This window comes from Convolutriloba macropyga, chromosome 3 (genome assembly GCF_964194025.1).
Source record: "Convolutriloba macropyga chromosome 3, txConMacr16.3, whole genome shotgun sequence".
Lineage (NCBI taxonomy): Eukaryota > Metazoa > Xenacoelomorpha > Acoela > Convolutidae > Convolutriloba > Convolutriloba macropyga.
Genome location: NC_134470.1, coordinates 14,566,636 through 14,629,138, shown reverse-complemented (window position 1 = coordinate 14,629,138; position 62,503 = coordinate 14,566,636). Strand labels below are relative to the sequence as shown.

General features: G+C 35.9%; 4 protein-coding genes across 4 annotated transcripts; all 4 read left to right on the top strand.

Moving 5' to 3' along the window:
* The first annotated feature begins 4,107 nt into the window (after window positions 1–4,107).
* On the top strand, window positions 4,108–4,757 carry LOC142335975 (DNA replication complex GINS protein PSF2-like). Its single transcript, XM_075384399.1, has one exon. It carries the CDS (start codon window positions 4,110–4,112, stop codon window positions 4,662–4,664), a length of 555 nt encoding a protein of 184 aa, XP_075240514.1. The 5' UTR covers window positions 4,108–4,109; the 3' UTR covers window positions 4,665–4,757.
* Window positions 4,758–19,640: 14,883 nt separating this feature from the next.
* LOC142335974 (queuosine-tRNA galactosyltransferase-like) lies at window positions 19,641–21,914 on the top strand. The gene is made up of 3 exons (XM_075384398.1): window positions 19,641–20,241; window positions 21,037–21,381; window positions 21,453–21,914. The coding sequence occupies exons 1-3, from the start codon at window positions 19,837–19,839 to the stop codon at window positions 21,750–21,752; spliced, it is 1,050 nt and encodes a 349-aa protein (XP_075240513.1). The 5' UTR covers window positions 19,641–19,836; the 3' UTR covers window positions 21,753–21,914.
* A 108-nt stretch (window positions 21,915–22,022) lies between these two features.
* On the top strand, window positions 22,023–44,068 carry LOC142335977 (uncharacterized). Its single transcript, XM_075384401.1, has 4 exons — window positions 22,023–22,175; window positions 32,213–32,434; window positions 37,362–37,663; window positions 42,517–44,068. Exons 1-4 carry the CDS (start codon window positions 22,026–22,028, stop codon window positions 44,045–44,047), a joined length of 2,205 nt encoding a protein of 734 aa, XP_075240516.1. The 5' UTR covers window positions 22,023–22,025; the 3' UTR covers window positions 44,048–44,068.
* Window positions 44,069–44,099: 31 nt separating this feature from the next.
* LOC142335978 (uncharacterized) lies at window positions 44,100–61,310 on the top strand. Its single transcript, XM_075384402.1, has 2 exons — window positions 44,100–45,059; window positions 60,825–61,310. Exons 1-2 carry the CDS (start codon window positions 45,032–45,034, stop codon window positions 61,151–61,153), a joined length of 357 nt encoding a protein of 118 aa, XP_075240517.1. The 5' UTR covers window positions 44,100–45,031; the 3' UTR covers window positions 61,154–61,310.
* Window positions 61,311–62,503: the final 1,193 nt, after the last annotated feature.

Here is a 62,503-nt window from a genome sequence, read left to right as displayed (position 1 = left end):
AGTAGTAGTAGTAGTAGTAGTAGTAGTAGTAGTAGTAGTAGTAGTAGTAGTAGTAGTAGTAGTAGTAGTAGTAGTAGTAGTAGTAGTAGTAGTAGTAGTAGTAGTAGTAGTAGTAGTAGTAGTAGTAGTAGTAGTAGTAGTAGTAGTAGTAGTAGTAGTAGTAGTAGTAGTAGTAGTAGTAGTAGTAGTAGTAGTAGTAGTAGTAGTAGTAGTAGTAGTAGTAGTAGTAGTAGTAGTAGTAGTAGTAGTAGTAGTAGTAGTAGTAGTAGTAGTAGTAGTAGTAGTAGTAGTAGTAGTAGTAGTAGTAGTAGTAGTAGTAGTAGTAGTAGTAGTAGTAGTAGTAGTAGTAGTAGTAGTAGTAGTAGTAGTAGTAGTAGTAGTAGTAGTAGTAGTAGTAGTAGTAGTAGTAGTAGTAGTAGTAGTAGTAGTAGTTGTATTGGTAATGGTAGTCAAAGAACAGGATTTGAAGTTCTTTCTTTGGAGTTTAGTATGCCTTCAATTGCATATTTTTCTGGTTTTTTGTTGCTGTTGCAAATTACCAATTTTGCAAATGATGCGCTCGATTAATTTGTTTTCCTCTATGTAGCGATTGCAGAAACAATTCCTGAAAAATTCGGGGTATATTTTTATACATGAACATTTTCAGATTTCCTATACACTTTCAAAGACTGGTTGTAACAAAATTCGGGTCGACGAAAAAAGTTTTTCTCTGTATTTTTTGTCAATTCTTGATATATTTACGGGTAGGACTCTCTTGAAAGAATTCTAGGTTTGATAATATAATGTGATAATCAATTATTTTAGAAACAAAATAGGGTGTAAGTCAGACCTTCTAAATTAAAGACAATGAGGGAGTAATCTTAAAGTTGAAGGTCGCTGTTTTTATAACTGTTTTTTTTCTTTTTAAATCCATTTTGGATCAAATCTTTTGCAGATTTCCAATTTTTTGCGTTTGCGACAGCTTTGGAAACCGTGCTTGAAATTTATTGGTACAACGAAAACTAAATACTTGCCTAGCTTTGGTTTCAGCTATTGCTGATTCAAATGTTCCCTACATGTTTGAACAGCGTATATAAAAATTTTAGCTCGCAGAATGAGAAATTTTCATTGCAGGAAAGGTTAAAAAAATTTTGGAGCCCAAGTTCATGTTGGTTTACCCTTGATCTAACAAATGATGATCATTGGACGCAGATCTGTTTTGCTTGACGTATAGGTGTGTTTTGCTGTAATTAAGTATGATTTGAGTTTTTTACGCCAGAAAATCAAAATTGAGTTCGCTGTTTCTGTGTATAAGTAGCTTCTCACATATTTAAATCTAAACATCAGCAAAACTGAAACATATTACAAATATTTGTTTTTGAATATCATTGTTGAAAATTATGAAGAAAAAAGGACCAAATATTGAACCTTGAGTGATGCCACTTATTTCTAAAAAACCAATAACTCATTCTAATATTAACTTTTTATTACGGTTCAAGATATTTTGCTGCTTCGACAGAATTTATGGTCATGACTTGGCCAGTTGGTTAAAAGACCTTCACTTCGAAGAAGTAACATCTCAAACTGGAATCGCATAGGTAATTCGTTTTAATGTCTAGCCGCGCGATTATGTCAGTGCTTGTAGTTTTATTAGTAGTAGTCGTCATATAGACTTCAGGGCAAGTACCCTAGGTGGTTTCTCACTTTTTGAGGTCCGAGTTTTGTATTTGTCTTAAATTTTTAAAGATGTTGCAGTTTTCACATCTGCATATTAGTCGCCATGTGCACTTGTTTGTCTCGTTTTACTTGCTTTTGAAGAAGTTCACATTATTGTCAGATAGGGTCTTTTTTGTCGAAATTTTTATAAAAGCTGGAACAGCCGCGGTAAAGGCAGTTGTAGAGTCTATTAGTTCGTACAACGAAGTTATCATCGGTCTGTTGCAGCCTGATTTTGGCTATTGGTAGCTCTCCTCTTTGTAACTGTCTTGTGATGTCATTTGTAGGACTTTCCGGGTCTGGATGTTGTTTTTGTTTGGAGCATGGCTAGCAGCAATAGCACATCGTGCATTTAAATATAGAGACTGAGCGCTAGGAGTTTCAAATCTATTAATCTCTCGTAGTAGCCTTTGTGAGGGCCAAGAATCCACCGAGTAGCCAGTTTTTAAATTCTCTAGTTGCTCAGAGTTTGCTTTGTTTGTTATGCATGTCTCAGAAGATTAGGTTACAGTTGGCCGGTAATTTCTATGGGAGATTTCGCTTGATCTGAAACAGGGCTTTCATCGCTTCACCTGTCGAGCGCAGTTTTTTGTACCAAGAGAACTTACCGTTTACTATCACTCCTAAGTCGCGTTGACTCATGTCTGTGGCGACGGGTTTATTCATCAGATCTCCTCAGGTTTTATGTATAAAGGACTCGCCTTGAAGCTGCTGCAGAAGAAGAAGAAATTTTCTTTATTCTGGTGATGTACATTGTACATGACTTAGTGTATTCTTGCAGAATTACCGGAGCACCAGAAAGGGACCTCTTCTTCTGGGAAATAGTCCCACATAAGCTAGAAGCCCGCAATAGTTACATATGAGACTAGTACAAAAGACAGAAATCTGAGTTTATACTAGAACAAGGTAGCGATAAAAAAGTCGGATCTTTTCCGTTTGTGCCCCCCAGATTAGTGGGTGCATATTATTTGCAACCCCCAGACGCACGTGCAATATTTTTACATAATGATTTACTATGTAATGACACGTGCTCTGTCACTGGGGGGAGCATAACGTACTGGGGGGGGGGGCACAAACGGAAAAGATCCAAAAATTCTTTTTATTAACAAAACCTTTTGATAATGTTTCGTCTCCGCAAATAGTGGACCTCCAAATCTGGTACGTCCACGATGTTTTTCATGCTAAACAAGTGCAATAAAGAAAAGATTCGTTGAGAATTTGTCTACCGGACATGCAGAGTCATTAACAGAATAAACGAAAAAAATCCAGTTTGCCAACCCTGTCGGTCTAAAATCGCGAATAGTCAACCTGATGTGGAAGTTTGTCGACAACAGATTCTCTGATTCCAACCCTTGCACATGGCAACTATGTTGCGACTGCTGTTACTCGCAACATTTGGAAATCGTTCTAATCAGAAGTTATGGGAGAAATCCCTCTGGTGTCAAACCCCAGGAAGCCACAACAACAACAACAAATAGGATTAACCTCGATATCATAGCAAACGTCATGCATGATCTTAGCAAAAGTGTCTCGGATCTCTGTGTCTCATGTGTGTATACGCACCCTTCGCACAGTGGAGAGCATGTGATAAGGTGAAATTTTGCGCACATCGACATTTAATGGGCGTATGTTATGCTCTAATGCAAAGCCAGTCTGTAAATATGGACTTCGTTAGTGTGAAACCGTAACGTTTAAGTGGTAGAGCTGTGAGCCAGTTCGAGGCTCCTTTTTCCAAAGCTATTTCTTACGTGGCTTTGCTCGGTCTGAAGGCTTTCCATGAGATCCTTACGCGATCATTTTTTCATGCGTGAGGTTCGTTGGTCGTGCGTTATGCGTTCTTGGGTGAGGTGAGGTTTTTTTGTCGGTTGACGAATAGCGAATGAAAAAAATATGGATATACCGTTTTAAAAAGAGTTCTAATGAATGAAAACGTGTTTGTCTCTTTACGACTCGAAAAGGAGTATTGAGATGCTACAATTCTGTTTTCGAACATAAGACTTTAACAATAGCTGTCTAGAATGTATAGCAATTGGGAACTACTAGTAATATTAAAGGTGAAAAGCCCACTAAGCTGGGAGGGCATTAAGATCCGACCATTAAATTTGAAAAGTTTTTGACTGTTTGTTTGGATGAACTGAACGTTTTGAAAAGTTTTTGTTTGTTTCGATGAACTGAACTTTCGCAATTATCAATTCATGCGCGTTGGGCTTAGTGGCTGTTTGAGGTAGCATAGCACAGAACAGTTGTCCAATGGTTGTGAATGCAGACTATATCAACTTTTTTAAATATCCACTCTCTGATTTATTTAACTAATTCACGGGAAAACTATTGAACACTATTGAAAACTGGCTTTCATGCAGCGACATCTTGCAGGGGGCATCTCTGATTAAGTGCTGCAATCTATTTTAGATCAAATGGAACTGCTTGATAGACTCCACCCCTGCGAGCTTGAGTTTTTAGCGGAAGATTCTTTAATAACTGTTGTACCGAAGTTGAATCAAGAACAACTGTTTCTTATTGTTGGAGATTTTGGACCATTTGTAGCTGGTTTACCTTGTGAAGTTCCACTTTGGCTTGCTGTTCACTTGTCAAAGAAACGCTTATGCGAAATTAGGCCACCTGCCTGGCTAACGACAGAGAAACTAGCAGAATGGAAACAACAAGAGGTTGATTCGCCAGAAGTTTTTCATCCAATGTTGTCTCCAATATATATGGAGGTATCTCATTTGCTGCTCACCAATGCCTTAGACAGCATACCTCATGCAGATCAGGTTCGAACATTGGTGAAAGACATATGGGATATTAGGACATCCAAATTAAGAAGCAGCATCGACAAATTTATCAAAGACAAGGAAACTTTTGCCGGATTGAATAATTTATCAGTTATGGAAATAAATTTCATAAGACCGTTGCTGGTAAATACTTTGGATAATATGAACGCAATCAGGTTTGCAGAACAAGCTGAATAATTTCCTTGATAATTTCTATTGCCTTAGAACATGAATTTTTGTTTGAGTTGAGCTTGTATTTTGAAATCTTTGAATTAAATCTTTGCAGGTTTATTTTGTTTGAATCAAGAGATCCGCCTAAGAAATATTTGAGTGTTCGTATATTTCTAGATTGCTGGCCTACAGTTATATTTTTGAGTGTTTTTAGGAAAAGATGTTGAGCAAAAGGATTGGTATTTGGTTGGCGCGGGGCGCCCAGTTAACTGCTACAGAGCGATTAGCCATAAAGTCTTGCATTCGTATGTGTACATGAACAATATTGTAGTAATTATTGCATTTATTTTGATAATTTGAAACTGCAGGACGATATGCAACAATACAGGGACGAATTTCAGATAGATTTGACTGCACCATGAAAAACGTTTTTAATTGCTCACGAACGAAGATCGAATCAAACGATGTCTACGTGGGTGACTTTTTTTGTTTTTACTGACCTTGATTTTTATAGTGATCTAACGTATTGTCTCATTTTAAGCAGCTAACTACTAAAATTTACAGCAAAATGCGCATCAATTCGTATAATTTTTCGGCTTTCTCATAGTGGTCTATAATAACCTCTGACGATATCATTAGACCTTTGTCTCGAGAATGGAAGAGATGCACGTGGAGATGCCATGTTAGGCGTCGTTTTCGCAACCTGATGAACAAACTGGAATAAATCTTGAACTAAGCTTAAATTAACAACCATTGGGTGATAAACTTTTTACTTGATGCGATCATATTTCAAAAAACCGTACCTTAAAAAAACCGTTTATACAATTCCATTAAGGTCAACTGCACGTTTCCCGTGCATTGGAAAACTACGCTGGTCATCCCAATTTACAAGAAAGACAACAGTTTCTTCGTTTTCGTATAGACAATCAGTTACATCTCAAAAGTTTCAATGGCCTTTGAGAATTCTTTACTCAAACCTCTACCCGATCATGAGACACAACTTTCTAGCTCTTTTTGGTTTTATGAAATAAGTCGCTAGTACTAGAGCTTTAGCTCTTTGCACAACTTTTATGGCAACTGTTACGCTGGTAACAACTCCTATCTTTGTTAGCTTTGATCAAGTTGTTCGCTTTGACGGTTGCTTGTCTACTACGCCTCTACCAGTAACCAGTGCAGTACAGCAGGGCTCAATTTTGGGGCCCACTATTCTTATGTTTAATAGCCACACAGCAATAACTGGGGCTATTATTGGCCTTCTCTTGGTTTTTTACAATTCAAAGAAATTGAATTGTGTTGGGGCGCTGTGTTTTTTTACGACTCGAAGAGGAGTATTGAGATTCTACAGGTTTTTACGATTCGAAGAGGAGTATTGAGATTCTACAGGTTTTTTTACGACTCGAAGAAGAGTATTGAGATTCTACAGGTTTTTACGACTCGAAGAGGAGTATTGAGTTTCACAGATTTTTTTTAGCAGAAAGCAAGTTTGTTCATGACTTGAATTTTGACTTCTTTCTGTTCGAGCATTTACCTCCGTTTTTGATCGTTGACTTCTGTTTTCGAAAATTGGACTTTAACAGTAGCTTCGTTTGTAATGTATAGTAATTAGGAACTGCTGGTAATGTTCAACGTGAAGGGGTCATTTAGAGATTTTTTGTTCCTAAATAAGTCACCCCTAATTATCTAAACTACACTGCACAACCCCCCCACACCAACCACCACCTATCTACCCCCCCCCCCCCCCCCAACACTTACCTACCCCCCCACCGCACCCCCTCAACTTACTCCCCACCTACCCCTACCCCTCCCTTCACCTAGCTACCCCCACCTACCCCTCCCCCCAACTACCCCAGCACTACCCACCTCCCCAACCTATCTACCCACCTAGCTCCCCTCCGCACCTAAAAAATAGTCGGCATTTTTAAAACCCCTTAAGGTGGTTTGTTGGGCTATTTTTTTTGTCTTTTCTATTTTGATGTTCTTTTTTGGGTAAGGTTAGGTTAGAGATTATAATGCGCGACGATTCGAGTCGTTTCCGGTATTCTACCGGCTATATTTTTAAGATGTGTTCACACATTTTTCAATGACTTTGATCTTTCAAAACGGGATAAACAGGTAAAGTCCAGCCGGCATTAAGTTTTATTAGAGGCTCAAAGTGCATGTTTTTCAAGTGCTTACAGTGGTGCAGCTGCTGGGATGGTCTCAATTTCATGTTAAAAGGTCATTTTTAGGAGGTTTTGGGCTCAAATTACTGCAATTTTTTAATTTGTTTTTTTTTCAGTTTTTTGTTTGATTAGTCTTAAGTTGAAGTTTTTAAACGTTGATGACAAGTTTTGCGAGACAAAATGACCCGTTACGACCATTTCATGAGCTATATGTTTTGGTACTACAAACACAAACACGCAAAATGAAACTAATTTTTGCAATTTTTTTTCAAGGTTTTTGAATTTTTTCATTTTTTTAGCTTTACGTTTCCTAAAGTTTTTGTCAATTTTTGTTATTTGTCCATTCTCAAGTGCCAGGAAACCTATTCCACGGTCTGAAAAGATTACTGCTTGGTTGTTAGTTTCAATGGATTTGTTTTCAACAATTTAATTTTTCGAATTTTAAAACTTTTCTTATAAAATTTGCAATTTTTTCTAAGTTTTTTAAAACATTTCTTTTATTCAGTTTTTCTTGCGTAAGTAGCCAGATAACCTCATACAGGGTTCAATACTACGTTATTAAATAGTTGCTAGTGGGCAATTGAATGGTTTTCAACATTTTAAAAGAAGATATTTTTGTTTTTGAAATTTGAAAATTTTAATAAAAATTATCTGCTATCGGTCTTTGAACCATTTAATTTTTTAGGGCTTTGAATTGGGTTATTGGATAGAATCTAGAGACACAGAAATGATTCGTAAGATATTAATATCACAATTTTCAGCAACATCTCATTAAAATTTGCAATTGATTTCATTTTTTTAAAAAAAAATTTTCGAGTTAATCGATCTTCATGGGCAAATGATTTTTTTCACGCCTTGCAGATATAATATTGTAGCAATTTCAGAAACAAAAATTGATTTTGAACATATTTTTGAATAGGCTTATTTAAAGGGATCGAATTTTGCCTTAAGGATAAAAGCTTCAAAGTTTTAGCAATAATTTTTGTTAGTTTGTTTGATTGTTTGTTTCTCAATTTTTTGAGATGATTTTGTTTGTTTTGACTGGTATTGTTCAATTGATCTGCTGGTCAGGTAGAGTACATCTGAGTTTCTCTTTCAATTATTTGAATTGTTTTTCAGGACTTGTCCTGCTATGTTTTTTATTACGGCGTCGCGATTTTTGTTACGACCATATGACGTCACAACTACTTCCAATCTGCTTTTTGTTCATTCGTTCATGAAATTATAACTGAAGTGACGTCATTTTTCGCTCTTAGTGGAGCGAGTTTTTTGTTCATCCGCGTGATTAACTATTGGTCTTAATTGACACCTCACTCTCAAAAATGACTTTGAAATTGACTTTTGTTCACTTTAATTTAAAGAGTTTTCGGAGAGCAGCTAATATAGGCAGCAAAAACTTATACAGATTGTTAGCCAAAATATAACATATTAGCTTTCAATGAAAAGTCGAAGTTACAGTTTTTTTGAGACTGCAGATCTACGAAGCTATTGCGGCTATTTTCTGGCAATCTGCCAGCTATGTTTTATTAATGAATTACTGATGTCTTCAAATAGGCTTACTACTACACGAAGACGAAAGCAAAGTTGAGAACGGTACAGCCGGATCTTTTGTATCAAATTTTAAAAATAGTCTACAATAGAGCTATCAAATTTGCATGTATTTTAATGAATTGGAATTAATTGATCATTAGGAGAACTGCTGCTCCGACTCAAATTTCCTGCGGAAAGAACACCATTATTGTTCTGGCCCACTTCAGTGAGGGTAACTATATACTCAAATGGGTTTTTTTCTCAGTCGATTTTGGCCGATCGATATATTCGTCATGGAGAGTAGTGATTAGTATCATTAGAAAGCCCGTACAGCGTAGAATATTGAATTAAAAACATTTTTTTTCGAATTCCGCTTTTTCTAGACAGTCATCGAGGTTCAAAGATTTGTGATCATTCGAATATCCGTTGTTTTTGTTCAAAATATAGGGGTTTTTGATCAATTTTTCGTTAATTTTGCTAAAATTTCATTTTGTGTTTAATTAAATTTGTTTTGCCTGGAGACCAAGAGGAGGGTTGCTGACTCTTGAAAATTTTAGCTTAAAAACTGTTAATTTTAAGTTGTAGCCTTTTTTTCGTCAAAAGGCATACGAAATGTTTCTTTGACTTACTTTCTTTTCCGAAATTGCGGTAACTACAGACCTCAAATTGCCGAAGGACGTCTGAATCAACTCAAAAGAAGGATTATTCTACAATCATTATGCATTTGATATATTGACATTTTGTTGGCAAAGTATCTATTTGGGTAACAAATTGAATAATCAGTTATTATTGAACGCGTCGTACTCTCCAGGCTAGTTCTGGTCCCTTCATGGTTTTTGACCTCCAAAAAAATTTTCCATGAACGATTCCATTTGGGCTATGTCTTCTTTAAAAACCAATTCATTTTTTGTTTTCTATATTTATTACAGAACAGAAAATTTTCAATAAAATGTCAATTACTACCCTCTCACGCTATTTTCAAATTAGGGCGCCGTGATTATAAATTTGTTTTCACAGAGAATTTTTGGTATCTATGATTCAACAAAGCGTTTTCCTAAATTCTAATTGAATTCTTGTGTTTTGTTCCCGTTTGTGCTTTTTGCGGTCTCATGACTGAGTATCAATAATAAAAGATCCAGATGGCTTGGCTGAATGGTACACTTGAATCAAATATAATGCTTTCAGTTGATGCGTGCTCTTATATATTTGAATATATTTGTCATAAGAAAAGCAGTTTAATTTCGAATATTGCGATTTATTTTGCAGATCGCATTTTCCTTCTATTGAGTTAAATTTGTAGATCTTTCACTTTAGTAATAGGCCAGATAACGTTTGAAAGGCATTGCATGTGTACTTAAGGAAATTTTTGAGTGAATAGCGCTTGATTTTAACGGCTTCGAAACGGTTTTTCTCGCAAATTGTAATTGAATATTTGGTTTTGCCTGTTTTTTGTCTTTGTTTTTATCAGTGCTATCACAGATTTTGGTTCATGACTGGTCTAAGTGGCCTCTTCTGGAGACAACACATTTGTACCTTTTGGTTTCAGATGATTGCTAATAGTATTAACGACCTTAAAGTTTTTGTTTCGATCGACCTTTTGAACTCTGCCTCTGTTTTTCTTTTTGAATACTTGAAGTCCTTGACCATGTCTCTCCCACCCACTTTTGCTGGAGGAAACTGCAATTGGAGGAATTAGTTTATTTTGCAGCTGATGGTTTTGTGGTTATGACGCTATGTGGTTTCAGAATGACAGAGCGTCGTTTGATTTTTTATTGCTTGTGGTCTTCTTTTCGTAGTCCCGTTGAAACGAGGGCTCATTGAAATTCGAAAATACTTCATTTAGAGGGTAACAATCTGTTCAATTGATAGCTTATAGTTTTAAAGGCTTCAACAATGTGTTATTGTTTTTAATTTTTGTGGTGTTTTGATTTCTGTTTCTACTCGTTGTTTATTTTTTGTCTAACGAGTTGGTCTTCACTAATTTGAGGTACAATTGGCCTGCCATTATCTTTAAGGAATTTTTTACTTACTCTCGTTGAAATTTTAGGTTTCTGAACTTTTTTGAAAAATTCTTGAAATAATCATAAGTATGGAATCTCTGCAATTTTTAATTCCCTTCTCTGACAATTTGCTATATAGTCTCTAATGTAAGCACAAATTACATATTCTCATTAGAGAGGGATCTTCATCTTTTTAATTGTTTTTTATAAGCGGTGTTATGACTCTTTTTTGAGTTTAATCTAATCTTTTCTGATTAGATTAATTTGTAACATTTTTGTAAAAATTATATTTGACCATTTTTTTATGTTTTATTTTTGTCTCATACAACAACATATATGACGTTTCCTTTTGGACTTGGTGATGGGAGCAGTTAATCATATAAAACGAATTGGCGGGTTCGGTACCGTTTTTAACTGAATGCTTGATTATTAGATGTATGTCACTTTCTGTTGTAGTTTAATGACAAATTCTGGATATAGGAGATATTATTGGCTCCCTGCATGGACTTATAATAGAGCCTCCATTGTTTTTAGTTGAGAGTTACTACTTCAAAAGATTTTTTTACTTTGAAATTGTTTTCAAAAATGTAAACGTAATCTCCAATTTCGCTCTTTTCTGTCTTCTTGTTACCTAGTCTCAGTAAAGGCCGGTCACCGATGTTTTTAAGACAGATACAAGTTTTTGGCTGATTCCAATTCAATGGTAATTGATGTTTTAATTGATGCTGTCGAGACTTTTTCTGATATTATTTGTTGCCCTATTGACTTATTAAGCGTATATAAGAGATTTTGGTCGTAATTAACAGCTGTTTTTATTAATTGGTTTTGTTGTTTGTCTTGTCTCCTGGTCTCAAAGCTTGCAAGTATCATGGGTTCTCAAAAGTGGCTTTATTTATTTCAATTTTCTGCTGACGAATGATCCCAACGGCTCCGATGGAGTTAAATAAGTCTTTGTAGTTGACAGCTGATGGTTGACTTTGCCTCTGTTTATTCTTGCTCGTCTTGACTTCTTACAAAGTCTCATTAAGGAAAGTTCACAACTGCTCTGATATGAACTACAAGTTGATACTTTAAGTTTAGCTTTTAACTGGTGTATTATGTCCTTGTTAGTGATTTTTTAAATAATAGATTTTGTTTGACGAGAGTTGATGTTTTGGGTTTTTTTGCTGCTTGTCTTGCCTCTTAGTTTTATTAATAGCAGCTATCATCGGCTGTCCAATGTGATAGTAATTAATTTATTGATGGGTTTGCACTTAGAGAAATTACTCAATCACCAATTATTGTCGAAGAGTAAGTTTTTCTAAGTTATTCTCATTTGGCTGACAAGTCAAAAATATGAGCGGGGTTGGAACATTATGTGCGAACGCACATTACCTAGCGTTCTTTTTGCTTCAGATGTTTGAAACGACCTGGACGTTGCTATAAGCGCCATTTTTAGTTGGAATTGCCATATACTCATCAAAATCAATAATTTTAATCTTGAAGTCCTAAGAAAACGCTGCTTTAGGCAACAACTGTAAAGTTGCTATATGCTATCTCTATTACTGCAGGCCTCTGAAGTATGCCATCCGTCAACGTTTTTCTCTGAACTAGAGCTCTTTTAAAATAGAGCGACCAAGTGGATTTTCTCTCAAGTCTTCCGATGTCGAGATATTACGCGAATCTAGAGTTCGTCCGATAAGCCTACTTGTAGAAATGAAAGACTGAACAAACCTCTAGACATTGTTTCGGCGAATGGGCGGCAAGCTGACTTTTTCTTTCGACAAAAACAACAGCTAAAAGATCCACAAGACTGCGTGTTAACTGTCCAACTCCAATTTTTTTCGTGCGAGCAGCAACGTTTGGAATGTTTTTGCAACGGTTTACAGAACATTTTTGAAGAACCTATATCGTTTAAGAGGAAGTTACATTAACAGTTTGTGATGTTTATGAATTATAAGTACTCCCCAAACATTTTATAAACTTCTGTCATGTTTAATTTTCCATTGTTTTTGTCTGTAATTTGTATTTGAGCTGTCAATGCAGATAATAAAGTCTACTACCTTCTACTAAAAGCTCCCATGACAATGTCTAAGAACACTTGGCTTCAATTGAAAAACTGGGGTGCAAGAATTAAAGAGAAACTTGCGATAGAGAAAAACGCAGATTCAATATTGCGTAGTCCGAACCATCATTCTATTCTTGGGCCAACTTTTGAAGTCCGAAAAATCGCTCAAAAAACATTTTCATGATTTTTGAAGTCAAATTGGAGTAGTGATTTTGGTCACGCCGAAACAGGAAGTGGAGCGAAAAAGCGAGTGGTTTTGCGGCGTGAAAATTTTTCGCTCTAAGTTTAAAGTTGAGTTTAAAACGGTGTTTGAACAAAAATTCGCTTTTTCGCTAGTGGTTTTTTGTTCACATGCGGCATATGTTCACATGTTCTAGATAAATTAGCAAATATTCAAAACCTCTATTGTTCTCTAACTTCGTGGAAACAGGACCCTAGAAAATCAATGTAAGGATCAAGTTAGTAAGTACCCAAGCAATGGAAACCACTGCGTATACCGTACCAAAAAGAACATATAACAGTTACAAAGAAAAGCGCTGAAATTGATGTGCTGAAACCGCCCGTACAATAAATTCGTTAGCTCAAAATATGCCACCAAAAATGCGCTTACAATCACTCAATCTACTCTTCCTGCTCAAACTGTAAATCGAAGAGATCCATCAAATATGCGACTGTTGCAACAACAAAATTCGCCTTGTCAAACGAAAAGTCTATTCGATTTTCCTAAAACCAGGACTGAAATGTGAAGCAAATTAGTTTCTCAAACAACTGGAGTCGACAATAATTTTAACTGTCATAGATTCAATTAAACAACCGCGCTTATATGGATGCGCTTTGCAAAATTCGATACCCCTTCTGGAAGTTTCTGCGAATTAAATGGATCGAAATTCCCGCGTTTGCTTGTTTTATAGATTAGGTACAAGTCGAGCGCTCGAACTCAGTTTTGTTTTTTGAAGTAGTCTATAACTTCCAATGTTTCATGTTTAATAGCCGCACAGCGATAGGTGGGGCTATTATTGGCCTTCTCTTGGTTTTTTTACAATTCAAAGAATTTGAATTGTATTGGGGCGCTGTCTTCTTTTTTTAAGATCTGTTCACACATTTTCATGATTTTTGAAGTCAAATTGGAGTAGTGATTTTGGTCACGCCGAAACAGGAAGTGGAGCGAAAAAGCGAGTGGTTTTGCGGCGTGAAAATTTTTCGCTCTAAGTTTAAAGTTGAGTTTAAAACGGTGTTTGAACAAAATTTCGCTTTCTCGCTAGTGGTTTTTTGTTCACATGCGGCATATGTTCACATGTTCTAGATAAATTAGCAAATATTCAAAACCTCTATTGTTCTCTAACTTCGTGGAAACAGGACCCTAGAAAATCAATGTAAGGATCAAGTTAGTAAGTACCCAAGCAATGGAAACCACTGCGTATACCGTACCAAAACGAACATATAACAGTTACAAAGAAAAGCGCTGAAATTGATGTGCTGAAACCGCCCGTACAATAAATTCGTTAGCTCAAAATATGCCACCAAAAATACGCTTACAATCACTCAATCTACTTTTCCTGCTCAAACTGTAAATCGAAGAGATCCATCAAATATGCGACTGTTGCAACAACAAAATTCGCCTTGTCAAACGAAAAGTCTATTCGATTTTCCTAAAACCAGGACTGAAATGTGAAGCAAATTAGTTTCTCAAACAACTGGAGTCGACAATAATTTTAACTGTCATAGATTCAATTAAACAACCGCGCTTATATGGATGCGCTTTGCAAAATTCGATACCCTTCTGGAAGTTTCTGCGAATTAAATGGATCGAAATTCCCGCGTTTGCTTGTTTTATAGATTAGGTACAAGTCGAGCGCTCGAACTCAGTTTTGTTTTTTGAAGTAGTCTATAACTTCCAATGTTTCATGTTTAATAGCCGCACAGCGATAGGTGGGCTATTATTGGCCTTCTCTTGGTTTTTTTACAATTCAAAGAATTTGAATTGTATTGGGGCGCTGTCTTCTTTTTTTAAGATCTGTTCACACATTTTCATGATTTTTGAAGTCAAATTGGAGTAGTGATTTTGGTCACGCCGAAACAGGAAGTGGAGCGAAAAAGCGAGTGGTTTTGCGGCGTGAAAATTTTTCGCTCTAAGTTTAAAGTTGAGTTTAAAACGGTGTTTGAACAAAATTTCGCTTTCTCGCTAGTGGTTTTTTGTTCACATGCGGCATATGTTCACATGTTCTAGATAAATTAGCAAATATTCAAAACCTCTATTGTTCTCTAACTTCGTGGAAACAGGACCCTAGAAAATCAATGTAAGGATCAAGTTAGTAAGTACCCAAGCAATGGAAACCACTGCGTATACCGTACCAAAACGAACATATAACAGTTACAAAGAAAAGCGCTGAAATTGATGTGCTGAAACCGCCCGTACAATAAATTCGTTAGCTCAAAATATGCCACCAAAAATGCGCTTACAATCACTCAATCTACTTTTCCTGCTCAAACTGTAAATCGAAGAGATCCATCAAATATGCGACTGTTGCAACAACAAAATTCGCCTTGTCAAACGAAAAGTCTATTCGATTTTCCTAAAACCAGGACTGAAATGTGAAGCAAATTAGTTTCTCAAACAACTGGAGTCGACAATAATTTTAACTGTCATAGATTCAATTAAACAACCGCGCTTATATGGATGCGCTTTGCAAAATTCGATACCCTTCTGGAAGTTTCTGCGAATTAAATGGATCGAAATTCCCGCGTTTGCTTGTTTTATAGATTAGGTACAAGTCGAGCGCTCGAACTCAGTTTTGTTTTTTGAAGTAGTCTATAACTTCCAATGTTTCATGTTTAATAGCCGCACAGCGATAGGTGGGGCTATTATTGGCCTTCTCTTGGTTTTTTTACAATTCAAAGAATTTGAATTGTATTGGGGCGCTGTCTTCTTTTTTTAAGATCTGTTCACACATTTTCATGATTTTTGAAGTCAAATTGGAGTAGTGATTTTGGTCACGCCGAAACAGGAAGTGGAGCGAAAAAGCGAGTGGTTTTGCGGCGTGAAAATTTTTCGCTCTAAGTTTAAAGTTGAGTTTAAAACGGTGTTTGAACAAAAATTCGCTTTCTCGCTAGTGGTTTTTTGTTCACATGCGGCAATTTCACTTTGATTTTAGTTTTTTCGATTTTTTGGATCGGAGTTTTTTTCTAAATGCTTTTTCCCAATCCATTCATAGTCCGTTCTTGGTCTAGTTTTCTGTTTAGTCAATGAAAATTCTTTGAATTGAACGTCAGGACTTGTCCTGCTATGTTTTTTATTTCGTCGTCGCGATTTTTGTTACGACCATATGACGTCACAACCACTTCAAATCTGCTTTTTGTTCATTCGTTCATGCAATTTCAACTGAAGTTTGTGCGTGACGTCATTTTTCGCTCTTAGTTGAGCGATTTTTTGTTCATTTGCGTGATTAAGTTTTTGGTCACACTTGACTTACCTCAATCTCAAAAATGACTTCCTCACTTTGAAATTGACTTTTATTTACTTTAATTTAAAGAAATAAGGTCAAATGGGTGTATGTCACTCTAAATGAAGGTTACCCTAGAGCAGCTAATAGAGGCAGCAAAAACATACAGATTTTTAATCAAAATTTAACATATCAGCCTTCAATGAAAAGACGAATTTTTTTGGTCTGTCTTTTTAACTGTTTTTTTTTATACTGCAGATCTACGAAGCTATTGCGGCTATTTTCTGGCAATCTGCCAGCTATGTTAATATTTGATATTAATGATGATTTTTGTTGGCTACCCATTTTTACTTTCACTGAAGTTGTGAAAATACGCGTTTGGTGAAATAAGTTTTGTTCATTCAATGATCAAACTGTGGTGCGTTTTTTCAGTAAAATTTTTATTAGCTTGCGTTTTGTTTTTGCTGTACTCGTACGAGATGTTGAACTATGGATTTTAAGCTGCTATTCTCTCTAAGCTGATTTTAAGTGGTAACAATTAAAGAAGAACAAAGACAGCAGTGGCCTGGCGTACGAGTTAATGTGCATCCTACGATGTTTGGCAGTATTTGTAGTGACGTCATTATAAGTATCTGATAACGGCTGTTTTAGATGTTACAATTACAGATTTTTGTATTATTGGCGGACAAAATTTATGCAATTCTTGATTTCAATATGCTTTGGCTGAATATTTTGGGTTCAGATAGATTTTAGATGTTCCTTTTGCTCTTCACACAGTTAGAGACAATGCATTCGTGTAATTATTGTCTTTTTTTTTCTCGCTGCTGGATGTCAACTGAGCGACTGAAGATCATTATTGAAATTGGTCGGTTTAATACGAGACTGACGCTTGTTAATTGCTCTCAAACGATGTTTGTAGCCATTATTTTAGTCCTGTCGGTCTTTTTTATGCGACTTCGTGTGACCGACTTTTCGTCTCACCCATTTGACTTTTCGTCGTGAAAAACGGGAAAAACAGGTAGCGCCCAGCGGGAATTAAATGCTTTGAGCCTTTCAGCTCGCTAGTATCCAAGTATGCGATTCACATAAACTGTTTTTGAGACTTATACTTAGGTGTGAAGTGCTGTTCTTTGAGGTTGACCCCTACACCCACCCCCCCCCCCTCAAATCAGGCCCTCCTCTTAATTCACCCAATCCCCACTCCTGCACATCGGTCAGGCCGTAGGGGGCCCGTGCAGCCAAAACCGCTCTCACACCGTTGCCCACCCCTGTTTCTTGCCCCCACCCCACTGTTGCCCCCCCATAGCCCCCCATGTGCACCCCCCACGCCCCTTCAATTAAGCTGAAGGTAGCCTCCCTATACTGTGGCTCGATACTGACGAAGCTAACCGATCCGCGGTCGTTTGAGAGCAATTCGCCCGACGTTAGTCGATTAAGTTTGTCGTATTTCTTCGCTCCCCTTCTAAATGAAGCAATTAAGAACTTCCCCCTCTTAAAGATCAGGTGATCAATAGTTGTTGAATCATTTATGTTAACAGCATCCCATCTAGGACAACGGTTCCAGTTTACGCTTCTAATGCTGCACTCCGGAGTATTCAGAACGCGCCCCGCAGGCATTGAGCATTTTTTATTGCTGATATGCGATATCACGTCAAAGTTAGAATGCTGCTTGGGCGCACTCAACGATGCTTGGCGGGTAACTTCCAACTGGATTGAACACTTTCACAACAAAAGCGCTATCCTCATTTGAGTATGTTTTCAATACTGAGCATCATCATTGTTTGTTGCTTATTTAAATTTCTACTTTCTGTATTGAACCTCATCATCAGTCGTTGCTTTTTTTCCACGATCGTTTAACTTTGCAAAGTCTGAAGAGAGCTTCACAGAACATCATCGCAAACTTCATTGAATGATTTGTCGAACGAGTCACACATATGAATACGCCTTATGTTGATGTTGTAAACTTTTTGAGCATAATTTACATCAAGTAATATCAAAGCATGAAAATTAGATAAATTTAGGACATCATGAGGGTGAAGATGAATAAAATAAACCAAAATATATATTTATAATCAGGTTGAGCCGGCAAGAAGCTGAGCAAGATTGCAAAATCATAACTTACAATTATCGAGGCAATTCGACACTCCTTTGATTAGTCCCTACTCAATAATATTTTCCAGATTTAGGACACTATTGTAAAATTATCTCGGAACTTCTTTAGTATATTCACTTTCAAAGCTTGCTCGGATTTCTCTAATTACTTCTTTGAACATTTTTAAGGCCAAGTTGTCCTAGATTATTCTGAGAGCTGTTTCGCTTTGCATGTATTTTTCGGCGGAGTTTTGATCTCGCTTTATTTTGCTCTAGTTAAATAATACTTTTCACTGTAAGATTTCTTTAATTAATCACTCGTTTGAATAACTTGTGCATACGTTTTATAATAATTTACAAGCTGATTTAATATCATTACATCACGGAACTTATAGAGAATTGCGCTAATTTTCATCTTGTGTATATACTCAATTTGAACTGTTGTCGAACCATATTTCTTATTATTTGCTTGAATCCACATTCATCGGAAATTTTCGTTGAGGTATCTTTTTAGAACTGCTAAATCTAAGCAATTCAGATTTCATTGTCTTTACGGTTACTTTTGTTGTATATCATCCATTGATCAAATCTTTCGATATATTTCTGAAACTGGTCGCTATTTGCAATTATATTTTTTTTACTATTGCTGTATCATCTCTGACAAGTAAATTTTGAGCAAGCAACAGTTATCCTCGTATTCAGTAGCTCGCAAGTTCTTCGACTAGTTTGAAGTGATCTACGCGATCAAATGCTTTCTGCAGGCCATGTAAAACCGTAAGATCACAACCAGGATTATAAGGAAATTGGTCTGTAGTTTTCATTATCCGGGACTTTGCTATCTTTATGGAAAGGTGTTACTTCCGCAACTTTTAGTTTTGTCGGGTGAATTCGAGTTTTAACTCTTTTTTGAGTTAGTGGTTCACTCATAACAGGATAAAATGTTTTAAAAATTTTGGAGATTATACCATCGTATATTTCCGTTTGTTTAATTGCGTTTTCTACCTCATTGTTTTTGTTTTCAGTCAAAAACAAAGACTGGTTGCCTTTCCTTTTGATTGGTATTTTTTCTACTCTTGAAATTTTGGCATTCGGTTCTGTCCCAATGTTTGCAAAATACTTTTTCATATTTTCGACATTTGAGTCAAAATTATTCGGCAAAATCGGTTTCTTTTTGATCTGACTATATTACTGTTTGTAGAATATTGTTTTTTGTCTGCTTTTTCCAACTTATTCATTTGCCCTCATTCTTGTTGGTAGTTCTAATTCATCGCTTGCCCTGAGTCTAGTTGTTAGCATGATGTGTTCAGGCAGTAATACTAGGTGATGCAGTCTTCTCATACTTGGAAGTCAAAGGCCTTCCTATTGTTCTTATTAAAGTTTAATTTACGATTAACGATCTATCTTTTTTTTGTTCTTTTATTTGCTCTTACGGAGTTCTGTTTGCAGTGAATCATAGTGTATGTTTAACTCCTTTTGTGAAGTGCTTCTAAACATTTTGAGGCTGTGTCGATAGTTTATTGAACAGTTAATTCGATAATTGTTTTGTAATTAGTTTCGTCGTACTTTGTATATCACCGAAACTGAACTTTCGCTTTGTGTTTATTGTAGATACATGAACTGAATTTTTCATTTTGCGCCGAGTTTTTACTTAAGAGCTCAAAAATTTATGTAGTTCTTTTTGTTGCGTAAGACTTACGGATTATGCTTATATAGTTAATTAATTTCACGTGAAAAATTTAGGCATAGCTGATAAACTCCTATGCTTTCATTTGGATCTTTAATATTGTAAGAATTTGGCGAAGCTACGGTCTGACCAAATAAGGCTAAATTTTGACGCTAGTCCTGTCACGCTAAAGTTTGTTGGGACGTCAGCTGTGTATTATAATCCAAAAAGCAGAGAAGTTTCCCACTGCAGCCTTTTAGTTTTAAATGCTTGAACATGTTGCAGTTATAGTTCCTGTATATAATGGTGCTCTGTGGTTGGACGAGTGCTTTCAATCAATCATTGGTCAAACTGTCCTATCAAACACAGATGTCAGAACAATGGTATCAGTCTATAATGACGCTTCAACTGATGAGTCTGCAGCAATTATTGATAGCTGGAAGAGCAAGTTTCTGTTGACCAACGTTAACCTTGTTGTTCGAGAGAACTTCGATAGGCCCAAAGGTGTAGGATATGCCAGGAACGAAGCGATTAAAGGCGTACGTATGCAGAAACAATATGAAATAGATTACTTCTGTTTTCTTGACTGTGATGACGTCATGATGCCTGGACGAGTTGAGAATCAGTTGCAGTTGTGCAGAGAGTTCAAAGATGCAATTGTTGGCTGTCAGGTAATGAATAGACTACAGTCGCTTGTTGTATATTCTTGTTTTGATACTCTTGGGGGCCGATCAACAGGACGACGTTTCAAATGGACGACACTGAATTTTGTCTCAACTGGACGACAAATGCTTGCATTCTCAATGTTCACTAAACATTGAAATTTTAACCATTTTATCCATAATGTCACAAGCATCCATAATGACTAATTTGAACGAGAAAGGAATGAAAAATTATATATTTTAACGCATCTGGCCATGCCTCACGGGCCATGGCCATGCCTCAGTGGCCCCTGGGACTTGATATGAAGCTATCACAACCGAACGCCTGAGAGCGACCCAATCTATCACAACTGGCCCGTTGATTAGGACTAAAATATCAGCGCATATTGAGAATTTGCATGCTTTATTTTTGTCGTTCATTTGATACAAAATTTCGGTGTCGTCCATTTGAAACGTCGTACATTTGAAACGCCCCCGATACTCTTGACAGTTATAATTAATTTTTTTTCTTTCCTTGCCGTATGTTATCTTTGTGATTATTTTTGGCGGAATTGCTTTAGTAGAGATGAAACAATAAGCTGTGAGAAAAAGGTGTTTCACTTCTTTTTGGTATTTGAGGATTTTTTCGGAATATTTTTCTCATGATAAGCAAAATGGCTGTTAAAGATATAGCTTGTGAGAAAGCTCGAGTAATTGGTGAGATTAGAAAACCTTGGATGATAAAAGAACTCCATGCTGACTTCTTCAAATCTAGGCGCTTGTCCTGGAAAAAGACAAGACCTCGATAATTTTTCTTTGTTTCAGTTCACCAGGAACGACAACGCAACGTCACGATTCACAGAATGGTGCAATGAGTTGCCGGAAGATCTTCTTGAAACTCAGATATACACTTCGCATGGACCAACAGTGGCTATGCCAACTTGGTTTCTGCACAAATCGAGACTTTTGAAGTTTTCCGAGGCTGGAAAAGGCACTCCTGAAGACTTGATCTACTTTTATCAGCACCTACGCAATGGAGGAAAGGTCAAACGGGTCGAAGAAAAATTAATGTTCTATCGGTATCATCCGAGTAACACGACGTTTTCAATCACATCAGAAACTATTTGGAGCCTTAAGCTGCCGATTTTTATCGAACGAGTTCTCAATAAGGTGGTTTTGAATTTTTTTCATTAATTGAGGAGTAAGTGTTTTCAGTTCATGTCCATGTTATTGTTTTTCAGCTAGAAAGTTTTGGGATTTGGGGCGCAGGAAAACTTGGAAAGCACTTTTTCCGCTCATTATCGGAATCAGTGCGCCACAAGGTTACAGAGTTCTATGATGTTGACGAGTCGAAGCTTAAACATGGTTTTGTCAACCTGCCCTATCTCCCTGATGACAAGTCAAAATGGGTTCCTATTAAACACGTTACTATGGTTAAAACTCCATTTGTAATATGTCTCAAGTTAAATCTGTTAGGCTTTGAAGAGATTTTAGGGCAGTTTGATTTCGTAGAAGGTAAAGATTATTGGATATTTAATTAGCTGATGTGTTATTTTATTCAACTTCTGTTGTTCCTGTTTTAAGCGATAATCATAACAAATCATAAGGTTGTGATTGTCATCTTTGTTAGATTTGAATATTAAGATATTTAGTATATTTAAGTTGATAAAAACACACTCATTTGGAAATGTTCTTGCTTGGAACTTTTGACTAAGATCGGCCGGATACAGCAGACCCTGTCTTTATTATGAGAATTGAAATGGCAGAGGAGATGAGTGGAGTCTGAATAATATGGAACTTGTTTCAGATTTGTGATGTTGTTGAAGACAAATGTAGTCTCTTTTGAGCAGGACATTCCTCCTGCTGTGAAATGTCTGCAGTATTCTTCGAGTACTGGAAAGATGTATTCCATTCACGCAGATAGTTCTATTGTCAAATGGGATGCAAAATTTGCTCTTACTCAGGTAAATTTTGAATAAGATTAAATATAACAGATTACTTATCCATTTTGGTTAAAATCTCATTGAAATTACGTGCTCAATGAAACTTGTTCATCAATGTTAAACATGTTTATTTTGATTATTATAGCTTCGAAGCTCTAAGCTGAGCGGAGCTATATTGCGGTGCTCTTGTTTTTTACAATTCAAAGAATTTGAATTGTATAGGGGCGCTGTCTTTTTACGGCGCGAAGATGAGTATTGGAGAAGTCCTTTTTATTATAATTCAAAGAATTTGAATTGTATTGGGGCGCTGTCTTTTTTTAATATCTGTTCACACATTTTCATGATTTTTGAAGTCAAATTTGAGTAGTGATTTTGGTGACGCCGAAACAGGAAGTGGAGCGAAAAAGCGAGTGGTTTTGGGGCGTGATATTTTTTGCTCTAATTTTAAAGTAGAGTGAGAAATAATTTTAAAGTAGAGTGAGAAATCAGTGTTTGAACAAATATTCGCTCTCTCGCTAGTGGTTTTGTGTTCACATGCGCCAATTTCAATGGGTTTTTACTGTTTTTTGATTTTTAATAGCCGCACAGCGATAGCTGGGGCTATTATTGGCCTTCTCTTGGTTTTTTATTTCTTTGCCGCGATTTTTGTTACGACTATGACGTCACAACTACTTAAAATCTGCTTTTTGTTCATTCGTTCATGCAATTTCAACTGAAGTATGTGCGTGACGTCATTTTTCGCTCTTAGTGGAGCGATTTTTTTGTTCATTTGCGTGATTAAGTTTTTGGTCACACTTAACTTACCTCACTCTCAAAAATGACTTCCTCACTTTGAAATTGACTTTTATTTACTTTAATTCAAAGAGATAAGGTCAAATGGGTGTGTGTCAATCTAAATGAAGGTGATTAGTGAGCAGCAAAAACTTATACAGATTTTTAATCAAAATTTAACATATCAGCTATCAATGAAAAGACGAATTTTTTTGGTCTGTCTTTACTGTTTTTTTTTTGAGACCGCAGATCTACGAAGCTATTGCGGCTATTTTCTGGCAATCTGCCAGCTATGTTTTGGATTGGATTTTTTCTAAGTGTTTTCAATCCATTCATCGTTGATTCTAGGCCTAGTTTTTTTTTATTTGAACCAAATTTCATTTTATCGCTATTGGTTTTTTTTGTTCACATGCGGCATTTTGACATAGATTTTCTTTTTAAAAAATTTTTTTCAATCTGATTTTTTAGAAATGGTTTTTGCAATTCACTCATAGTCCATTCAAGGTCGAATTTTTTGTTGAGTCAATGGAAATTATTTGAATTGTTTGTCAGGACTTGTGCTGCTACGTTTTAAATCATATTTTATTGGAGTGAATTTTGAAGCAGGAAATGAAACACGTGAAAAAATTTGTGATTTCGTTGCTGAACAAAATGAAGATTGGAGCGAAAACAAAGTTGTCTTTTTTCATGTCGCTGTTTTCTAGAGAGCAGGAAATTGAGGTGTGAAAAAAATGTGTAAGCGAGCGGATTTTTTGTTCACGTACGGCATTTTAAAGCTGTTTTTTAAATTTTTTTTGTTTAAGAGGTATGGTTATGATTTTGCTTTGATTTAAGGTTGATTGTGGTAGTAGTTTGAAGGTTTCTGGAAATTCATTTGATTTTTATGCTAATTCTGAGTTTTTTCTTGTATTTTGCTGATTTTTCTGCTTATTTTTGCGATTTTTTTGACGATTGTTTTGTTTAGCTGCCTCAAATGCGTATTGAAGAAATCGCTATTACAGCAATTTTTAGTTAACAAGTGGTTACAGTTTTTGGGATACGAAGCATTTTTTTGAGAAATATGAGCAATTTATAGTTAACAAGTGTTACAGTTTTTGGGGTATGGAGCATTTTTTATTGAGAAATATGACAAAAATTGTGCAACTTTTTTTCTTAAATTTTTTGCAGTTCTTTTTTAGACAAATTTAGCGGATTATGACGTGCCAATGGTTTTGCGAACATCTGGATACCCTATTGATATGATCAGATAAAAATTTGATCCGATTTTTAAGTCATTTAACAGATTTGATTTTCTTGTTTTTATTGTTTTATGGTTTTGTTTCAAGATGATCCTTAATCAGTGAGGCACGTTTTTCTGATGAGTAGTTAAATTGCGTTTAAGTGGATTTCCACTTCGAGTTCTTTCCGGAATTTTCCCGTCTTTGTTTTTAAGATCTGTTTACGCATTTTCATGATTTTCGAAGTGAAATTGGAGTACTGATTTGGGTCAATCCGAAAGAGGAAGTGGAGCGAAAAAGCGAGTGGTTTTGCGGTGTAAAAGTTTTTCGCTCTAATTTTAAAGTACAGTGAGAAAACGGTGTTTCAACAAATTCGCTTTCTAGCTAGTGATTTTCTGCTCACATGCGGCATTTTGACATTGATTTTCTATTTTTTCAAATTCTTTTTTAATCTGTTTCTTTTGGAAGTGGTTTTCGCAATTCACTTATAGTCCCTTCCAGACCTAGTGTTTTTTAGTCAAAGAAATTAAATTTCTTTGAATTGTACGTCAGGACTTGTCCTGCTATGTTTTTATGTTTCGTCGTCTGACGCTTTTTTTTTCGTTTTACATTTGTTCACACATCAAAGCTGAAAAAAAATAAAATTTTCTGAAAGACCTCTCACTAACGGCGTTTGAGCGCGTTACGCCATTTCTAATTCTCTCTCTGGCAAAGGTTTTAAGATCTTTTGCGTGATTAGGTTTTGATCATACGTGACTTACCTCACTCAATAAAATGACTTTTGCACTTTAAAACTTATTTTAATTTGAATTAGTTGGGGGTTAGAGGAACATATATGTGCAGTAAAGGTCCCTAATAAAGGGTTCCTGAGGAAAGAGTGTTAAAGAGCTTTATTAATTTTTTGCTGAATTTTGTTCCCTAGATTTTTGAGAGGTGTCGGTTTTTTTTTTCAATATAAGTCTGTGTCTGTTCCTGTCTATTATACGGCATGCAAGTCTATTCTTTCGCTGCTATTCCGGCAATCTGCCGGCGATGTTTATTAATTGCTTTTAAGAGATAGAGTGCTTGTTAGTAATCCCATCATGTAGTTGCTGGTTAAAAAGTAGTTTGGACTTTATCTTGTTAGAAAAAAAAGTTAGATACCATGCATAGATTTGACTAACTTTAAGGTCTGCACGGCTTCTATCATTTCAAAGCATTTAATAAAATTTGTGTGCTGTCTTTTTTACGATTTGAAGAGGAGTAGTGGCAATACGTCTTTATTTGATCGATATTCTTTGTAGTGTATTTGAAACAATGCAAAAGTCAATGCTGCACATGAAAATTAAGTATTTCACGGCTGTAGGTCAACCGGCTGAACGAATTGAAGAGCAGAGAGGAGAGGGCAATTTTCTGTTCATGCAGCGTTTTCAGAGAGAGCAAGAAGAATAAGCGGCGAAAAGTTTTCGCTAAGCGAGCAAAATATTGCGATCACATGGGGCTTTTATCAAGCGATTTTTTAAGTTTCTACTTTACTTCTTCGGGTACAGTCGTTGTTATAAGCCTTATTACCTGTTTGTTTGAGAGCATTTTTCACCATCTTCATCATATTTTATAGTTTTTGTATGTAATCTTTAGCAATTTTTTTATTTCACCCTTTTGGATGCTTTTTAGCTGTTGTTTCTTTTTTCAGTTTTTCTTGTTTCATTCTATTCACGCAGATAGTTCTATTGTCAAATGGGATGCAATTTTTACCTTTACTACGGAAAGTATTTAGGGTAATTTTTTGGTTGAAATTAGTTTTTCGTGGCCTTTCGTTTTCTGTTTAGTTTTTTGCCGAATTCTTATTTTGTTCTCCTTTCATATCTTTTCATGTTCAACTGTTGACTTCGGGTTGTTGCTAGTGTTCTTGCTGCTAATTGAAAACAATTGGGCTGACAGCTTAAATTCTCAAAAAATTGTTTAACCAACACTGCAGTTTTTTTGGAATTTTATTTTCTTTACTTAAGTGTTTTTTTTTTGTTTTTAAAATTTCGGCTAGTTTTGATTTTGTCTTCTATTTTTTGATCGGTTTTCGTTTTTCCAGATGCATCGGTTGTTATGTTTTTTCCTAACGTATGCAATTTTGATCGAACAAAATTACGTGTTAGACAATCTGTTAATGGCTCATACTTAGTTTTTGATCAAGGAGAATCTTCATCTCGGACAGCTCTAAATAGCTCACTTATGAGTCCTCTTTTTTTTCAATTCAAAGGCTTTCATTCGTGTCTAAAAGTTTTCGATACTTCGAGAACACTTACCTTCAGCAAAATTTTTTTCGGATTTTGACCCTTCTTTGTGTTTTTTGTTGTCCTGTTACTTAGTCTCATTAATGATATGTGTCATTGGCAGTTTTTAGGCATTTTTACGAGTAATTAATTTTTTCAATTCCAACTAATGGGTTTAACGACTTTGACTGGACTTGTTTACAAAAATTATTTGAGATTTTCTTGATTTTGCGGATTCTTGTTGTTTTGGTTGTTCAGCCATTTATTCTCATTGGTAACAGATCTCTTGCTCTCATGTTTATCTGAATCGTTTTCAAATTGTTTCCTAGATTCATATCTAATACTTTTCACGTCTTGTTCAATAATATTACAGATTTTTTTTTGGATCATGACCGTTTTTAGAATTATTTAATATTGTCATATCGGATATTCTCATTAATGATAGGTCTCTTTTGCTCTCCAATTTAGCTTAACTGAGCCAGGTGGGACATATCTAATGGTTAAGGTTTATTTCTATTAATTCAATTGGCTTTGACACCACTTGTTTTCTACAATTTTTGGGCTTTTGATAGTTGTCTGCATTGTGTTGCGTGGTCCCCCCATTGTTTTCATTGAATTTGATATATGCTTTCTATTGATAGATAGTGCAGTAAATTATGAAGATCTCAGGTTTTAATTGCTTGTTTTATTGACTTTTCAATATGCCACTTATTTTTAATGACCTTCGTAAAAATTGGTTTTTGCCAAATGTTATTTGTCCTTTTACTTTGTTTGCAGTAGTTTTCCTAAAAGTTGGAGTTTGCTGTCTGAACTACCAATGTGTAAAGGTCTAAGTTTTTAAGTAAAGGTCCAAGATTTAAGTTTTTGGGATTAGTAACTTCGATAACTGTACTCTTCTAAAGGAAATGAAAAAAGTTTTCATTTTTTTTATTGTTTTGTTTGCTTTCGTGTACGTCTTCTTGGTTTTTCATTTGCTTGTTATCAGAGACTAATTGTTATCAGTGGTCTTCTGTTGCTTCAATTCTTTGAATTGTAATTGAGGACTGGTCCTACTATGTTTAATTATTTCGTTTTATCTTTTTTAAGACCATTTTTAACGAAAATTCAATTCAAAAGCATATTACAATGCAAATGATTAGGTATTACAATGCAAATGATTAGGCCGAATGATCCTAGGTGCAAAAAAGTTAAAATTACTGACATAAATATTCAGACACTTGGTATCAAAAAAGCACGTTGTTTTGTTAATCATATAAAAAAGGTGATGTTGGGGACTTGCAAACGATGTAAGTGTTGACTTTCAGTGAAGAGAAACTCAGAGATGCACAACATGTTTGCGTTGGTTTTTCAAAAGTGCTGGAATTGCTGATGAATGCATACCTTTTGATCACATTTTTCGTTTTACATAAGTCACGACTTTGACGTTTGACTTCTGACTTACCTCACTCACTGTTTCATCTGAATGGTTTTTAAAATCAATTCGCTCAATGAATTACGCAAGACAGTGAATACATTCAAGGTCAAAAGAGCAAAAGCAAAATAGACGGGATAAACCAATAAAGCCCGGCCATTAAGTCATTGAGAATTAGGTTATCAAAGTTCATTTGTGTTTGCTAGCTGACATTGGTATTAAGATCATTAGCTTTCAGTTTAGAAGCTGAATTAAGTAAAGTTTTAGAATCCAACTGAAACTGAAAGCCAAGTTTGAACACTTTTTGACACTGAAAAAAACGAGAAAAAATCGTCAATTTATCTCTTCTTTTTCTGTTTCAATCCCGATGTGCATCAAGAGCGTCAACGGCGGCTATTTTCCGGCAATCTGCCGGCTTTGTTTAAAGGTTCTGACGTTGTGAATTTTATAAATAAACATGATTTACTGCAAGGCAATCATCAAGCACGAAGTACTCCGCTATGGATCTAATCGATATTCTTAAAGCTCCGGACTACAGAAAATTATCACGTCTTCTGATTAATTTGTATAAATTAGCAGTTGTGTTTTTTTGCTTAATGTATATATATATATATATATATATATATATATATATATATATATATATATATATATATGTATATATCAACAGATTTTTATCATTTTTTGTCGAATTTGAAACTCTTGCATATAGTTGCATACTTTTGAGCATATTCAGAAACTAAATTATTGTCAAATTTCTGTTTCTCCAAGCTGTGCAAAATTTTTGAGCATTTTCTCATCAATTGACAGACTTGGATGTGTCATTAGGCATAATGTGGTTTAGGGCTTCAGCTGCAAACTTACAGTGGATTTGACGTTACTTGTTTTCACCAGATGTTTAGAGTTTTTATTTGCTCTCAAACGACGTTTGTAGCAATTATATTCGTACTGTCGGTCTTTTTTATGCGATTTTTCGCTCGACCGATTTTCTTTCCAACGTTTTTGACATTTCGTCCTCAAAAGTGGGATACACGGGCACTAAGTGCTCTTAGAGCCTTTCAGCTCTATTTCAGATCAAACTTGGAGACTTTTGCTTATGGTGTGAAGGGCGGTTTCTAGAGGTTGAAGACCCCCTCTACACTGTTGATCCCCCCAATATTACCCTCTCGCGCGCTGTTACCTTCCTGCCCAATGTTTCCCCCTCCTCATTAGCCCACTGTACAACCCCCCACCCAGTTTCTAGCTACTGACGGGCAACCGCTCTCTAAAAACACGCAAATTTATGCATTTTTGCAATTTTTTCCAGCTTTTTGAAAATTTGACATTTTGATTTTTATCAGCCCTTGGTGTCAAGGAAACTCCTCTTAGTTTTTAATAATAAGTTACTGCATAGTTTCTAGTGGTAATGGAATGGAATTCGACATTTTAACGTCACGACTTCTAGCATTTTTTTTTTTACAAAACGTGCAATTTCAATTTTTTTGACATTTTCTTTTCCTTTTTCAGGTTTTTTCCAGACCCAGGGGCCAGAAAACATCCTAAGGGGTTTGATAATAAGTATTATTCAATTTTTATTGGCCATGGAATAGTTTTTCAACTTTTTAATGTCACAAATATTAGCAATTTTTTGACAAAGCTTGGTTTTTCAAGTATTTTTTAAATTTTTTGTTGTTTTTTCAGGTTTTTTCAGTCTTAAGAGCCAAGGAACCTCCTCTAGATTTTGAAAATAAGTTACTGTATAATATCTAGATGTACTGGAATGTCTCGCTAGATTTTAACATCACGAGTTTTAGCATTTTCAATTTTTTTCATTTTTCATTTTTTGACATTTAGTCATTATTCAGGTTTTTTGAGCCTAAGGGGTCAGAAAAACCTCCGTTAGGGTTTGATAATAAGTTTCTGGAAAATTTTTGTTTTTCATGGTGTAATTTTCAACTTTAATATCACAAGTTTTAGCAATTTTGTTTATATAAGTTGCAATTTTTTGTTTTTCGAATTTTTTTCTTTAGGTTTCTCGGCTCAAGAGCCACGGAACTTCCTCTAGTTTTAAGATTTAATGGAATGTTTTTCAAGACTTTACTAACACGAGTTTAAGCAATTTTTTAAAATATTTGCAGTTTTATCATGTTTTGGTTTTTTTTCCGCACCAGGGGCACTGGGTCCTCCTGCAAGGTTTCATAATAAGCTGTTGCATAGTTTCTAGAGTTAATGGGTTGGCGATGAATATTTTCTTATGACTTCAATTTTTGAAAATTTTGGATTAAATTTAAAATTTCAAGTTTTTGGAAAATTTTATTATGTTCTTTGGCATGCTCAAGTGTGTGAATCTTGAGCATGCCAGTGAAACTGTATCAGGGATACTGGATAGTCTCATGAGACAATGAAATGGTTCTTAAAATTTAATATCTCGAATATTTGCAAGATTTTGTTAAAATTTGCAATTGCTTCCAAAGTTTTTTTACTGCGAAATTGAAAACTTTGTAGAAGGCTAGAAAACTAGAAGTTGCAGAGTCGAATCCCATCATGGAAAATATTCCTCTTTCTCTCTCTGTCGGTTAGGGTTTCTTTCCTTCTCTTTCTTGTTCACGTTTTATCTCTCACTCTATCTCTCTCTCTCTCTCTCTCTCTCTCTCTTTCTATTTGTTGATGCCGCACTTCAGCTGCTTTTACGTGGCGTAATCTCATCATCTCTGATCCTCATTAACAATGACTTAAGTAGAAATGTTTTTATCATGCATGACTTAACAGGCATTTTTTAGGAAATTATTGTTAATTGCTGTAAAAAGCAATTTGTAGCAAATATATTTATCCTGTTTGTCTCTTTTGTGCAATTTTTTGCTTGGTCGTTTTTTTTTGTCTGACCAATTTGACTTTCGTCTTCAGAAACAGGATAAAAAGATAGCGCCCCGTTTGCCTTAAGTTCTCTTTGAGCCGCTCAGCCTCTTGGAGGCTTATGGTGTGAAGGGTGGTTCGTAGAAATTGATCCCACATTTCACCACCCACCGCCCCCACATTCCCCCAATCCACTTCTGCACCCCTGCTGCGGTGCACCCCCTCTGCGCTCACTTCACGCCCTTTCAGTTAATCTAAAGCTAGCCTCACTAAACTGTGGCTAGCTACTGAAGAAGCCAACCGCTCGCCGGTCGTTTGAGAGCAATTCGCCCGATGTCAGTCGTTTGTTTTTTTTTGCCTGCGTTCCCTTTGTTTTTTAACTTGGTCTCATAAATAAGAAGTCTCGGTGGCTATTCGTGCTTTGTAATGTCGGATAGCTTGATGTAGTTATGAGTTTTAACCAACCACATTGTCTGCATTGGTTTTCTTCAACTTTGGTGTATGCGTTTTGAAGACCTATTTTCTGAACGATTTTTAAGGTATTGTTATCGAATTTAATGGCTTTCACACTATTGACCTTCGAAAGAAAGACGAATTAAAGCTACTCCGTTTTAATAGCCGCTCAGCAATGTCTGGGACTATTATTGGCCTTCTTTTGGTTTTTTTTATAATTCAAAGAATTTGAAGTGTATTGGGGCGCTGTCTTTTTAAGATCTATTCATTCATTTTCATGATTTTGAAGTCAAATTGGAGAAGTGATTTTGGTGACACCGAAACAGAAAGTGGAGCAAAAAAGCGGATTGTTTCGCGACGTGAATTTTTTTTACTCTATTTTATAGTTTGTTGAGAAAAGTTGTATGAACAAAAGTTTGCTTTCTCGCTAGTTGTTTTTTGTTCACATGCGGAAAAGAGTAATTTTTGGTCGGCCTTTTTTTACTGCTTTTGAGACTGCAGATCTGCGAAGCTATTGTGGCTATGTTCTGGCAATATGCCAGCTTTGTTTAGAGCTTTTTGTTTTTTGTTCATTTCCCTATATGTACGGTTATAGGTTTTGATAACAATTGAGAATTGGTACTCTATGATTGATAGTCTGTGTTGTTTCTGGTCAGTTCTTTAGAATGTAATTCAGGATTTTTCCGGCTATGTTTTGTTCATTTACGTGATTTCTAGTCTCGCGTGACTTACTCATTCTCAAAAATTACTGTCCTTACTTTCAAAATAACTTTGTTTACTTTAATAGGAGGTAAGGTAACTGAGTAACTGTCATTCTTATTGAAACTCGTTTGTAAGCAGCCAATGCAAACAATTGATAGAGTTTCTTATTGATCAAATATGACATCTCAATAGTTAAAAAAAGATTTGAAATTTTACTTCTTTTGGCTTATTTTCTTGTTTTTGAGACTGCATGTCTACAAATCTATGGCAGCTATTTAGCCGCCTTATTCGAAGTGGTAAAAGAAAGCAAAATTTTTATCTTTATGATAATTTACCAAGTTCAAGCGAATTTTAATGGGATCTATGAAATAAAAATTTGAACATGAAGTGAATTTAAGTTAAACTTGAAGTTTGACCTTTGTTTAGCAAGTGTTCATACCTCCTGCCGATGAGGAATTACAATGTGCAGTGCTGTTCGGAGACAATGAACTTCCACAAGAGCATGTGGATGACAGAGTTTTAGGCGATTTCGAGGATGTGTTGATTATAGGCGGCACTTCGGGACAGATTTATTGCTGTAATTTTGAGGAGAGGAAATTGTCAGCACTGGAACAGACATTCGGTGGAGCTGTTATGGCCATGAAACAGGTGATAGGACCTTTAGATATTCTATGTATATATATTTTCTCTGTGTGTATCTAATTAATGGGCCTTGGTTGACACAGTGGTTTGTAAACTTAACATAAACCTAGTTTACGGTAAGCTTGACATAAGTTATGAATTGTTAAACGGTTAAAATGAAGCTTCGACCTTTCAGTTTTTTTTGACGGTCCAGTTTATTTCATGAAATCATGTGTGACACCCATTAACCACATTAAGTCAAGCAGGGTGTGTATGACATCATATACACTCATTGAGAAAGATAACTACAATTTTGAAAAGTTTTGTATGCAATTTTTCTTTTTTCATAATACTCGACTAAATCGATAGCAGTTTATTGCATCTATGTTCGAGACAGAGAATCCTATCAACAGAGGAAATCCAGATAACAGATTGTGAGTTTTCCGTAATCACCATTAACTTTTGTCACACGTGAAATATTTTAACTTGATCATGCCTCTATCATTTAAAGATTTTCAATTTTGCTAACATGAATTTTAAATTTTGCATGAATTAGAAATAATTCAGCAAGTTGAATGGATTTCACTTGTAACGCCGTTCGACGTTTCTCTCAGTAAGTAAGCTTGTATTTTGTTGGAAACTTTGATCTTTTGAAATTTGTTCAATTTTTAGTCAATTAATATAAAAATCAAAATCAAACGGCAGTTGCAATGATACCGAAAAATGTTGAAAAATGTATAAAACGGATTTGAGTATTTAATTTTTTCTATGAGTGTATGATAATTGGTTGGGTAATGAGAGTATTCACCCTGGTGGTCGGATACGTCAATTATACATTGTGCTGAATTAACTTTTTAAATAGCTCTCAAAAGATATGCGTTGTAGTTGTCTTGGGTCCTATTGCTCTTACTTCCCCATTATTTCCAATATCAATGACCAGCTGAATCGCGGTTTGCGATTGGAGGTGCTGCCCACAGCGTTTGTTCCAACCGCATTTGGTTCAATGAAGATCGACCAAGTGTCTAAAAAGCCAAAATTTTAAAATATAGCTAGAATATTGCCGTAGAATAGCTCTGGTTGCCTCGTAGACATGTGATACCAAAATATCAATAAGAAAAAACCCTACGAGAAAAGCTTTTAAGACGTTGTTTAGTAGCCGCACAGCGATAGCTGGGGCTATTATTGGCCTTGTCTTGGTTTTTTTTAATACGTCATGATTTTTGTTACGACCATATGACGTCACAGCCACTTTTTGTTCATTCGTTCATGCAATTTCAACTGAATTGCATGCGTGACGTCATTTTTCGCTCTTAGTGGAGCGAGTTTTTTTGTTCATTCGCGTGATTAAATTTTTGGTCACACTTGACTTACCTCACTCTCAAAAATGACTTCCTCACTTTGATGTTGGCTTTTATTTACTTTAATTCAAAGAGATAAGGTCGAATGGGTGTGTGTCACTCTAATTGAAGGTTATTAGAGAGCAGCTAATAGAGGGAGCAATAACTTATACAGATTTTAAATCAAAATATAACAGATCAGCCTTCAATGAAAAGACAAATTTTTTTGGTCTGTCTTTTTTACTGTTTTTTTTTATACTGCAGATCTACGAAGCTATTGCGGCTATTTTCTGGCAATCTGCCAGCTATGTTTCCAATTGCTTGCTTCGTATGGTTCAAAAATTCAATTGAATCTTGCGAGAAAACGCTGTTGAAGCCGTAAAGCCATATTTTGCCCCTCAAAATATGTTCGGCTGTGCCTTCTTCGAATGCTAATAATGTGTTATGTGACCACTCATTAATGATACTAGGTGAAAATTTGACAAAAAAGAGGAAAGGGTAAAATTAAATACTTTTGTATTGTTCGAAAACAGTTTTTTGTCATGAAAGCCATTAGCTACAAAAAGAAAAGTTAAATAGGTTTGTTTTTTCGTCCAAAAGAAACCCTTGAGACCTGTAATTATTCAGATTATGTCCTACGTTTACAAAAAGAAAGTCAAATGTAGACAAAAAATCAAAAATTAATTTGCTCTTTCTGTGAAAAAGCCGTGTTGAAGCCAGTAAAGTCATAGAGAATTCTTTAGAATCTTGTATTTTGTAAACTTGCGCTTGCTCTCGACGCCAATAGTGTCATATGTGACCTGTATTTAACGAGACTAAGTAACAAATACACACGAAAAATTTTCGGGAGAATGACTGTTCTCATTAGCTTTTTATGGAGAGTTAGATGAGCCTATATTCTGATTTTACTAGATAGCTGATGGCTTTCATGACTTTGAAAACAATTGTTTTTCAAAAAAATCTTTACTTCGCATTTTGCTCTTTTTTGTAAGTGTTTTTTAAAGGTATTTTTTTCAAAGTCATGAAAGCCATTAGCTATCTACTCAAATAAGAGTGTAGGCTCATCTAATTCTCCATAAAAAGCCAATGAGAACTGCCACTCTCCAGAAAATTTTATACGACTATAAGACAAAAAGAAAACGACAGTTAAAGACAGAAGTAAAAAAAACTAAAGAAAGTTCTTCGAGAAAGTTTTGTCGAAGCCGTTAAAACCATAATCTGTACCTTTAAAGATCGCGATACGTTGAATTGTGAAATATTTTGAATGCCAGTAATGTGTTGTGAACTGTCAAAAATGTGGTAAAACGAGAAAAAGTCGTGAAAAATTGGCAAATGCCTAAAAATTTAAAAATGTATTGTGAAATCTGGTAGTATCGAAGCCGGAAAACATAGGTTCACTCGTAAAACCGCAATAAAGATTAAATTTTTATTCAGTAGAAAGACGAAACATTCTTTCTTTGCTGACACTAAGCTACCAGTTGACCAAATTAAGAGAAAATAGTGGCGAAGTTTAAAAAGCCATCGTTTATTTAAAAATCTATTAAAGAACTAGATGCAATAATTTGAAACCTCTCAGGAAGTCCATTGGACCTATCACTAGTGAGCTTTGATTTGAATTTATCTGTTCTTTATTTAACATATAAGAGGTCGAGTTTTATTGAAAAAGACCGACTGATTACAATCGGAATTATTTTTGGATTGTAACAGTCCAAGAGTGGACCAAAAATAGCTTTGCTATTTCTGATCGTACATTGAGAACACTTAATTGTTTCAAATGCTACAGATTTAGCTAATTTGTTAGTAAAAAAGAGAAAAAATAAATGCTACGTTTTGATAATCATCGAGAAAAGTTAGCAAAAACTGCCAAACTTCAATTCCAGAGCACTCAACGGAAGTGGAAGTAGGACTACCCCCCTTTGGAGTTTGTGTTAGTGGTTATTGGCTGTTTAGCTCCGGCAAACTTAATCAAAGTGGACTAAGGAAGCTTATTTTGTGCAATTTTCGATGGAAAAGGCTGAAATATTTTGAAATATTTAGCCAACAAATTTAAATCAGAATAGTCATCAATTCTTTTTTGTTCAAATGACTAATTGACTAAATTTTAGGCAAAAAGTCCGGAAAATGTGAATATTCACAAAAATTTAAACATCGATAACTCGCTCTAGAAAACAAAATACAAAAATTTCTTTAATTCCATATTCTACGCTGGATGGGTTTTTTAATGATGCTACTCACAACTCTCTACAATGATTATATCGATCGGTCCAAATTGATTGAACAAAAAAACTCATTTGAGTTATATATTTTCCCCCTCAAGAGGGGTCGGAACAATAAATGCTGTTTAGGAATTTGTTCAATTTTTCAAAATAAATGATTGAACCAGAACTTTTTATAACAACTTGACTTCAGGCTTAAACAAGCAACTCCGCTACCTACACGAGAAAAAAATAACTAAAACAACATAGAAATGTGAAATATTCCTAATCAATCTTCCGATTTGTTGATTTTTCGGTTGATTTTGTCGACGTCAATGGCTTTGATTACAAGAATTTGATTAAATCTTTTAGGAAAGCAGAAAAGAAAAGGTAAATACAATGCTTGCTCTTCAAATAGCAACGAGATGAAAATGAGACAAAGTTTTCTGAGAATATTGAGGAAAATACCAACCAAAATATCTTTTGTAAAATTTTATAGTTACGGCGTTAGCGATAAAAAACAACAAAACGATAGAAAAACATAAGAGGCCCTAAGCAAATAATGGGCGAAAAATTTTTTGAAACTCATAGCATTTGCTACTATTGTTTTGCTTAGTCTCGGTATTTTTGTTTTCAAAATTAGAAATATTAACGAAAACAACGAAAAGTAAACTTTGACTTGTCTAGTTTGTAACTTAGAAAAACCGCTGGCAATGAGATCAGCAAAATTTTGAAAATCGAGTTTGTTAAGACATCCTCCTCTTTTTTTTTTCAAGTAAGCAGTTTGGAAAAAAGCACCGTTAAGTGACAAGCTTATCCCCTTTTCCTAGCTCATTGGAACGAAATCACCGTGCTTTATTGGCCTTTCGCTGACTTTTTATCAAACCACGTTTTCTTCCAAAGTTGGAAAAATTGTAGTATTCTACTTCATCAGATCGATTCAGTTTTTTATCTTTCGACTGATATCACTTTCAATTCTCTACACAAAAGAAAAATTGGCTACAAATTTTTTGATCAACGGTCGTGCTGTAATTATTGAATGCTAGATAATTCGGAAATACCGAGTTGCACTAAGCTAATTCAGATTTCAAGGGTTGCAATTATCTACTGAGCTTTTTATTTCTCAGTACATTTTTCCGCAATGAAGGATTGCCTTAAAAAACTGAAAGAGTTTGTATCTAAATTTGAAGTAAGGAGTTGTGGCAAGATGAGCTTTAATCATGGTCATAACTAAACAATGGGTGATTAAAGGGGGGACACTTGATGGCGGTGGAGGGTTGTTCAAACAAGCCTCAGAAACACTAAATTAACGATCAATTTGGGCACTAGATTTTGCTTAGAAGGATCAATCCGTTTTTTGCTTGCGGACGTGTCTGTCGATGACTTGATTGGGTATGAAGCGTATCTGAATGCATGTTTCAGTGCAATGAAGTGTTGGCGCTCATCAGTCAGGACAAACTGCTTCGATTCTACTCAGCTGTTCTGAGTGATGTACACAAATCTGCTACCAATAGTGAACTTCTCAGTCAGCGATCAGTCTCATTAACTCTGTTGAGCACTGTGAAAGGAAGTAAGCAGAGTCCAGAGGCATTGATGTGCTTAGATAGTGTGGGTGGGAACACAGTTGTACTGGGTAGTGTAGGAGTGCTGGCAATGGTGACGTGGAAAAAGACAAAGCATTTAGTTGACCAGAAGACATCCATTGAGTTCTTTCCTGTTCCAAAGTAAGAGACGTTAACGATTTGTGCACTCTATTCATTCACTGAATATATTTTCAAATTAAATGTAATCATATGTGACTTGCTGCTATTTTTTTACGAGCAGTGGTTTTGGTCACGCCGAAACAGGAAGTGGAGCGAAAAAGCGAGTGGTTTTGCGGCGTGATTTTTTTGGCTCTAATTTTAAAGTAGAGTCAGAAAATAGTGTTTGAGCAAAAATTCGCTAGTGGTTTTTTTTCACATGCGGCAATTTCAATTTGATTTTTACTGTTTTTTCGATTTTTTTGGATCAGATTTTTTCTTTATGGTTTTCCCAACACATTCATAGTTCTAGACTAGACCCAGTAGGGACTATGAGTCAACTGGCAAACGATTTCTAAAATTAATCGAACGGATCAAAAATTAAAAAAAAACAATCAAAATAAAAAAAAAGCGGCATGTGAACAAAAAACCACTTGCGAGAAATGAAAATTTGGTTTAAACAAAAAACTAGGCTTAGTTATTTTTTCTTTAAACCTCAAAAAATCTTACAAACGGGATAAACAGGCAGCGCCCAGCGCACATTAAGTTCTCTTATTAAGTACTCTTAGTCCCCAAGTAAGCGATTCACAAACTGTTTTTGAGACTTATACTTATGGTTTGAAGGGCGACTCTTAAAGACTAACCCCACCCCCACACCCACACCCCCGCACATCAGCCTCCCTTACTTCACCCCAGTCCCCACCACTCAATCCTCACCCCTGCTCATCGTTCAAGCCACCCTGTGTTGCCCCCCTCACTGTTGCCCCCATCAGCCCCCCCGGTACTGCACCCCGCTGGGCTCACCTCACGCCGCTTCAATTAAGCTAAAGCTGGCCTCACTAAACCGTAGCTATCTGCTGACGAAGCCAACCGCTCGCCGGTCGTTGAGAGGAATTCGCCCGACTTTAGTCGTTATGTTTTTAAATCAATTATTGGAGTGAATTTTTAAGCAGGAAATGAAACTCGTGAAATTTGGAGTGGTTTGGGTGTTGAAGAAAATTGGAGAGTTGAGTGAAAAACACTGGTTTTTGTTCATACCGCTGTTCTTGAGACAGTGAATAATTCAGGTGTCAAAAATTTTCTCTATGCGAACAAATTTTTTTTTGATCACGTTCGGCTTTTCAAGCGTTTTTTTTTTTGGTTTTAACTTATTTTTGGGTAAAAGGTTTGAATATACAATAGGTTTTAGGAGTGTTTTGATAGCTTTTTGAAAGTTGTCGGTAATTAATACGAGTTTACCTAAATTTGATGTTTTTCAGCTTTTTGCTGATCTTTGCGAATTTTCAACCTTTTGATGTTTTATTTAATTACATGGAAATTGGAACGACGCCAATTGCTCAAATGTGTTTTAGTTAGCAATTGGGAACTGTTTTGTGGGCAAAAAACAGTGTTTTTGCCATGACAAAAATAGAGTAACTTGTAACTATCTGGTAAATATTTGAAATAAATGTTCCATTCAGTAGAATTCTATTTATACACTTGTTTAATGAGAACTTTCAATTTTTTGAACTCACTAGAATGATTGAAGTTCCAAATTTTGCTTTCATACAGCCATTTCCCTTCTCAATTGCTCGTTGAGATTGAACATTTTTCGGTTTTTAATGTTTTTTAAGTTTTCCTTCAGTTTTAGTTGAGATTAACGAACAACTGAATAAAAACTATTGTAGTTAGCTTAAGGTAGTTTCCAGATTTTTCTCGTTTTGTTTCTACTGAGATTTTCGGAACTTCTTTATATCGTTCTGATTAAATTGTGCTTTGAGCAACTTTTAAAATTTAAGGAGAATTGATTTAAAGGTATTGTTCTCCGATTTTTCTACAATGTCATTTTTAAACGTTTTTTTAAATATATTGAAGATTGATTTTTGAAATCAGGATTTAAGGATTGATATAATTCGCTCTGCCCACAAAATTAGTGGTTACTGATCCGGATTTTTTGCTGAGTTAGCTTTTAGGAGAAACTGATGGTTGTGGAAAAATATTTATTGTTTGGAACACACCTTTGTGCGGAGCTATATGCTAAGCTGTTTAATTGTTCTCAAACGAAGTTTGTAGCTTTTATATTAGTCCTGTCAGTATTTTTAATGCGATTTTTTGCTTGACAGATTTTTGTTCTGATCGATTTGACTTTGCGTCCTCAAAAACGGGATAAACAGGTAGCGACCAGCGGGCATTAAGTGCTCTTAGAGCCTTTCAGCTTACTAGTCTCCAATTATGCGATTCACAGACACTCTTGTTTTAGCGACTTATAGTTATAAAGTAACTTAAATACTTATGATATGAAGGGTGGTTCATAGAGGTTGAAACCACCCTCCTCCACAAGACCCCACCACACACACAGCCCCTTCTCACTTCACCCCTCTCCCTCCAATCCCTACTCCTGCGCATCGTTCAGGCCGTAAGGGCCCCGTGCAGCCAAAAACCGCCCTCCCACCGTCGCCCCCGCCCACTCCCTCATCAATCCGACCCCGTGCACCTCGCTGCGCTGACCATACGCCCCCTCAATTAAGCTAATGCTAGTCTCACTAAACCGTAGCTATCTACTGACGAAGCCAACCGCTTGCCGGTTGTTTGAGAGTAATTCTCCGACGTTAGTCGGTTATGTTTATTTCGTTCAGCCAATTTTGACCGTTCGAAATATTAATTGTAGAGAGCTGTGAGAGAGATCACTAGAAAGCCCATCAAGTGTAGAAAATGTAATCGAAAAGTTTTTTCGAATGTTGATTTTCGAGGAGTTTTAAAATTTTTGTGAACCTTTAGCGCAACTTTTTATCCACATTTAGTGTCATTTTTGTTCAATTTAATTTTGCCAAAGTATGTATTGCGGTAAGATTTATCCGTTTTTTAGACGCGGAACAATACCAAAGTTAATTTTGGTGCTATCGTGAATTGTTAAAATCGAAAGCACAAGGATTGTAATTGGGGCGGTCTTCTTTTTTAAATTATTTTTAATATTTTTCTGTTTGTCAATTACAGACAAGTCAGTTTCTATATCAGGGTTCCATTAATGACAGATCATATTTATGTTAAAAAAACGTCCGAGATTTTTTGAACGTTGCGTCTTTCTCAATGTTATATCTGAACTTTTATCTTAATGTCATCAATGATAGATCCCCTCCTCTTTCTAGTGAAATAAAAATTAATCTGTTTTAGCTATTTTTTACTCAATGTTTAAAGACTTTCGATGTCACCAGTTTTTGTAATGTTTTTGCTATCTTTGGATATTTGCCGTTAAAAGAGGTCCAATTGAAAGTCTAATGTTTTCAGTGAAAAGCTTTCGGATTTACTGGCTTCAGAACTATTTTCCCCATTTTCTTGTTTTTTAGTTGTATGACTTATTTCGAACAATTGCAGGTCTTTTTGGGTTTCTTTGAAAGAACAATTGTACAGCTAATGACTTTGTTTACTTTGAATTTCTATGCTTTCAAAAATATCAGTGTATATTTAAATTTTGCCCTTTCTTTCTTTTTCTTGCTTATCTTATAATTTTGTATCAATAATGACAGGTCTAATTTTTTTTTAAGAATAAACATCAGTATCTGTTTGTTTTATGCTTTAACTGGTGGTTTTACGAATTTGACACTACTCTATTTTCGTAATTGAGTCTTTGATACTGTTCATTTTTTGTGGTTGTTCTTTTCATATAGTAACTAATAACGGGTCCCATTGTTTTCAAAATCAGGCTCCATTGAACATTTATCCTTTTTTGTAAAAATTTTTGGTGTTGATTGTTTCTGTTTGTTTTCCTAAATTGTTTGTGATTTTTTGAGTTTTGACTGTTGGTTTTTTTGTAGTCTGATGGCTAAGTCTCACTCACAAGTCGCATTGGCTTCATAAGGAGTTTTGTATGAATTATCTAGTGTTAAGTTAAAGCTAATGGTGTTTTCTTAGTCTAATTAATGGTAGGTGCAGACGGCCCTCTCATTCGATATTATTTGATTCATTTAGTGGTTTGAGTTTTTCATTACTGTACCAATTTTTTTGAAGTGTAAATTTTTGAAAGACAATTTCTGGTAGACAATTAAGTCCAAAAAGTGAATGAGTGGGGTGCAAAAATCATGTGTGTATGCCCGTATTGTGTCTCCTTGTTTGTTTTATTTTGAATTGAGTTGCGAAATTTGGTTTACAATTTTGCTGAACAGATGAAGTATGATTTGTAGTCGTTTTAATGAATTAATGGGCATAGTTTTACTCGTTTGTTATCATTAGAGACAGTTTTTCAAAGGTGGCTTGAGTGAATTGTCCACTGCTGGTTGAAATTTTTTGCCGAAAGTTGTCTCCAGGTTTTGAAATTTTCTCAATTCTACTCTGATGAAATAAAAGGAATAGATTTTAACTAGTCCTCATCTATCGTTAAAATATCTCAATAGAAGATACTGATTAATCGTCCAAATTTCACCTTCGGTGTCATATCTGGTGAAACCTTTCAGCTGATTAGAGCGGTCGCAACATTATGTACAAACACACATCGCCTGTAGAATAATCAATTATGGTGTAGATATCTTTCTATTCAGTGGGGTAATCAGAATTATGATAGACTTTTAATCCACACAAACTGGTTTAAATATGAATTTAAATGAGTTACCAGTAGCTTTCAATTCGCCTTGTTTTTATCATCAGAATTTACTTGAATGAAAATCTCTCGCTAAAAATCTAATGGAGTTTTAATATTCTGATTACAGTTTAGTGAAGCTCTGATTGCGCTGTTCTGATTTGAACCAGTATGCTCATAACAGTTTTTTTGTCCGCATAAAGTTCATTGAATTTTATGAATGTGTGCTTGAGATTTATATTCCCATGAATATTTAATTTGTGAATTTCTAATTAATTTTTATACTTAGGGATATGAAGGCCGGCAAAACCTCAAAAAGTAACAGACAGAACTCGGTATTTGACAAAGGTGGCCACGCTGAAGTTTCAATTCGAGCAGTTTTACTTCTGGACCCAACTACATGTGTTACTGGGGACAACTTCGGTCGGTGTATGTGGTGGGACTTAAATACCGGTACAGTAATGCAATCTGTCAGATCACATTCGGCTGCGATTACAACCCTGGTGGCGGATTCACATAAACGGGTTACAGCGAGTGGAGTGGACCCTTACTTGGTATCATTCCAACAATCTAATGATGGTACATGGAGTCAATCTGCAGTTCTGAAAGGCGTTCAAAGTGAAGTGACAGCAATGGCTGTAGTTCCTGCCAACTCTCATAAGACTAAAAGCTCCCGTTCGTTGTATATCGGAAGTAAAGCACCTTTTATTTGCTACTGGGATTTTAACCCAGATCGATATGAAAACCTTGTTCTATTCAACCCCAATTTTAATGGCAAAGTAGTCCCAGAAACGAGACAAGTGATGTTGTCCAAATCAACCGAGATATCCTTGCATAAGTTGGGCAATGTTTCTGATGATACGGTCAACGAAAACTGCCTTAAGTTTAAAATACCTGTTGAGCTAACCGAAGGTTGTAAGAAACAGGTTTCTCTTCAACTGCCTAAAGCGCATTATCTTATAGATTCCGAAATCTCGATCGATGGAAAATGGCTCTGTTATGCCTCATACAACAGTGGTGTTTACTTTTTAAAGCTTTTTCAGGTTATAAATTCTGAAGTTTTGAGTAACGTACCGTTGAAAACGCGGTTCAGGAAAGCAATAGCGAGTGTTAGTTTTATTTCCAACGACTCAATTCTAATTTGCGTTTTCATCGATGGATCATTATTAAAGTATAATTTGGTCGCAGGCGGACATCCCGAAACGATACAACTTGAATGTCAACATGTTTACCGCTGTTTCTATTCAAATTTTCATTCATTATTAGGTGTGATTTGTGAGCACAACTGCCTTCGTTTGTTTGACATGTCTGAAAACTTTGATCATATTTGTGATCTGCCAACGCCTGAATCTTATCCGACTGGAGTTTCCTTTTCCGACTCCAACGACAAAGCTTCAGTTTTCGTTCAATACTCGGATTTTATACTCGTCCAATTTTATGTGCAGAAAAAGCGATACAGTAAATGGTGTGAAACCTTTTTGGAGTCGGATCTGCAATCGAAAATGTTCAAAAGATCAATCGGAACAAGTATTGTTACGTTCGGTGAAAAATGTGAAAAAATTGTCAATTATTCGCAACGATTTCTTAATGTCGTTTCGGTTGAAGACTTGAAAAACGGCAGAAAAAGATCACACGAAGAAACGGAATCCGATTCGGAACCGAAATCTATCGGAAAACCATTGCAAGTTCTGAGAGAATTCAAAATTTTAAGAAATATTTGTAAGATAGATAATGATGAGGTTGTTCTTTTCATGTTATCTCCAAATGATGTTAATAGCAGTTTGCCTGAGGGGTTCTCTCGTAAGGCTTTTGGAACTTGAATTAGATTATTTGTTCCCTTCTTTTCAATAATGTCAAGTACAATTTTTTAATAACAAGTAATCTACTTCGCTCTGTGCTAATCTACTTAACTTATTCAGGACATGAATTGCTTCTTCTTCATAAATATCTCTAATTAAAAGCTGACGACTTTGGTCAGTTTTAATAATTGAAAGCGCCATTTTTGCTTGATTAACAGCCTTTCCTTTGTTTATGGCCGTTTCACGCGACAATTTTAATTGACTCTCCTCCCGCGCCTGTCTGCATGCTAACTCTTTAGTTATGACCAATTTAATTAAGCTGATAGGTTTTTACCAGCTTTACTAAAGGGTCTATCCTGGGATTGTACGTCATAGTGGGTTGGATGACTGTTCTCTGATTATTTGCCAATTGCTTTTTCCGTGATGTCTTTATGAGCGTCAGTCACGCACTACTTATTTCTATATGAGCTTTTGACTATTTTTTTCACGCTTGTTTATTGCAGCAACTTCCGTAGTGAGAATTTTTTGGAGCTCCTCCCATAATAATTTGTTGTCAGAATTCCTTAACCAACCTATTAACAGTTTTATTCGAGTGCGTCAAAAGCGTTTCCTCTCTCAGCAATCAAGTAATTTCGCTAACATACTAACAACAGTTAGGAAGGGTGCCTATTTAAAGCCGATAGCTTGTCTTTGAACCCTTTGACGTTGCATCTGATTGGCATTTGAGTTACAAAAGAGCTGTTACAAAGATATTTGATTTCATAGCAACGTCAAACCACAACCCTCGAAAGCTTACTTTGAATCTTGCAATCCTATACCTTGCTGATTGTTAAATTGAAATATTGACAACAGTTTGTTGAAAATAAGTCAAGTACGACACAAGTATAATATTCCTTCTCCGCCTGCGCGGCTATTGCTCTATTTGGTAGAGCTTGTGTGAAATGAGTTTTGTCGTACTCTTCTAACAAAGACTTGATCGCAAGGCAGCAAATTCAAGCGAAAGTCATGTCAAGCTTCGCCTTCCCATTCAAAGGTAAGTTAAAAGTAGGGCTCTCATTTTTTACGCTACGATGTTTCTGAATAGAAGTTATGTTAATGTGCATTTTTTCCGAGAAATTTTTTGACCCTAGTGTGTGGAATGTGAACTTTGAAGATATAGTGGCATTGAGCCTTGTCTTATAATTATCGAAAGCAGTCATCACATTCTAAGGTTGAGTCAATGAAGTTGTTTTTAAAGCAAATTTACTGAAGTTAACAAAAGTTTCTGATTCAATTATTAAAGTTGCCGGCGTTTTTTTTTTCAATAGGCATTTTTCATGCCTGACGAATAGCCTTTTTCCAATCGGTGTGAATTTTTAAGAGCGCTAATTTTCTGCATCGAATTTTCTTGAAATAGAAATAAAAATTAAGCAGCCATTTTACAATATTGAGTATGCATTCGTCTCTATTGGTTAAATTAACTTCAATAGATAGTATCGTTTAATCCCTCCAATTAATGCAAAATGGAAATTTATCCAAGAACCAAACTTTTCATCGGACTATGTTGACCTAACATCTTGAGGTTATAGCTCCTTTCTGTGGGCAAACTGTACTGGAAACTTATTTTCAGTCGTACTGAAAACCTATTGGGAAACTAACTTATCAGTTCGTGGAAAATACGTACTGTTTTATTGCTTTTTGAATAGGGCTAGCAATTGCTTGGGTAATGTATGTTATTACTCTCGAATAAAGTTTGAAGCCATTAATGTCAACGTGTCTTATTACACATTCCTTCAATTCAACGTTGTTGACATGATAGAATTTTTAACGATTATGGCAGACATTAGTAATGGTTGATTGGTGACCATTTTTAATTGACGAAATAATTAATTGCTATCCAACGATGTTTGAAGCATTTAGTGTAAGTGTTTTTGCGCTTTTTTTCTAAAACTTTTCTTGATTGACTTTTAAATCTCTCCGTAATCTAAATTGCTCTTATTCAACGATTAAGTCCTTCTAAATCAAAACCGATTGTAAGATTGGATAGTACACGGCCATGGTAGTCGAGTTGTTTTAATAGCCGCAAAGCGATAGCTGGGGCTCTTATTGGCTTTCTCTGTTTTTTATTTCGTCGTCAAGATTGTTGTTGCAACTATATGACTTCAATCACTTCAAATCTATTTTTTTGTTCCTTCGTTCATGCAATTCCAACTGAATTGTTTTTGTGAAGCCATTTTCCAATCATAGTGGAGCACTTTCTTTGTCCAATCGTGTGACTAATCTTTTGGTAACAATGACTTACCTCACTCTCAAAAATGACTTCCTTGCAATGAAATTGACATTACTTTTCCTAAATCAAAGAGATAAGGTCACGTGAGTGTGCGTCACTCTAATTGAAGGTTATTTGAGGGCAGCTAATGGAAGCAGCAATAAGTTAAACAGATTCTTAATCAAAATACAACATCTCAGCATATATTAAAAGGAAAATTTTCTTTTTTGATCTGTTTTTTAGCCGCCGTCAGCCTCTCAGCCGGCTATTATGGCGCTCCTATTTTGTTCACTTCGTCGTACTAAAATTTCTTCGCTTAACCTTAGTTCACAGCTTGTTCAACAATTTGCGTGAAATCTTTTTGAATTTTCTAGGCTAGTTTAATCTTTTCTCATTTTGCTAAAAGTTGTTTTAGACAGCAGTTGCTCAGCAAAGCAATTCAAATTGAACAGTCAGTATCAAAAAACAAAATCAGAAATTGAAACGGAGTGAACCCATAAAGCCCAATTTTAGATGCCCGTTACCCGAACTGTGTACTTAGTCTTCATCTCTTATGCTTACTGGTATTGATACTAATGGTTTTGATACTACTGGTATTGATACTACTGGTATTGATACTACTGGTATTGATACTACTGGTATTGATACTACTGGTATTGATACTACTGGTATTGATACTACTGGTATTGATACTACTGGTATTGATACTACTGGTATTGATACTACTGGTATTGATACTAGAGTATGTTCAGCTCCAAAATGACATCAAAATAAGTCGCAATTTAAAATTGTTTGTGCACAAAAATCTTTTTTTCTTGGTTTCTCTTCTTTCAATCCCAATCTTGGTTATGGGATTGAACGGCGGCTATTTTCGGGCAATCTGCACAGCATGTCTCTTTTTGCCATCTTTTTGAAATTGGAGATCTTCGAAGCTATTGCGGCTATATTCTGGCAATCTGCCAGCTATGTTTTCTTTTGTCCTTCAAAGTTTTTTTTCGTGATAACAATATTTTGTTTTTTAACTATACTCAATATCGTTTTTTACTCTTTTTTACATGCCAAAGTATTTTAATGCGATATTCTTTTGCACGGCCGATTGCTTTGTCTGACCACTTTCCAACTGACATTTCATGGCTGACGTATTTAATATGTTGCTTGTTATGTTGCCATCAATAAAAATTTGAAGTTTTTAGGGTTCTGTTATTTGAGGAAATTATCCGATATTATTCCGTTATATGCTCTGATTCTGTTCATTTCTCCGTGAAGAAGTTGCTCATCGGAGCATTATAATGTTAAAGCAGTTAAGATCGTAAAAAGAATTGTTAATAAAAAAGGGAAACCAACGAAGCAATCATATGCCGTTACTCAACTTAATTAAGCTTTAATTCTTCTAAATCAATTGCAATTTTTCTATTTTGCCATTAAAAGGCAAGATTAAGAAGTTAATAATAAATTTTGCTCCTTTTTAATAGCCGCTGTCAGCCTCTCAACGGATATTCTTTAGGCGCTCTCCTTTTTACAATTCAAAGAATTTGAATTGTATTGGCGCGCTGTCTTTTTTGAGATCTGTTCTCGCTTTTTTCGGCTTCATCACGTCAATGGGAAGTCAAATAGAGTGGTGGTTTTGTTCACACTGAAATAGTATAGTGATCAAAGAATCGAGTACGTTTGAGGCGTGACTTTTTTCAAAATACCTTTAAAGTGGAGTGAGGAATCGGTATTTGACCGATCTCATTTCCCATTTAAGGCGGAGTAAATGATTCTCAGGTCAGAAATTAAAACAATTCTTTGAGTTGTATTTCAGTTCTTGTCCTGCTATGCTGTTTTAATTCGCTTTTCCTTCTGATCACGTTTTTCGTTTTATATAAATCACAATTTTCACTCTTGACTTCTGACTTACTTCATTCACTGTTTCAACTGAATGGATTTTAAATTCTTAGAATTACGGAATGTAGTGGATATGGTCAAATCAAAAGAGGAAAATCAAAAGAATTGTGTTCATATAAAGCTCGATCACCAAGTCATAGTGCATTAGGTTATCAAAGTTCATTGAAGCGATTGCTAGCTGGCATTAATTATGCTGCTCCAGTTAAAGAGCACGTGTCATTACTCAATAATTTTTTATGTGAAAATATGGCATGTGGTTTGGGGGTGCAATTATTATGCAACCACGGGGTTGATTAAAACGATTGCTTGCTGGCGTTAGTATTAAGCTTAACAGTGTTCTGAAGCTCAATTATGTGTGATTTTAGAATCACGGAATCTGCAGAATTTACTCACCAAATAAGAACACTGACACGTAGAAAATTTCTGTCAATATCTATCCCAATTTTTTTTTCAATTTTCTGTTTCAAGCGCAATGTGAGTCAAGCGGGTCAACAGTGGCTGTTTTCCGGTGAATTGCTGGCTGTTTCTAAGGTTTTTGTCCTTTTTAATCAAATAAATCTTGAATTAAGTTTTTGTCTATCAAAAGTTTCGATAGCTGAGAAGAGCTAAAATTGACCTTCTTTTGCATTTACTTTTTCGTTGTCAAGTTTCTTGTTACAGCCTGTGACATCATCGTTTACTTCAAATGATCTGATATTTGTTATTTATTTCGTTATTTGTTTCGGTTTTTTTGCGTGACATCATTTTCTGGTTTTCGTTTTCATTTACTTGAATAAATTTTTGGTCACTTTTCTTTTTTATTAAAACTGACTTTATTTTTAAATTACCTTTTGCTTGCTTTAAGTGAAAGTTTTAGTCAACTGCGAGTAACTGACTTAAGTTAAATAAAGGTAGGTATTAGCAGCAAGGTATAAGAAATATAAAATTGTCAGAAACGAAGTATTAAATTTCGGCCATAAATGAAAAATGAACGAAAAGTTGTTCTGCTCTAATTTTTCCCCGAGACTGCAGGACTGCTGCCAGGCTATGGCAGCTGTTATCTGGCAATCTGTCAGTTCTTTTAGACCTTCTCAGTTTCTGTTTAATATAAGACGAACTTCCTTTGGTATATTTTCAGAAGCCGTTATATTAAGAGCACGTGGAAAGCTGAGCAAAATAAGTAAAAGCGGTGCTGTTACTATTTTCATATTCCTATTACCAAATATAATTTTTGGCGTCCGCACTCTTAAGAACATTTTTACGTTTGTACTTATTTTTTGGGGACGATTTTGAAATTAAGTCCTAGGATCGTATTCGCTTTTACTACTCTTGTTTTTGTTCTTGAAATGTTAAGTCTTGGCAATAATTAGTTTTTGGGATCTTTTCCGTTTTTGAGCACCAGTGCGTTATGCTCCTCCACTTAAAGAGCTTGTGCCTTATTTTTCAGTTTTTTTTGCTTACTTTGGTTGAAAGAGTCCAATCACTTTAGTTTAAAGAGTCCAATTGTTTTTGTTCTTGAAATGTTAAGTCTTGACAATCAGTCAGTTTTTGGATCTTCCGTTTGTGTACCCCAGCACGTTTTGCTCCCCCATTTAAAGAGCACGTGCCATACTCAGTAAATTATTGTGAAAATGTGGCATATGCGTCTGCGGGCGCAAATAATATGCACCCATGGAGTTCAGTAAAGTGACTGCTAGCTGGAATTAGTATTATGCTTAATGGCGTTCAGTTCAGAATCTGAATTAAGTGTAATATTAAAGTCTAGTCGAATCTGCAGAATTTACTTACGAAATAATTACACTGATACTTAGAAAATTTCTGTTCATATCTATCTCAGTTTTTTTTTCTGTTTCATCCTAATGTGCGTCAAGCAGGGTGTTTCTAAAATTGTGGTCCTTTTCAATCAGTTAAATCTTGTTCTACATTTTCTCTATCAGAAGTTTCGATGGCTGAGAAGAGCTATAACTGGCCGTCTCTTGCTTTTACGTTTTCCTTGTCAAACTTCTTGTGGCAACCTGTGACATCACTGTTCACTTCAAATGATCTGATGGTTGTTATTTTTTTCTTCAGTTTCGAATGGTTGGTATGCGTGACGTTATTTTCTAGTTTTCTCTTTCATTTGCTTTAATAAATTTTTTGTCTTTTTGGTTTTTTTTTCAAAACTGACTTTTTAGATTCCATTTTGCTTTCTTTAGTTGAAAGTTTTGGACAATTATGAGTAACTCACCTGAGTAAATAAAATTGTCAGAAACGAAATATTACATTTCGGCCATGAATGAAAAATGAACGAAAAGTTGTAATTTTTGCGTTGACATTTTGAGTCTGCAGGACTGCCATGGCTGTTTTCTGGCAAGCTGTCAGCTTTTTTAGACCTTCTCATTTTCTGTTTAATTTAAGACGAACTTCGTTTGGTATATTTTCAGAAGCCGTGATATAAATAGCACGTGGAAAGCTGAGCAAAATAAGTAAAAGCTGTGCTGTTACTATTTTCATATTACTATTACCAAATATAATTTTTGGCGTCCGCAGTCGTAAGAACATTTCTACGTTTGTACTTTTATTTGTGGGACTTGATTTTGAAATTAATTCCTAGGATCGTATTTGTTTTTACTACTCTCTTTTTTGTTTTTGAAATGTTAAGTCTTGACGATCAGTAGTTTTTGGGATCTTTTCCATTTTTGACCACCAGTACTTTATGCTCCTCCAGTTAAAGAGCGCTTGCCCCATTTTTGAGGTCTTTTTTGCTGACTTTAGTTGCAAGAGTCCAATTACGAGTAACTGACCTAAGTGAAGTGAAGTAAGTTGTGAGCAGCAAGGCATTCGAAATGTTAAATTGTCAGAAACGGAGTATTACATTTCGGGCGTACATGAAAATTGAACGAAAATTTGTTCTGCTCTAATTTTTGCCCTGACATTTTGAGACTGCAGGACTGCCATGCTATCTCAGCTATTTTATGGTAATTTGTCAGCTTTTTAAGACCTTCTTTGTTTAAATTAATACAAATTTCTTTAAGTTTTCTGAAGCCGTTTTTATTAAAAGCACGTTGAAAGTTGAGCCAAATAAACAAATTGATAGAGGCATGTAGACAACTTTTATCGAGACTTGTTGTTAAGGACTCGGCTGTTACTATTGTCATATTTCTATTACCAAATAATATTTTTTGGCGTCCGCAGTCTTTAGAACATTTTTACGTTTGTACTTTTAATGGGGACTTGATTTTAAAATCAAGTTCTGGGTTCGTATTCGCTTTTACTATTCTTTTTCTTGTTCTTGAAATTTTAATTCTTGACAATTAATCATTTTTGGATCTTTTCCATATTTGAGCCCCAGTACGTAATGCTCCTCCAGTCAAAGAGCGCGTGCCTTTGCTCAGTAAATTATTATAAGAAAATATGGCACGTGCGTTTGGGAGTGCAATTATTATGCAGCCACGGGGTTCATTAAAGCGATTGCTAACTGGCGTTAGTATTATGCTTAATAGTGTTCAGTTCTGAAGCTGAATTTAGTGTAATATTAAAATCTAAACGAATCTGCTGAATTTACTCACCAAATAAGATCACCAACACTTAGAAAGATTCTCTCAATATCTATCTCATTTTTTATTCATTTTTCGGTCCCAATTCCAATGTGCGTAAAGCGGGTCAACGGTGTCTATTTTCCGGTAATTTGCCTGCGGTGCTTCTAAAATTTTGGTGCTTTTTAATCAATTAAATCTTGTATTAAATTTAGTCTATCAAAAGTTTCGAAAGCTGAGAAGTGCTTCGATTGGCACTCTCTTGCGGTTTATTTTTCCTTGTCATGATTCTTGTTACAACCTGTGACATCACCGTTTACTTCAATTGGTCTGATGTTGGTCATTTCATTCGTTCAATTTCGAATGGTTTGTATGCGTCACGTCATTTTCCATTTTTTTTTATTTGCGAGAATATATTTTTGGACGCACGATTTTTTCTCAAAACTGACTTTCCTCATTTTTAAATTGCCTTTTGCTTGCTTTAGTTGAAAGAGTTTTGATCAGCTACAAATAACTCACCTAAGTGAAGTAAAGGTAGGTATTTGCAGCAAGGCATAAGAAACATAAAAATTGTCAGAATCGAAGTATTACATTTCGGTCATAAATGAAAAATGAACGAGTTGTTTTGCTCTAATTTTTGCCCTGGCATTTTGAGACTGCAGGACTGCCAAGCTGTTTTCTGGCATTATGCCAGCTTTTTTAGACCTTCTTAGTTTCTGTTTAAATTAAGACGAAGTTCACTTCGTAAATTTTCAGAAGCCGTTATATTTAGTGCACGTTGAAAGCTAAGCTAAATAAATTAATCGATACATGTAGGCAACTCTTATCGAGACTTGTAATTACTGACTCTGCTGTTACTTTTTTCATGTTCCTATTACCAATTATGATTTTTGGCGTCCGCAGTTACCTATCTAAACTACAGATCAACAACCTACCTATCAAATCCCCTGCCTGACCACATATTTGATATTTCTGAAATAAGTAGGGTTAGTTAAGAGTTTTTTTGCACGACTCCTCGAGTCGTTTCCAGTTTACACTGGCTGTTTTTTTTGAAAATTATTTACGTTTCGATTTGCCTTAACTTTTCCGTTTTGCCTGATCTAAATTGTGTCCCTTTCACAAGTCCCATCAGCTTAAATCAGGTGGTGGCGGTTCACTACAAGACAAAATTCGTGTAATTTTTTCACTTTAATTTATATTAGTGCTTATAGTAGTATATAATATCTCTACTGATGTCATTTGAAGCCTTAGTGAATTTAGATGTTTCCCCCTGACCTATACATGCTGCAATAGATTTGAACGCATATTAGTCGTTCGAGGTAAATTCTTATCAAGTTCTTCTCTTAGTCGGTTATGTTTTAAACGGTCGAACTCTTATGAAAGGTTTGAGCTAGATCAGGAGTAATTATGAAACTAATATGTTTAAGTATTTTTGCTTTTTAATTTGCTTTTTATCCATAAAATAGCCAGAGAAAAGACTCAATTGTCAGTGAGTAAATGAATAAAATATCTAAAATAAAGATTCTAAAATAAAGATAAAAGTGATTTTAAATTGATCACAGGATTTTACTATTCAAAGTTTTTTATGAATTCGTTATGCATTCGAAATATGCATTCGTTAGTTTTATTCAACTGATATCTAATATTTGCTATCAACAGCTTAGCCGTTTATGGTGAGTTCTTTACTAGGTGTCGAATATGCAGAATAAGCTAGTTTTTTGTTATTTAAGATTGTCACATTAGTAGACTATGTTTTCAATGCATTCTCGAAGGTACATGAGAAATATGTTCAAAAGTACGCGATTTTCGGGATTATTATAGAATATTCGCGATATGTTTTCTCGGTTTTGTACGTTTTTTAATACAGTTAGAACGATACTTTGACACATTTTTAAGATCTTAGGATCACAGAATGACACTTTGCTCTAACACAGTCATCACAACTGCTCTAAAACACAGACTGTGTTAGAGCAGAGTGTCATTGTGTGATACTTATATAACAAAAATGTGTCAATGTATCGTTCTAACTGTATTAAAAAACGCACAAAACCGAGAAAACATTGTCCAATTGTTCGATATCAATCACGAAAATTGCGTACTATTGAACAGCACCGCAATTTTGGAGACCATCGTACAAACGCTAAACATTTTAGTTCTGCCAAATGTTACGTATTTATCGAAACACTATCGAAAAAATAAAAGTGAAGGTTGGTTTTGTCATGCAGTATGAAATTGTAGACGTCGGAAATATTTGCTACAGTTTAATGTTTCCCCCATTCTTTCTATAAAATAGTTTTAAATGGCGGTCCACAGGCATTTCGATTATGCGAACAATTTTTGCATAGTCTATTTATCTCGCCACTTCTTTAGTTTGCTCTTTGTTTTTTATTCAATCAAATTAGCTTTTACGCAGAAAATGAAAAGTTTAGTTGCTTCTGATCATCTTTTTTGCAACTCTATTGCTTGTGCAAACAAACAGATTTGATGACCGATGCTCAATTATTTTTAAAGAGGATAACTCATTATTAGAGCAGGAATCCTCATCAGTGAATTCTTTCACCACAAATTTTGATAAATCCTCTCGATAGCTTTCTGGTCAGCTGCAACCCCTAATTTTCAAACAGTACTTTTATTTCTCGGTTTTGTAGGTTTGTGTATCTCTTATTAGGTTTTTAATCGGTCTCAACCACAGTTTCTGGCAGCTATCTTGGTCCTGTGATACTTTTTAATGCGTTTTGTTGCTTGACCAATTTTTCGTCTGACCCATTTGACTTTTCGTCCTAAAAGATTGAATAACAGTTAACACTCGGAGGGCATTAAGTTCTCTTAGAGCGTTATGCCTAACAGGTCTCTAAAGAATGCGATTCACCAAAACTGTTTTGAGAAAATTTTATGGCCTGAAAGGCGGTTCTTAAATCTTGAAAGTTTGACCCCCCGCCACTCATCCCAGTGTACCATCCTTCATCTGGATGTTTTTACCCCCTCTCGTTTAGCCCTCCAAGCCCTAGTCCCCCAATCGCTTGACTCCCCCCCATTATGTTCCAATTGCCCTTAATTCTTTGTTGTCTCTGTCAATGGTTTTAAATTACTCTTGAACATAAGTTTAGTAGTAGTAGTAGTAGTAGTAGTAGTAAAGGCTTTAGGATTTAAACATAAATAAATCCAAGGGTTTGTTAGACCCACATGAGTTCAGTCCAAAGGTAGTTTTAGTTTAGTCTAGTTTTTTCCAGTTATTGCAGTGGTCACATTTGCAAACAATTCGCCAAGTGCATTTGTCCCTCTTGTCATATTTTCTCAGAAAGTAGTCCCAGTAGATTTTGGAGATGGTGTCTTTATTGAGATATTTTCCGTAGCTGGTGTACACTCTGATAATAATATTGTATAATAATTTTGTACGATGGAAGAAGTTTTCATCGGTTTTGTAGAGTCGATTCGTTCCGATCGTCAGTTCTCCTCTTGTATGCTGTCGAGTTTTATCTTCGGTGACTCTAGGTAGATCAACAACAACGTCGTATTCGTTTCTATCCAATGATATCAGAAGCAGGAGATTGTGCATTTCGACATATAAGCTGAGAGGCAGCAGCTTTAGCTGTAGAAGTCGATCTTTGTATTCAAAACTTGCATTCAGTATCCACTTGGTAGCAATTTCCTGCACCCTTTCAAACTTCGCAAGATTCGACTTGTTCGGCTGCCATGCTTGAGAGCAGTAGGTCAGGACTGGCACAACGTAACCAACGTAAGAATTTAGCTTACTGTTTCGCGTGCTGTTTGTAGACAGGTTTCGTTTCAGTTGGAACAGTGCACTTAATCCCTTCTTCGTTCTCGTGGTACAGTTATCGTTCCACGTGAGACTTGAGGTGATCCATAGTCCTAGGTCGCGCTGAAGATTCGTCGGTTCAATTTCAATGTTGTCTATTGCTGCTGTCAAAGTGCCTTTTATGTTGAGGAGCTTGCATTTAGAGGTGTTCAGTTGCATTTTGTTTTCGGAGCACCAATTCTGTATAGTCATGGCACCAATCGTGAGTTGGCTCTGAGTCAGTGCAATTATCTTGAAATCATCGGCATATCCAAAACTTTCACAATTTGACACTGAAGCTGGTAGATCATTTATGAACAGCAGAAAGAGCAGTGGTCCGAGAATGGAGCCTTGTGGAACTCCACTGCTGACACTTACTGGAGTGGATGTTTCCGCATTTATTTTAACATATTGCTCCCTGTCGCTCAAGTAGGAGCTTATGAGTTGCAACAACTTTCCGCCAATGTCAAAGGACTGGAGTTTCAGTATAAGCAAGTCATGCGGTACTTTATCGAAGGCCTTAGCAAAGTCGAGATACAGAATTGTCAGGTTGTCTACTGTGGGGTCATCGTACTTTTGGTAAATTGAATCAAGGTAGACCAACAATTGTACCACTGCTGACCTATTTTTTCGGAATCCATATTGGTTTTCGTGTAGGCGGTGTTGGCAAAACTTGTATAGTGTGTTGAAGATGAGACGCTCAAGGACTTTTGACACACAGCAGAGTAAACTAATCGGTCGATAACAAGTAGTGTCTGATTTGTTTCCCCCTTTGAACACTGGCGTAACTTGACTGATTTTCCAGTATCTGGGGAAGATTCCTTTATTCGAGATTGTTTGGAATAGGAGGAGGAGTGACTTGCTGAGTGAGAAGGCGCACTTTTTCAAAACAATGTTTCCGATGTTGTCAGGTCCCGTAGACTTGTTCAGAGTTAAGTGTTCCAATATGTGCTGGATTTCGGTTTCGGAGAAAAGGAGACTATTGAGGCCTCTGTTCTCAAAAGTTATGCAGTGATGTTGCTTCTCGTTGAAAACACTTTGGAAAAACTGATTGAATAATTTGGCCTTTTCTTGGTCAGTTTCGGGTTTTTGAGTGGACAGAGTGACGACAGGAGGAACGTTTGGTGACTTGCGAACACAACGTAGGTACTTCTGGATGTTGCTGAACTGTCGACTTTGAAAGATTTCGGTTTCAAACATTTTCAAATCTTCATTTGTGGCTTCTTTTATTTGACGCTCCATTTTCTTCAACTTCAGGAGTTTTGACAAGACCGGAGAGACCCATTGCTTCTTTTTTGTAGCTAACTTCTTCATCAGGTGTGAGGTACGGCTGGATACCCAAGGTGGAAGCGTTGACCTGTGTCTTGTAACTTTCGGAATGAAATGATCGATGAGGCTGAAGATCCATTCGTACCATTTTTTGACAAGGAAATCGAGATTACTGAAACAGTAAGGGTTGAAAGGACTGTCTACTATAGCCTTATTCAATTCGTCCCAATCCGCTTTCTTAAAGGCATATTTGACTTGATGAGGAATGTATAGTTCGCTATGGAATGCGTTTACTGTAACACTGACCGGTAGATGATCAGCACATGGCTTGCCGTTTAGTGCGTAACAGTTGTAAAGATCGGTGTCAAGATCAGTTTTCACAATCTGGTCAGGGTTGTTGGCCAGAATGACGTCTAACTGAAGATTTGAGTAGTTCAGGAAATTGTATTCCGAAAGAGCATCCAGAACAGCGTTTTCACACTCGGAATTGGAGCTCATGTTGTTCCAGTCTGTTTTGGAGAAGTTGATGTCTCCACAAATGAACACGCCTTGGTAGCCTATTCTTTTAGCATGATTTGATATTTTGGAGAGCAGAATTTCTAACTGTTGCGGCGACCAGGTGTAGTCGCTGTCTGATGGGGGGCTGTACAAACAGCATATGAGAGTCGGCTGTGGTTTTGTTTGTACAATAATCACCACAAAATCTTCAAGATGTAGGTCAATCAAAATTTGTTCGTGCATAATAGTCGATCTGATTGCTATAAGTACGCCACCGTGTTTCGTTTCGTGTTCGCATGGTATTCTGTCATTTCGGTAGATCGTGTATGCAGGTAGGAAGAGCGAATAGTTTTGAACATCAGGAGTCAGCCATGTTTCAGTGAGGCATAAAATGTCATAGCTTCGCGTTGACAAGCAGTCTGAGAACTTCAGGCGACGCTCAAATTTCATCAGACTCCTTACATTGAACGAAAGCATTTCGAGTGTGTATAGTCACCAGTTGATACCAGTATTCTCTTTTTGTGCGTTTTCAAAGACAACCCAGTTGTCTCCAACTTTATGCTCCACCTTGAGATTTCTAATACGAACTTGCCTGCTATTGTAATTATGATTGTCAATGAGATCACGGCGAATGCGCAGACATTCATTTTCTTTTTTCGCGTCCGTTGCAGACAGCTCAGGACTTATGAAGATTGGTTGTTCGTAGGCCTTTAGCAGGTGAGCTGATTTCAGAATCAGGTCTTTACTTATGATGTTTTCCATGCAAACAAGTATAGTGCGTGCCCCTTTTTTGTCAGGGTCAAATTTACCGAGACGATGAATTTTGCTCATGCGTTTGTCTTTGATTTTCAAGAAGTCTAGGATTTGCTCAACCGATTCGATGTCGGAATGCATACGCTCGTCTGGTGTTTTGGTTCTACTCTCAGGTATACCTCTTATTCGAATTCCCAGACCAGGAATGTTGTTTGCATTTGACACGTCGCGAATTGTGCTACCGGGCAGTTTTCCAACAGCTTGTGCATAACTCTTGGGAGCAGTTGACTTTAATTCGGTCAAGTCTTTCTTTACATTTTCGATCATTGCATTTGAGTTTTCAATGATTTGCTGGAACTTTTTCATTTGTTCTCGGAGGTCTGTTAGATCGTCTTCCAATTTCGACTGTTCAGCAGGTTCTAAAATGGACTTATGTGTCTTATTTTCACTGCATTCGTTACAGATGTGAAGCAGATTTGCTTCTAACTTGACAAGGACTTCAATACTGGACTGTTCGAAGCCTGTGCAGTCGGGTGTCATGTGCATTGCTTTGCTGCAGTAGGCACATGAGAATTTTGCTTCCTTCTTTGCAATCTTGTGATTGCAAGATTGGCACGTGATAACTCTTGAGAACATTTTGGCTAGCACATGCAAAAGATTTTGATTTGTCTTAACGGATTGTTGATGAATAACTTAATAGGCAGTGTCGGTAACACACACTCACTTAAGAGGCGGTCACGTGAAACTGAAAACTTAACTCTGAAAAATATAGCTTTTCTGACAACTCAAACTCACTTAAGAGATGGTCACATGAAAAGTTTAATTTTCAGAGAACAGATGCAGGACAGAATAGAAAAGAAAAGAAAACTGCTTAAAAGAAAAAGCCTTTCGGTAACACGAACTCACTTAAGAGACGGTCACGTGAAAGACTAAGAGTAAGCAGCTAAAACTTTTCAGGGGTTTTGAATAGTGATTGTGAGTCCACTGTTTTCGGGCGATTGTTGTCTCTGTCTTGTAATCCGTCGTCTCAGTGACAGGTTGTTCCTCCTCCTGTTTCGGCGGGGACGAAGATCCTGGAGTTGTCGAAGATGGGCTAAGACTTTTCCAGAGAGTCTCTGTTCCAAGAAACGGCCAATGTGCAGTTGTCGGTACTGCCGAGTCAAGATGGGGTTCTTAGCCTGCCGCTTCGGTAGCAGGTGTTTGATGATGTCGATAATAAGGATTCCTGTTTTGCAAAGTTCCTCCTTTATGTTCGGGACTCCTTCGCGTTGGACATATAATATTGCGGCAATGTGGGGCTTAAGTATCTTGAGATCGGCAATGAGCTCAGCAGTGGTGAGGGGGTGATAGTTGTTGCTGGAATGCGGGGATATTGAGTTGTTGATCGTATCGTGCCAAATAACAGCTTTTTCTTTTCGAAAAACGTTTAATTGCCAGATATTTTGAACAACTTTCTTCTGATTGTTTGCTCTGATATTGAGACTCAGGCCAGGCTTCGTGAATACCCAACGTCTGAGCTTCTTTCGGGTGTCTTTTGGTGTCGCTACAATAAGTTGATGCAGTGAACTTGCTCCAAATATGATCATCAGCAAAGTCAGGGGGCCACCACGGCTGCCCCGTATATCATATTTAACTTGAAACTATTTAATAAGTTTAATAATTTGAAATAATTTTGTGCATGTCTTTTTATGCAAAGTTCTTATTGATCATTTTCTAAATTAGTCTTTCTCTCGCTTGAGCTATTCTATTTTTCTAGTGACTTTTTCACGCTTGACATCTTGCGTTTTCGTCCGAGAGAAAATCTTCCGACATTACTATGCTGAACGCCAAAAGTAAATCAGCACCCCTTGTTTTTCGACCCCAAAAGTAAATCAGCACTCCTAAATTTTTAACGCATTATTAACGCTATTACTCCATCTTGCAATCGAATTTTTGGAAAAATTGTTTTCATTATTGATACACGTGGAACGGTAACTTAATGGAGACCCCAATGCAAAATTGGTGAGCTCCATTTAAGTCTCGCAAAAAAGTTTTCACCAAATCACTTTTTATGCTCATCGTTTCTTTTATGTTAACGCATATGTTAATAAACGCAATCATAGTTGAACAAACTTAAAAGCATATTAGATCTTAAGAAAACTTTCGTTCTACTGTGAAACTTGGACGCAGTTCATCAACATTGGGGTATCTGGTTAGTTAACATTGCGCATTATCGAAATTTCATATGCAGGCTAGACAATTAGTGTAGGGGAACAATGGTGTATGAATTGTTTTCGAAATGCGATTTTGAGATGGATTAATATTGCGTCAAAAATGAAATTTTTGTAAAAACTAAGGGGTTCTAACTTATTTTTGATGTTCAGTATGTTTTCTGCCGTTTGGTTTACATCTATTTATTACTACAATCAAATTTTGCTGTATTTCAGCTGTAATTGCTCACTTTTTGATATGACTATGTTATGAGTTTTTGTTTGCTTTCATAGATCATATTGGTCCTCAACAGACAAATTTGGTACATGAAAATAATTAAAAGTGAAAAGCATCCTTTAGAGCTAAATATGTCAAAGCTGAGACGCGTTAACGTCCGTGAGAATGGTGTTCTCTGATATGGAAGTAAATGTTATATTTAGTAAAACTGGTTCCAGTAAAAAAAATACTCCACGTAAATTTGTGCAGGACAATTGGATAAATGAAAATTAGCCCGTCTTTAAATTCTAGCGGAAGTGGAGAATGCAAACATGCGAGAACGATCATTTTTTGAATTTTTATCAATTTTGCTAAATTTTCAGGCTTTCAAATCGAAGACGTGTAAAATAAGGTGATGGTAAGCATTCTTAACTTTGTGGAATTTAGGTAGCTTAGTGTTGGTCGTTATCTCACTGCTAGTGTACGATGCCTGCTCTTGTCCAAAAGGATACCCGCCCTGGTCTTGCAGTATAGCCAAACGAACAACAAGAGTCCACTTGCTGTCAAAACTAATCGACCTTTCGCAGCCACAAACGGACAACCTGCCACATCAACGACACAACCTAAACTTATCCGGCAGAAGAAAAGGAATGGAGGCAAAACGAGAGATAGAAGTGTCAGAAAATAGTCAATTTAATGGCGAGTTTTTATGCGCAGTGCTGCCAACGAGCAAAAGTTGTACACAAGGCAGAGATGGCATTCAAGACTCGCGATGACAAACCTTTGCTTATGGATGTCGTTACAGCCTGAGCTGTTCTGTGTCATTGCGGTAAAAGATCCAGCTCTTCAGATTCTATAATTCACCCGCAGAATAAATGTAAAATTCAATTGAATGTGTTTATAAATATATGGTAAATAAATTATGGCAAAGCATTTCTTTTACACAAATATTTTGAGAGATTCAACATTAGTAATCAATGAATAAGCTTGATTGTGATTAGACATTAAGTTCCTCACCGAAAAAGATTACAGTATAATGGTAATAATGGGATTATTCTGGGTACTTTGGCTCGGCTGATATTCTGCTTGAGGTGTTTATTAATGACATCTAATTTGGTTCTATGACTTCATGAATTGTTGACGCTCCTCGATTTTTGCATGATCAAAATCGATCTCAATCTGCTGATTGAGCGCTCGTTTATCCATTTTCTCATGATTTGCAAAATTCCATATAAAACTAATGATAACACAACTTTTCATAACCATCGTTATAGCGCGAAACCTGACCTTCAGGAATGCGGGTTCAAAAGTAGGAAATAATCTCATACAAACCGTTATTAGTTTGTCATTATGGTTGTTTTATGAAAACAGGGAGGCTCGAAAATGTGCCGTTGCTCATGTTTCCCCCTCTCATTTGCAAACCTTGTTTCATTTTTTAAAACCATATCGAGCACGCGAGGATAGCTTTTGATGCAAAACATTATTTTCTGATCATGCCCAGTAATAACCAGTGAAACTTTTTTCTTCATTTTTGCGTGAGATGAGAGCGAGAAGTTCTATCCAATTAATTATATCTAAATATTCTAGCTGTTTTAAGTTTTCTACGGGAGATTACAAAAACCTCTCTTGTAGAAAAATTCAAAAACATTTACTTGGAATTGCCACTTACATTTTCTTCCAAAAACAGAAAAAAAACAAGGGTGAAACTTAAAGATTGAATCAATTAGTGTAAACGTGTTGGCCCTTTTCAATGCAAAATTTTCCCTGGACTTTTTTCACTTATCGGGTGACTTTTGAGCCCTTTACTTTTTCGTTTTACGTGATCTAAATTTCTGTCATTCACGAGTCAGCAGCTGAAATAATTTGCGCCAGTTTTTTTTTTACTAAAAGTCAAATGAAAATTGAGCCGCAATTGGTGTAATTTGTTTACTTAAATTTTTATGAGCTGTTATAGTGGTATATAATAATCTCTAAGGACGTTCAAGAGCAACGTTTTTAGTCGTTTGAGAGCGATTACTTTGACGTTTGTCGCTTATGTTTTAAATTGCTCTGGAATGCTTTTGCGCTTTCTTCTAGAATATTAATTGACTTCTTTTGCACTATTAGTTCTTTGTTGTTGACGGATT

Bases quoted from the DNA above. Each gene is read 5' to 3' on its own strand.
- LOC142335975 (XM_075384399.1), top strand. From the start codon at position 4,110: ATGGAACTGCTTGATAGACTCCACCCCTGCGAGCTTGAGTTTTTAGCG.
- LOC142335978 (XM_075384402.1), top strand. From the start codon at position 45,032: ATGTCAAGCTTCGCCTTCCCATTCAAAG. The intron at 45,060-60,824 runs GTAAGTTAAAAG...TGTGGAATTTAG, and splicing joins CTTCGCCTTCCCATTCAAAG to GTAGCTTAGTGTTGGTCGTT.
- LOC142335974 (XM_075384398.1), top strand. From the start codon at position 19,837: ATGCTTGAACATGTTGCAGTTATAGTTCCTGTATATAATGGTGCTCTG. The intron at 20,242-21,036 runs GTAATGAATAGA...TCTTTGTTTCAG, and splicing joins ATGCAATTGTTGGCTGTCAG to TTCACCAGGAACGACAACGC. The intron at 21,382-21,452 runs GTGGTTTTGAAT...ATTGTTTTTCAG, and splicing joins TCGAACGAGTTCTCAATAAG to CTAGAAAGTTTTGGGATTTG.
- LOC142335977 (XM_075384401.1), top strand. From the start codon at position 22,026: ATGTTGTTGAAGACAAATGTAGTCTCTTTTGAGCAGGACATTCCTCCT. The intron at 22,176-32,212 runs GTAAATTTTGAA...ACCTTTGTTTAG, and splicing joins CAAAATTTGCTCTTACTCAG to CAAGTGTTCATACCTCCTGC. The intron at 37,664-42,516 runs GTAAGAGACGTT...TTTTATACTTAG, and splicing joins GAGTTCTTTCCTGTTCCAAA to GGATATGAAGGCCGGCAAAA.